Genomic DNA, 72,089 nt, shown 5'->3' with positions numbered 1-72,089 from the left:
AGATCTGGGTGTCCCCCCATGAACCCTCCTTGTTACTTAGCCTCTCTGGGTCTGTGGATTATAGCATAGGTATCCTTTATTTTACAGCTAATGTCCACTTATGAGTGAGTACATACCATGCTTGTTTTTCTTGATCTGGATGATTTTTTTCTAGTTCCACCCATTTGCCTTCAAATTTCCTGGCATCTTTATTTTTAACAACTGAATAATACTCTATTATGTAAATGTACCACATTTTCTTTATCCATTTCTCAATTGAGGGACAGAAGAAAGGGAGAAAGGATTGTAGGAGCCAGAGTGGTCAAGGACACCATAAGGAAACTCATAGAATCAACTAACTTAGGCTCAGAGGGCCTCACAGAGACTGAATCAACAACCAGGAATCCTGCATGGGACTGACCTAGGCAGGCACCTTGCATATATTTTACAATTGTGTAGCTTTGTCCATTTGTGTGAATCCAGGGCTGTCTCCAACTTTTTTACTGACTTTTTTTTTTTTTTTTACTCCTCATACTGGGTTGCCTTGCCCAGCCTTAATACATGGGAATGTGCTTAGTCTTACTGCAACTTGATGTGGCATGTTTTTTGATACTCATGGGAGACTTGCCCTTTCCTAAACAGAAATGGAGGGGGAGTGGATATGGTGGTGGGAACAAGGGGGGTGGGGAGACTTGGAGTAAAGGAGGGAGGGGGAAACTGCAGCCAGAACATAACACAATTAAATAAATAAATCTACTTTTTAAAAAAAGTATATCATTTTTGTGGGTCTTGTCCTTTCTCTGGCCTAATTGAAGCTTCATAGAATTCATACCCTTTATGATGGACTGATCCAAAATTATGCCCCCAAATTCATGAGTTTCTATTGAATGGAACTGCATGTTTCTTAATCATTTATGTCCAGCATGCGGAGTGCTTCACAAGACTCCCTATTATATTATGATTATCATATTCCACTTAACTACAGGGCACATTGAACTCCACCTGTGTATGGTTATAGCTCCCTTTACTTTTTCCTGACCTGCAATTTTTGTGGATTAGCTATTCCAACTGGTTCACACTCATTTTCTTTCTCTAGATCATTTATAAGGATTAAAATCAAAGACTGGATAATGTGGTACCTTTTATCAGGATGCCAGCCTAAATATGCTCTCAATATGTAAGTGTTTGTCTGTTAACGATGAAATAAGGTAAAGTAAAATATCTACTTCAGTAACTTGGTAGGAAGGTTAGGTTCAAGACTTAACAAAAAAAAAGTTGTAGCTCCAGAATCCATGGCAACAAAGAAACTCTCCTGTTGGAAACAAGCTAAAAACAACTTTTACAGAGTCTAATTATTAGAATAGAATACCTATAAATTGCAAGTCATTGTGACTACACTGTGGTCAAGGATTTACTAAAGATGTGGTACATCAGATTACCAGAAAGAAAGAGGCAGTTAATGTTACAATTACAGAGATTTGAAGATGCTACTGAGGATCATACAGAGCAGGGCAGTGGGTAGTTGAGTTTGTCTGGTGCTGAATTTGTTTCTCTTGTAGCTCAGCACAGAGGTGTTCAATATCTTCATGCTTTGATTAAGTGGAGAAGGGCTGTGCATTTGAGACAGTCTCTCAAATGGCTGTCAGCTTGAATTGACATGGGTCATTACACACAGCTGATGTTTGTGCAATGTATTCTATCATGTAAAATGGGGAACAAATGCATTCCTCATATGTTTTACTTTCAGTACCCAACACTACTACCTTTGTTTAGAATCTATCACTTCCAATGAGTATAATAACTCAAGATTTGTATTTACCCCAGGTTATTTATTTCACAATACTGTAAATGACAATGAAGATAACTGTTTTGGCTTTATGTCTGTTTTGATAAAATATCCTTATAAGAAGCAACCCCAGGGATAAAGTGCTTATTTTTAGGTCACAATTCCAAGTTACTGCCTGTCATGAGGGATGTCAACAGGACAGGAAGCTGAGGAAGCTAGTTATATCCTCGTTCAAGAGCAGAGTAAGAATTAATGTGTCACACACACTTGTTTGCTTTTGGCATTCTGCTTGATTTCTCCACTCTTACAGAGTTCAGGACTCCTCAACTAAAATACGGAGCCACACATAGTCATCTGGATCTTCCCATATAAATTAAGACAATTCCCCTGCCCAGATGTGCCCACATGCTAACCTAACATGGATAATCTTTACCAATGCTCTTCTAAGGTTATTCTAGGTTTTGTCAACTTAGCAATTAAATTCACTTTCACAATAATAGGCAAGTACTATTATTTCTATTATGCTCATTTCCTATTGTGACTTATTTCCTGCCAGCAATATGCTTTACACACACCATTTCAATTCCTTAAGTGATAATGATGTGATATTTCTGTATGTTGTTAGAGAAAATGGAAAGTTGAGTTGGGTCCCAATGTCACAACTAAGTCCAGAAGATTGTGTGCTATACCAGTTTCTTCTTTTGACACAACTCATTACTCCAAACACAGTAGCTTAAAACAATGCACAGATATTGTCTCATATCTTTGAAGGTTAGAAGACCAAAATGGATCTCAAGAAATTAAGTTTAAGATGTTGGTTTTTCATTTTTGGACATTCTAGAGAAGACTACATTATCTAGGTCCTAAGTCATCAAGAGAGGGTACTAATACTTGGCTGTGACCCTCTTCTATCTTCAAAGCCAACAATGGCACACCAAGTATTTTTGTGTCACTCTGATACTTACTTACCTGCTCCCATTTTTAAAGGCTCTTGAAATTTCACCAGGCCATCTGGTTACTAATACTTCTGATTAATAGCCTTAACAACCAACCATATTCATAGTTACCAGTGATAAGAATATATACATATTTTGTATATAATTATTCTTTTGATAGTACATATAAGCTCTCAGATTCTAACCAAGATTAAATCATTACCTAATTGTAGGACTGCCTTGTGACATAGAAATTTGATTGTATGGAACTTTTTCAAAAAACATCAATGATTTGGTGTTTTCTTTAAGTAAAAGTGTTAACCAAGGATGTTTTTCCTATCTGGATTACTCATATTTACATATTGTTTGCTATGTTATTCACAACTTCATTGACATGCACACACAGGTCTTTCTCTGACATCCCTGCATTTCTGTTGCTTCTGTAATGTATCTGATCAGTTAAAGCCACCTGCCTTATTACCTGTGGTTTCCTTATCAAGAAATTCCATTAATTCTTTAAAGATCAAACTTGGGTGATAATTCTGTTATGCCATCACCCTAGGTCTGTGTTAGAAAGGACATGTTTTCTACATCTACTCCTTTAGAAGTATGCCTGTCTTGTTATCTAGGGTATCTTCTGTACTCTTATTTGGTGTTAGGAATTGAACTCTCACCCCCTAGAATACAAACAAGCACTCTTAAACCCTGAGCCAGCTCACCAGCCCAAATCTGCTTTTAATAACAGATATATGACTATTTAAATACAGAGATAGGAAAACAAAAAATGTTGTATAAAATAAAAGATACATGCTGGGTGTGGTGGTGCATGCCCTTCTCTAACCTAAAGAAGAACATGTCTAAAATGGTACAGGAAGCTTAGGGAACACAGAACAGTCATGTAGTGGATCTCTGTTTTACGTATGACCTTGAGGTACAGGCCCTTGAGATATACCAGGTAACTCTTCTAGCTATAACCTTGAAGTACCTGCCCCAGGGTGTGTCCTTGGGATACCCTTAAAACCTGAAATGGATGTATGCCACTTTCTTCTTTCCCACATGGGCTTGGGTGGTGGGAACTGACTCAGGCAACAGAACAGTTAGTTCTGACTCCGTCTATCAGGACCTTGTGACAATTCTCTTACTGGGTTTTTGTGAATTTTCTTTCCTAATAAATTCTTTTTACCTGATAAGCAGACTCCCATGGATTTCTTGCATTATCTGGCATCCAACCACGTGGATCTGAATTCCATGTGCTCCTATGGGGGCTACTTGCATAACTGAACCCTAATGCCTGTGGGCAGCTGCTGGTGAGTTTCTCTGCCCTGTAGAGCCCGAACACAGCTCAAACCTCCCAGGAGCTGCCTGATCCCTTGCTCAGGTGACCACCTGCATAAGGCAGCTGTGTGGGAGCCTGTCGGCCAAACAGCTCAGACAGCATGTGAGCCAGGCACTCCCAAGACAGGTGTCTCATGTGGCAGCATTTCCTGTAACTGCTGTAAGAAGCACGTGCGTTCAGTGGCAGATAGAGCACCATGTCAGAGAGAAAGGTTCCTGCACTAGGCGCCTTCCTAGTCCTGTGCTTGTAGTGGCCAGATGGAGTCACAGCCCTCCACCTGGTAAGAGATTGCCAGCAGGCTGTTCCTTTACTTTTGAATCTGTTCAGCTTAGCTGCAGCCAACTCCATCTTTTGAAATTCCTGCCACTGCTACTGCCATTGTGTGTGTGTGTGTGTGTGTGTGTGTGTGTGTGTGTGTGTGTGTGTGTATTACATTTGTGGTGGTCCTGGCAGCCTGTCCTAGTACTCATAGGTAGGGGTTGCCTGGGTTAGTGTTTGATTCACAGGAGCCCATTCAGGGAGCTGAGTCAGCTCACATCAGACTTGTTTTGGTACTACACCTACTGGCAAAACACTATACTATATGCAAAAATCGTATAATGAACCAGTCAACCTGGTTAATTACATCTGGAACATCTGGACACTTAGGGCAATCTTTCAAGGATCTTATTTTAGGTAAATTTCTTGATAATTTTACATCTTAAACTGATTAAAAAATGAAAAAATTTTCTTTCCTTTACAAATTTTAAGTATTTCTTACACCATGGCAGATAATGTAACCATTCAGGAGTTTAAGAACTTCTTTGTTTATACTGTGGATGAAATTTTATAAGACATATATAACTTCCTGGGATGTATACAACTTTTGCCATAATGGAAATTAGCATAGTAATTCATATCATATCATTAAAAAACTGGTTTAATAACAACACCAAATATAAGACATTAGTGGGACTGATACAGACTTTGCAAAGTGGTAATGAGAGCCTAAAGAAAAGGGCTCATTCTCTGAAATCTGCTAATTTACCACATGAACTTCAGTCCACTAATAATAAATGGACATCCAGATTTAATTCTATTGAAAATAAATATGAAAAACTAATGGATAACTCAGTAAGTCTGCAAAGAAATATTAATGACATACAGATAATTTCTCAGGAGGAATGATCATTATTAATTGATTGAATGAAATCTTTGGAATCATATGTTTATGATGAACATAAAAAGTATTTTGGTTGTGAGCCTAGCCTTTAACGGCTAGGGCTTGGGCCAGGCGGTGGTGGCACACACCTCTAATCCCAGCACTCAGGAGGCAGAGGCAGGCGGATCTCTGTGAGTTTGAGGCCAGCCTTGTCTACAGAGTGAGTTCCAGGAAAGGCACAAAGCCACACAGAGAAACCCTGTCTTGAAAAAACCAAAAAAAAAATTGATTTCATGAAGTCACTGGAATCATTTACAGTACAGGAGGTATAGAATTTAGAAAAAGCTATGGTTAATCAATTTCATGCTTTGGAGCAGTCTGTTAGAAATGATGATAAGAATGCTAACAAGCAAAAGGGAAAGGCTAGAGAGGTCATAACATTACCAGTGCCTTACAGAGTTAGAGATAACTTACCAATAGTCACTTCCCATTATGATATATATCATTTAACGGTGTGTGAATAGCCAGCAACTGATAAATAGCCTGAAGGATATGTAGAATATATACAGAAGCCTATACATAAGAGAAATTTAAAGAACATCAAGCTGTAGTTATCTATGGTATACCTTCAACATATGTGAAACAGATGTTAAATACGTGGTCTTCTAGACATAGGACCAGGTCAAATGACTGGAATCAGTATCAGCTGTTTTAGAATATAACCAGCAACTAAAATGGAAAAGCTGGTTGAGAGAAGAAGCTAAGGCCCTTGAGCAGCAAGGTAAGATTGGAGGTTTTGAAATCTCCCAAGATCAAATTCTTGGTGAGGGCTGGTTCACTGACAAAGATGCACAATTCTTCTTGATGAGCATACACTTCCATATGCAGCACAGCAGCCTTAAATGCTTGGGGAAAGATGTGAGAACCAGGAATACAACCAAGTTATATACAAAGGTCTTCCAGAGATGAAAGGAAACATTTACTGAATTCTTACAAAGACTGACCAAGGCTATAAACAAGGCATTATCAGACCAAGAATTAAGACAGGTATTAATTCAATCTTTGGCTTTTGAAAATGCTGATATAGGATGCAAAAGGATACAAAGAATCAATGAAACAAAAAGCTGGTTCTCTGAGAAAACCAACAAGACAGACAAACCCTTACCCAAACAAACTAAAAGGCAGAGAAACAATATCCAAATTAACAAAATCAGAAACAAAAAAGGGGACATGACAACAGACAATAAGGACATCCAGAGAATCATCAGATCATACTTCAAAAATCTGTACTCTACAAAATTGGAAAATCTAAAAGAAATGGACAATTTTCCCAATAGATACAACTTACCAAAGTTAAATCAAGATTAGATAAATAATTTAATTAGACCTATATAACCCCCAAAAAATAGAAGCAGTCATTAAAAGTCTCCTAACCAAAGGAAAAAAAGGCCCAGGGCTAGAAGGTGTTAGCACAGAATTCTACCAGACTTCAAAGAAGAACTAATACCAATACTCCTCAAATTATTCCACAAAATAGAATCAGAAGGTACATTTCCAAATTCTTTCTATGAGGCCACAGTCACCCTGATATCCAAACCTCACAGATACAACAACTAAAAGAGAATTACAGAAAATCTCTCTCATGAACATTGATGTACAAATAATCAATAAAATTCTTGCAACCGGAATCCAAGACCATATCAAAAAGATCATATACCACCAGCCAGTGGGTTTCATTGCAGATATGCAGAGATGGTTCCACATGAGAATATTTGTCAATTTAATCTACCATATGAGCAAATTAAAAAAAAATATCTCATTTGATGCTGAAAAAAACCTTGACAAAATCCAACACCCCTTCAGTCTTGGAGAGATAAGAGATATGAGGGACATATCTAAACATAATAAAAGCATTATGCAGCAAGCCAATAGAAAATATCAAATTGTATAGAAAGAAACTCAAAGCAATTCCACTAAACAGGAACAAGACAAGGCTATCCACTTGCTCCATATCTAGTCAATATAGTGCTTGAAGTTCTAGCTAGTATAATGACAACTAAAGGAGATCCAGATGATACAAATTGGAAAGGACGAAGTCAAAGTATCATTACTCACGGATGATATGATATTATACACAATGAACTCCCAAATTTCTACCAGGGAATTGACAAACCCATTTAGTGAAGTAGCTGGGTAACTTGAAAAAAAAAATCAGGAGCTCTCTTATATACAAATGATAAAAACACTGAGAAAGAAATCAGGGAATCAATATCCCTTTCAGTAGCCTCAAATAATATAAAATATCTTGGTGTAGCTCTAACCAAGCAAGTGGAATACTTTTATGATAAAAACTTCAAGCCTTTGAAGAAAGAAAACAGAGAAGATATCAGAAGATGAAAGGATCAAATCACCCTTAAAATACCAACATGATTCTTATAGACCTTGAAAGAACAATACTCAACTTCATGTGGAAAAACTTAAAAAAAAAAAAAAACCAGGATAGCTAAAACAATTCCATACAATAAATGAACTTCTGTTGATATCACAATCCCAGATTTCAAGCTCTATTACAGGGCTGTGGTAATTAAAAACTACACACTATTGGCATAAAACCAGACAGGTTTATCCTGAAAAACCAAACAACAACAAAGCAACAATCAAAAGAAAACCCAAAACAAAAAGAAAACAAACAAAAGCTAACAGGAGGATCAATGGAATAGAATCAAAGATACAGACATAAAGCCACACACCTATGGACACATTAATTTCAGCAAAGAAGCCACAATTATAATATGGGGAGGGGGACCATCTTCAAAAATGGTACCGAAGTAATTGGATATTGGAATGTAGAAGAATGCAAATAGATCCATGTGTATCACCCTGGAAAACAAACAAACAAACAAACAAACAAACAAACTCAAGTCCTAGTAGATCAAGAAATCAGATACACTGAACTGATAGAAGAGAAAGTGAAGACTAGCCTTGACTGCATTGACACAGGAGACAACTTCCTAAACAGAAAACCAATAGTGCAGACACTAAGACCAACAGTTAAAAGATGGGACCTCATGAAACTGAAAAGTTTCTGTAAGACAAAGGAAGCCATAAAGAGTAGGAAAAAATTTACACCATCCCCATATGTGACAGAGAGCTGTCTTCCAGAATATATAAATAACTCTAGAACCTAGACATCAAAGACCAAATAATTCAATTAAAAAGTGAGGTATAGATATAAACAGGGAATTCTCAACAGAAGTATCTCAATTAGCCAAGAAACACCTAAAAAAAAATGTTCAGCATCCTTAGCCATCATGGAAATGCAAATCAAAATGACTTTGAGATTCTACTGAACACCTGTCAGAATGACTAAGATCAAAAACACAGATGACAACTCATGCTGGAGAGAATGTGGAGCAAAGGGGAACACTCCTCCACTGCTGCTGGGAGTAAAAACTTGTACAGTCACTTTGGAAATCAATATGGCAGTATCTCAGACATAAATAAATAAGTAAATAAATAAATAGAGAAAGTAAATGAATCAACAAGCCCAAGAAAGTTACACACATTATACATATGACCTTTTTAGAAACTTAACATGTCGTTTATACTGTACTTTCCCTAAGCTGTTATAAGAGCAAGAAAACCTAAATATCTACAGTAATAATCTATGAACAATTAGTTTCCCAATAACCATTTTTCTATTTGTAACCAATTGCTTACATTTAAATTTACTTTTCAGATTTTATTTTCTGCTTTATTAAGTAAATATGTGCATGTCTTTCTATGAGTATTTGATAAGATAAAATGTAATTATTGAATATACTTTTAAAAGGCAACTACTAGTTTTGAATATGTTACATTGGATTAGATTTTTGTACATTGTATATAAATTTTGTATATTGATACAAATTTGAGATTAATTTTGTTAGAATATATTACACATATATTTCTAATCTTGTTCAAGGTATTGTACCTATATAGTTCACTTAACAAAGTAATCCAATTTGCTAATCCTTGAAAGTTATTATTACCAACTATTTAGGATAAAAAGAAATGTAAATTAGTAGTTAGCCATTACAATTGAACTTGTAGTCACATTAGGTATGCTTTCAAGTTCAAGTAGAGATAGATATATTTTAGATAGATAGGTCATCTTCAAACCCTTCAGAAATCTACAGAATATGGCATTTAAGGTGTTTTAAGAACATATAGTCTTTCTTTTTTTTATGACTGTGAGACATGTCTCCTCCTGGCAGCACCAATCTACTTCAGAGAAGATGATGGGCACTGAAGAAACTCCATATGGAGTGTACTTTCATTGTGGCAAAAGTTAGCAACTGGGCAAGAAAGTGCCTTTGCATCAACTTCTGACAGTATGCTGTTCAAAATGGACAAGCAGGACACAAAAGAAAGGACTGCTGATCCTTGTCAAGACAAGGTAGGAAGGCTCTTTGGAAAATCCTGCATCACAGATGAGTCTGTCAGATATGCTAATCCTGTAGACTGAAGATGATGCCCTAACATTACAGAGAAACCTTGGATGACTGTCCAGGCAGTTGGCTGTTTCTGTTATAACTCACATTTTTTGGAAGTTGCTTGTTTGCACTTCCTGTTTTAATCCTTCTCGGGCCTCTGAAGGAGTTGAAGATTAGATAGTTATAGTTTCCCTTATTAACAATTTCTGAACAGAAACTGACTAAAGAGGTGTAAAGTGTATAAATTTGAAAGACATCAAAAGATAGTTTTCTGTTGGTAATACAAGTTAGGATAGAAAGTGAATTAGATACATTTTGGACTCACCAAAATAAGATAGATAATGTACTATTTTCTCTGAATTTCTCAAATGCAAATGGACTAGACATTGTTGATGTATTTATTGCTTGTATCTGTTGTATATAGTTATTGTACTTATTGTATGTGGTTTTTCTTATTTTAGTTATAACTTTTTTATATTTTATTTTAGACAAAAAGGGGAAATGTCATATATTGTGTCCCCCAATACATTGTATACCCTAATAAAGCTTATCTGAGGATCATAGGAAAAAGCCAGTCACTATACTAAACATAGAAGTCAGGCAATGGTAGCACATGCCTTTATCCTAGCATTTGGAAGACAAAGATCCATCCAGATCTCTGTGAGTTCAAGGCCACACTGGGGAACAGGGTCAGGCATGGTAACATATACCTTTAATCCCAGCACTAACCATAGAGGTCTGAAGGTCTGTACAGACAGACAGGAAGTGATGTAGCTGGGAGGAGAGAGGAAGTGAAATGCAGAACAGAAAGGCATATAGGTGTGGCTGTATGGGAAGCAGGTCTCTTGGGTTGAGAATTTCCAAGTGGTAAGAACATGGCTGGCTTCTTTGTGCTTTTCTGATCTCTCAGTTTTTACCCCAATTTCTGGCTCTGGGTTTTTATTAATAAGACCATTTAACAGTGCATCTTACAAGTATTTGCACATATATGTGTGTGCCTGTGGAGGCCAAAAATGGGAATTAGACCTCCTTGAACTAGAATTACAGGTAGTTGTGAGCTGCCTAGCATTGGTGTTAGGAATTGAACTCTCACCCCCTAGAATACAAACAAGCACTCTTAAACCCTGAGCCAGCTCACCAGCCCAAATCTGCTTTTAATAACAGATATATGACTATTTAAATACAGAGATAGGAAAACAAAAAATGTTGTATAAAATAAAAGATACATGCTGGGTGTGGTGGTGCATGCCCTTCCTTCCGAGGCAGAGGCAGAGGCAGAGGCAGAGGCAGAGGCAGAGGCAGAGGCAGAGGCAGAGGCAGAGACAGAGAGGCAGAGGCAGAGAGGCAGAGGCAGAGGCAGAGGCAGACGAGGCAGAGGAGGCAGAGGAGGCAGAGGAGGCAGAGGCAGAGGCAGAGGCAGAGGCAGAGGCAGAGGCAGAGGCAGAGGCAGAGGCTTTATCCAGCAATAGAAGCAGATGCCTAACCCAATTGTCATTAGAGAGGCTTTATCCAGCAACTGGTAGAAGAAGCAGATGCAGCCAAACCTTAAGCAGAGTTTGGGGAATCCTGCAGGAGAAGAGGAGGAAGGGGTGTAGGACCAGAAGGGTCAAGGACATCACAAGACAACTCACAGAGTCAATTAACTTGGGCTCACAGGGGCCCACAGAGACTGAACTGATAACCAGAGAACCTGCCTGGGACTGACCCAAGCCCTCTGCATATGTGTTTCAGTTGTGTAGCTTGGTCTCCTGTGGGACTCCTAACAGTGGAAACAGGGACTGTCTCTGACTCTTTCACAGGCTTTTGAGATTCTGTTCCTCATATTGGGTCACCTTACCCAGCCTTAATACATGAGGTGTATTGGGGAAGTTATTAAGGCCACTCCAGGTAGTTAAAAGGGAGATTTATTTAGTGGCATAACTTACAAATGAAGGGGTAGGTAGGTAGGTTGCGGGTTCTGGGAAAGACGCAGCGCAGTCCAGCGGTGTTCTCTGAAGAACTCTCCTCGGTCTACCTCTAGCATCCAGGGTCCAGGAAACAAGAAAGCGTGGCGCCTCCAGATCAGGGCCCTCTCTTGGCCCCGCCTTGTAGGCGTGATAGTTACGGAAGCCTCAATGGGGGTTAGAACTTCCAGACCAAAGTTACAATGGCTACCCACTACAGGGGTACTTCTTGGTCTTACTGTAGCTTGATATGCCATGTTTTGCTGACACTCATGGGAGACCTGCTCTTTCCTATACAGAAAGGGAAGAGGAATGGATTGGGGGTGGGTGGGAACAGAGGCAGATGGGAGAAAGGGCTGGGAGGGAAGGAGGGAGGGGAAACTGCCACCAGGATGTAAAACAAACAAACAAACAAATAAATAAAGGAGGGAAGGAAGGAAGAAATTTATTGACAAACAAGTAACATTTAAAAGGATAAAGAAAACAGAAAAAGAGACTAATGATCTATAAATAAGTTAAAATTTATTTCAACTAATCTACATGATAGTCTCAACATTCTAGTAAAGAGAATCCAGCACATATTGTTTGTGTATACAATATTTACAATAATAATTATAAAATTATAAGAAATATATGATATAATTTTTATATGAAGAATTTCTCCCAAAATCAATTTAAATGTTATATTCTTGTGTTTGTTTCTTTTTTCTTTATTGTATCTGTTTTCAGATACTGACAACTTTAGGAACTAATTTTATCCAGCTCAAATGGATGAAAGTATTATGTGAATTAATGAGACCAATTAGATAAAGAAAAACTGTGGTACTTTGTCCAGAGGTGTCAGGATGAAGAAGTTAGCCACTAATACCAGTATCAGACAGAATATCAAAAGGGGAATGGGAGATCTCAAAGATGGAATGAGAAAAGGTAGACTTGGAAATATTCTCAAAGGATTGTTTGTAAATTAAGTAAATGTCAGATTGACATTTTCGCCTTGAGGATGCTGCACACTGTCAGAAGCAGGACATCATACACAGTGGTGTGGAGAGCATACTCTGCTTTTCAGTGTTGAAGTGGAGATGTGACTCAGATACAGGGGAACTGGAAGTTCTTGATCAAACGCCCCTCTTAGCTGACGGCCACAGAGCGACTGTCCCACTCCTAGATTGGTTTCTGCTAAATCTGTGCTAGCCTTCTGTTTTCACATATGAAATAGACATTTCCCTTATTCGTGTTGTTCTCTAGCTTGTAACAATCTAGCCAGTGCGGTGAAAGTTAATGACAGAGACACTGGCTGCCCATTCATCTCATCAGCTAGTGCAGGGATTTCTTGACTGGTCTGTTGTAGCTTCAGGAAAAAATCATCTGAGGAAGAGGAGTTGTGTGGATACATTTAAGATTCTATACAGAATTCACTGGCCCATCGTCCTGACCACTGTATGAAAATACCATAAATATTTAGTCATTTTTATAAACATCGGAATCCCTAATTATCCAACCTATGAGAAAACAAATCCCATAAGCCAAGAGGATAATCCCTAGAGATTCAGGTAGTTGTTTCCTTAAGGTGATACCCAGCCTGTCCTAACTTGCTGTTCCACAAACTCAAATATGGCAAGACAAATGGCCATAGCAAGGATGAATATCCACAGTAAGAAGAAAATCAATACAAAGTATGATTGTATAACACTATTTGTGCCAAAGGGTGGAGACTGAAATCTTTTATAGATAAGACATAGTGGGTCTCATTAGTCACTTCCCCCAGAGTTAGAGTTAGTTGTGTGTTTCTTATAGATTTTCCTATCTGTGTGCATGACACAGAGGAGAACATAGTTCTGATTCCCTGCATGAAAAAGTCAGTTATTTCCCAAGGCACACTGTCTGAACAGTCAAGTGTGACCTCATTTTGCAGCTTGCAGCAGAGCTGAAATTCCCAGGTTTAAGTGATTCACAAAATGAGGATGTTTGTGTAGAAGTAAGCCTCAGAACATGGATGAACAACTAGTGTGAAGAAAAGAGGACACAAGTGTAGGGAAAAGGGGCTGGCTAGAGAAACCCACCCTGACCCTGAAGCCCAGAATTAGGGAAGGATGGCTCAGATAAAGCCAATGAGAGAAACACAGTTTAGCTCAGATCAGAGCCATCTCAGGCCCTGTCCAACTGACTTGTGAAATCAACCAATCACAGAGCAGGACAGCAGAATTCTGGCCTTAGGGCCCAGGACCAGTGAAAGAAACAGCCTGTATTTGGGACCTGGGCCAGAAAAATGAACCAAGGAAACATGCCCTGACTCTGAAACCAGTAACAAAGAAACACTCTTGGTCCCTAGAATCAGAGTCAGTGAAAGAAATGTGCCCTGGCCTTACAGGTCGTGTCAAAAAGCCAAGAAAGGCCAGTGAAAGAAACACAGTTTGGCCCTGAAGTCAGGGCCAACCCTGCCCTTTGCTCACAAAACTGGCCAATCCCTGGGCAGAAAATAAACAATCACAGTTGACTCTGTCCCCTAGACATCCTATATAAATCACCCTGCCTGGTCAATTGTGAGCTGTTCTCTCCATCCTGGTAGAGGCAGCTACTCTCCTGGACTCCTCCTTCCCAAATAAACCTCTTTCTCAAAAGAGTATTGAGTGAAGACCTTCATTGACAGCTGAACAGAAGAACCTTGCTGGGATGTTCCATAGTGGACTGAGTGAGAAATTGCTAGTAACACTGAGCCAGAGATTGTGGCTCTCTAGGAGAGGAGCAGGATTTCTGTGTCTTGCGGGGAAACCACCGCCCATCATACTATCATACCAGGTATATGAACTGTCTCCTCATAGTTTTAGCCATCAATTTACTAACCTTTGGTGCCAAAACCCGAGACACCAAACCCAGAGTTTTTGCAGTTAACTTACATTTGGTGCCGAAACCCGGGACACCAAATCCAGAGTTTTTGTAGTTTACTAACAAGTGTTCCAACCTCAGAGGAAACAATATTTAGTAGGGGTGCCCAAAGATGTTAAGATAGACAATAATTCCAAGTTTAAGGTAGAACTGAGGCCTGACATAGCTGTGCTATGAATTTGGTCCTCTATAAGTGTCTTCTAGGTGACATGCCTTTGGTCATTTTTCTAAGAGTATTTGTTGAATTCAAATGTATAATCACCTATAATACAGTCAATATTGCAATAATTGGATAATTTTGTGGAAAAGATATGAACAATAAAGTGAATGATTATTGTGACATCTGAGTTAAAAATTACCCATGGGGTTGTTCTTTCCATCATGGGACTCTGGTGGTGGATACTAAAAGTAAGACTAATTTCAAAGACTGATTGTGTCTAGAGTATGTCTGAGAAGTTTGTTATTCTTCATTCACCCACAGCTTTCCACTTACGTAAACTTTAAGTTTCTTCACTACATATGAAAAGTGAACTCAGGGCTTGTTCTCTGAAGTTTCAATACTGCATTTGATGTTCCCATATCTGATTGAGTCCAGAGTGCTGAGAGTCAAGAACACCTTTTTAAACATTTCTTTTAAGAGTTGAGTTCTTTGGTTAATAATCATAAAGAGCCTGTTTAGAAAGATTTGGAATAAAAATTAAAAGAAAGGAAGATTTGGGGTTAGGAAACTATATATATATATATATATATGGTGTGATTGAGAATACATGAAATCCTGCATAGAGTACAGAATAGCATCAGAGCTGAAGTTTCTGAAGGCATATGACTGTTACCATATGCCGTCCATAGGTGGAACTTGATGGATTGCTGAGACAGTATGTTGTGTGGCTGTAAGGACTAGCAAAAATATTGTTGGATAATAAAGTTCTGAAAACTTGGCTAATTTTAAATTAAAGATGCAATTTATTCTTATAGAAAAATAGAAAATTATAAATTTAAAATTGTAAAGTAAAAAAATTACAAATTAAAAATTATAAGATTATGGGCAAGAAAAAGATGTATTTTAAAAATGATAGTGTCTTGTGCATGCTTGTGTGACCACAATCTGTTTAATTAGATGATACTTTTTCCACCTAGATAAATCATCCCTAAATAAATTGCTCTGTTTTGGCAAGATTATGAATTAATTTTTGAGTATTTATGTTTCTATTCTACTAAGGCTGAAAGCAAGTCTAATATTGTCTGCATTCTTACTTATTTTTGAACAACAGAGAAGAATGTTTGTACAACATGTCATAAGTGTTTCATAAAGGGAAATGTAGATGCCTAAGTCCTGGTTGAAAACCTGGAGGCACTAAATGGAATCTTTACAACATGACTATTTACGTATATTTTCTTCAGTGAAAGTCTAACTGGTATTGATAATTATGGGCAAGGGACATACTGGAAAAGAGCATATCAAGGATGAGAAGGTTCTAGCAGAAATAATTACAATGTAATATTGACTTAGAGGTTAGCATGAAGCAAAGGCTATTTATTTTGTTGATGTCTCAGAGGGGCTTCACAAATGGATATCTTTGTTCATTTGTTTGATTTACTGGTACAACAGAAGAGTTACTAGGTCTAGAGGCAGTATAAGAAAAGGGTTGGGCTGGCTAGCTGTCTTAGTGAGTGAACAGGCTTGCTGCCAACCATGATGATGCAAAAGAAATACGCAGTTGTAGAAAATATATATGGTAGAATGCCATACAAGTTTACAGATGCTTGCTAGAATTTGAAGGGGATCCTTGCACAGAATTAATTTTAAACTAAATAACTAAATTTGGGTAAAGCAAATCACAAAAGAAAGTATCACAAAGGAAACAATATTTTTGTAACAGATGAAAATAATCTCTTTGTGAGACATCTCAGTGGGTTAAGTCTGGCAGCATCTGCCCATACATGATGTGTGTGATGTCCTGTAGGTGTTGCCCATTCTTGCTGTCTCTTCACTTGAGGAGACTGAATTCTAGCACCATTTATAGCTTTATGTTCCTGTTTAGATAATCTAAACAAAGTTAGCTTATTTCTCAGAAATATATTATCTCTGAATGTTGGATATCCGGTGACTTATCTTAATAATATCAAAAATGCCAGGTGTGTGTGTGTGTGTGTGTGTGATATGTATGAGTAGAAGTCAGAGGACATCCTTGGACATTAGTCTTCATTTTTCACCTGCTTGAGATGTGGTCTTTTGTTGTTGCTGCTGTTTACCATTACATTATGTTTACCAAGCAAGTTGGCTTACAAGTGTCCAGGGATTCCCTTGTCCTTTCCAGCAATCTCACTGTAGGAGCACAGAAATATAGACATCCAGTGCTGCTTCTAGCTTTATGCGTGCTCGGGGATTCTAACACACACCAAGCCCTGACTGAGCTACATCCTGTTTCTGGTTTACAAGAGCAAAGTTGATGCTCTTTCCTTGTGTCAATTTTTCTGAATCTTTTCTCTCTTTGATTTTCTGTATTTTAATTAAAAAAAACCCTATGATGGAGAGGTCATGTTAATCAATGAAAAAAAAACCTTGAAATATCAAATCTCCATAGCTAATTAGTCAATTAATTCTCATTAAGATGGTGGTTCACAACCCTGTGTAACTGCAGTACCAGGGCCCAGGGCCCTACTCTGACTTCTGTGGGCAAGCACATGGCAGCTCACACCCCTGTATAATTCCAGTTCCAGGGACACAACACCCTCCTCCAATCTCTGTGAGAAAGCACATACTGCACAGGTACACATGCAGGCAAAAGACCTTTTCACATAAAATTAACAACAATAAAAGAAAGCATAAAGAGCCTTCTGTGTAGCCATAGTACATTAAATGACATGGTATTGAAGAGGGTTAAAGAAGAGCAGGTACTGTGGGGGCATATGCATAGTGTGAAGCAGAAGAAATGCAGGAGATGCAAGACAGGAACAGCTTCAGCATTTAACGTATGTGATGAATGTCAATGCCATGGATTTGTGTGTTCTACAGGTGCTCTTTTCCATTTCTGTCTCTGTCACTCATTCAGACGAGGTTTGAGGTAGATCAGATAGAATTTTATGAAAACTATGTTTTGAGCTTCATTGTCCTTTTTATTGTTGTGTCAGAATTTGTTTTCTTTGGACTGTTTTCGTTAAGAGAAATGAAGGTGTAACAAGTAGTCCCTGTTATGCTTTCTCTGAGAGGACTTCAAAGATGCTGATGGACCTGGGTATGAATGAGAAGGAGGTGCAAGACTAGCCTTTTTGGATTTGATTTGGTCTCCTTGGTGCCATGATTTTCAAACAGTTAGGCATGCCAAGTCCACAGTGAACAGTGGCTTCATTTTCTCCTGGATGAAAATTAAGAACAAAGATGAGTTGATTGTGCTAGTTGAATGTCATCTAGCTTGATTTCTAACATTTTTTTTTTTTCCTCCAGAATTGTGTTTCTCCCCACCTCCTGCCCCAAGCAGGCTCTTTCCCTGAAGATAGAAATCTTGTTAATATATTCTGTCATGGCTCCCGGACTCTTCTCTGTGCTGTCCTTCCCTATGGCTGTATCCTGCCAGTTCACTTCTGTTTGGAGCATTACACAACCAATAAAAGAAGATATTCATGGAGAGTTTAGCCTGATGCTAAACATAGAAGTTGATGCTGTTCCCTCACTCCAGGTATAAGAAACTCCTGTCCGTGGACACTGGGCCTGTTTTATGGATGCCATTCATTTCATTGATGTTGTCACTATTGTTAAAATTAGATGCAGATGGGCAAGTTCTGAGTGAAAGAAAATCTATTGCAGAAACTGAAAATAATTATTGATATCATCCAGGGACATGATTTTAGAAACACATTCATGAAATTCTTCAGTGACAATGCTAATGCTTTTATGGAACAACTGTTTCTTGGCTGATTGTTGAATTTTCTATTAAATTTAAAATGATGCCTTCATGTTAAATTTACCTGAAAAGCCATCTTGCTTAGTACCACAGAATCACAGGCACTCTGATGACTTCATAGTCCACATGCCAGTTCACTCACTTCTGATAAACCTCAGATATTAATAATCCTAAAGGGGTAGAATCTAATTTGAAAAAAAAAAAGACAAAAAGGAAAAAAGTAAACAAATTTAAACTGAACTTATGTAAGAGAAATGACTATAAAATGAGAAAGCCTTTGATGTAACTTCTGGAACTACCCTTCAGCCTCCCTGAAGTTTACGGCAGTGGAGGAACAGAAACAACTGAGGGTTGTCTGTGTGACCCTGGTGTGAACGCAGACATAAAGTAAGCACAAACCCTCTACCGTGGATGAAGACTCATTTTTACTGAGAACTTAAAAAGGAATTTTATTTTATCGCATTCTTTAATGTCTATAAATCCTAGAATGACTTTCTTTTCTATTTTTCTTTCTTCTTCCTTTTCAGTGATGGGGATGCCACACAGGGTCTTACATGACTGAACTATATTCTCAGCCTCAGTTTTTCTTTTTAATATTGTTTTTAATTATGCCAATAGCTATTTAGTATTGAATCATTTGCATATTCTAGAAATAAAGGTCAATGATACGGAACTGGTTCTTTTAAAAGATGACTGACAAACTCTTACCTAAACTAATCACAAGAAAACAGAGAGAAAGCACAAGTTAATATAATTAGTAGCAAAAATGGGAGATTGAAAACAGATATCACTGAAACCCAGAGAATCACTAGAGAATATTGTGAGCAATTATACTTCAATGAATTATAAAACCTAAATGAGATGGACACATTTTAATGCATAGCTACAGCACTAAACTAAGAAGCTCGGTCTACAGAGCAACAAGAATGAAGCAATGATAGCCTCCCTGCAGGGAAAAGGCCACATCCAGATGGACTCAGTGTGAAAGAACACAAGGCCCTTAATGGCTTTCTGCAATGCACAGGAACTCAAGATGTACACGGGAATAAAAAAGGAAAGAAAGAAGATCTAACTAAGAGTTGCAAAAAAAAAAAAAAAAAAAAAAAAAAAAAAAAAAAAAAAAAAAAAAAAAAAAAACTATTGCAGCCTTCATCAGGCAGTTGTTGTTACTAATATTATGGTTTCTTTGCCATTTTCTTCTCCCTTGGAATGCTTCAAGTGGTTTATCAACTAACTTCTAAGTGTCAAGTACATCTTCATTCTCTTGAGCTTACATGAGTGTCTTTGGAGAGTACACACAGATCATAGACATAGAAAGTGCACTGTAATTTGGATGAATGAACAAAATATGGCTACCAAAGAGGTTCGGGGATTTCAACACTCAGTTCCTGGTTGTTGGCACTGTTGGAGAAGATTGTGAAACCTCTCAGAAGTAGGGAGGTTTTGGACACTGGATAATCTGGGCCATTGCTGGAGCAAGTGACATCTCAAGGGACAGCATTGAGAGTTCATGGCCTAATGCTACTTCCATTTCCTCTAGCTGCTTCATGTTTGCAGATGAAGATGAGTCTGCTATCTACCTACCCACCAGAGTTATGCACTCTAGTTCTCAAACACTGAGCCTACATAAACTCTTCATTAAGTTGTTTCTGGTAATGATAGTTTATCACAGGACCAAAGAAGTAATAAAAATCCCAGCATGTGCCACTTACAGCATAGAGTCCAATGCACAGTCCATCTCAATAAAGTGGCATACCAGTACAGGATTAATTTCTGTCACAAAGACATGGAGGCAACTGCAACTGTGTTATATAACTCCATTTGACTAGATATGATTTAATTCACAAAATTAAAGTTAAAGATAAAATTAGACATGATTTCATCTTGTACGCTTTGTTGTTTGTTTTGTTAACAGTTTTTCTAGGGAAGGTATTCATGAAAAAAAAAAAAGAAATTTAAACTTCCTTTAAAGTTGTTTGGTGTTCACTGGGTCATAAGCAAGTGGGTTTATGCTGTGGGATGATCCTTCTGTACACCGTGAAGATTTGTCACTGTGATTAGTTTAATAAACAAGCTTTTTGGCCAATACCCAGCCAGGATAAAGTTAGGCAGAAAAAACAAACTATGGAGGGGAAGATATAGGGGAGAGTCAGAGGATCACCAGCCAGATGCAGAGGAAGCAAGATGAAAGAAAATGCCATACTAAAAAAAGGTACCAAGCTTCATGGCTAAACAGATAGGAATTATGGGTTAATTTAAGTATAAGACCTAGTTAGTAATAAGCCTGAGCTACCAGCCAAGTATTTATAATTAATATGAACCCCTGTTTAGTAATTTGGGAAGCAGCTGCTTGGTATTTGGGAGTTTCTGGCAGGATGGAAACTTTCATTTACATATGGTGCCCACCATCAGGCATTGATCCACATTAAACTTTAAAAAGCTTAAAAAAAAAGTTCTAAACACAAATAAATATAGCCAAACTGGGCTTCTTAGTCTTTTATGCCAGCTTCAGTGTCCAGGAGATGGAGGTGGTTTTCAGCCTCCATAAGCTAAGCAGTGTGTGGGGTTTCTGCAGTCTCCCACATGAGCCATAGTACAGAGGGGCTTCTCCCAGCTGCAGCCTGCCTGTGTAAGCTATCATCACAAGCTCCAGCAGCACACTGTATGACAGATTTAGAGTTTTTTTCTCATGTAGACAAAAAGGGTTAAAGAGACAAATTCAGGCAAAAAGAAACCTCTAAACAGGTCACAGTGTGTATAAAGAATGTACATGGACTTGGGAGAAGAAAGAATATTTAGCAAATAGTTTAAGAATGAAATAGTAAAGTTATTTAAAAAGAAATAGAGTAATAAATAATATAAGTCACATAAAAATGGAAAATACATGGAGAGTTTGGATACTATATGTTACTATGTTGTATTTAAATTTTTTGACAATGGACAAATGATGACTGCTGAGAGACATTTGATTATAAAAGCTTCTAGATTAAATCAACTTACACATTTTAACAGTGTCTTGACTTCAAAATTTAAGTCAAGGGATATGTTGCTTTGGGAAAGAGGTTCTGCTTTTGTTTTCCAGGGTAAATGAGAGGATCTGAATCATACTGGATTAAGAAAAATCAGGTTTGATTGGGGAAGACCCCCTGAAGTCCTAACTACAGACATGGGAATTAAACCTAAAATACAAGACATGTAATATATATTTTACCTGCTCAGATATAAGAACAAAAATTATCTTTGACTGGCTTATGTACAACGCACAGTTTATGTTTGTATTAATGCAGAGATGAGTTACCTTTAAAAGTTTATATATTTTCAGAGCAAAAGGATCAGACGCCAATAAAAATGATGGCCCAGATTATCCAGTGTCCAAAACAGCTTCAAGGCCATTGATTCTGATGATCCAGCCTCACAAAATACTATAGCCACAACTTTCACAATTATCCTAAATTTTCTCATGGTCCCCAAAAGATTACCAGTGCCCTCATTAAGCAGGAAGTAGTCTAGAGAACTATGCCTTCATTCACCCAAAATAGATTATGGATGTTTGTTGTTGTCTAGGGGGATAGTTATAAATTGTTATTGGACATAGTCAATCTTTAAAGAAGAAAGGTGGATATCATATATAAATGATGGGGATAAGGGTAGATTATTATAATAGAAAAAAGGGTAGATTATTGAGTCTACTTTAATCCAAAAGGCAACTGTTAATCTCAAAATATTTTACATTGTAATGGATTTTAGCTTATTGATACAAATTTAAAATAAATTTTGTTATACTGTATATATATTCATACCGTTGTTTAAGGTATTGTGGTTAAGAAGCTCATTTAAAATGTAATGTATAATTAAAAAATATAGATTAGTAGTGTCTATAATAGTCCAACTTACATTCACATTAATTAGGTTTTCCAGGTATACAAAGATATATTTTAGATAGATAATTTTCAAACACTTCAAAGACCTATAGAATATGGCATTTAAAATGTTTTAATAGCTTAGACTTTTCATGACAGTGATACATGTCTGCTCCTGGCAGTACCAATATACTCCAGAAAAGATGATGGCATTGAAGAAACTGTATGAAGTTTGTCTTTTTCACAGCCAAAGCTAGCTATATGGGCAAACAAACTGCCAAACAAGAAAGGTGACTGCTGAACTTTGCCAAGACAGGATTGGACAATCCTTCAAATTTTCCTGCTTCTAAAAAAAGGTCTGTCAGATATTTCAGGCCTATAGGCTAAAGATGGATGCCCCAACCTTGTAGAGGAAACTTAGGTGACTGTACAGGCAACTAGCTGTTTTTGTCATTTCTTACATTTTTTGGAAGACACTTGCTTAAACTTCCTGATAACTCAGGCAATACTATTTCTGTCTCAGGTCTTTGATGGAGTTAAAAAATAGGTAGTTATTTATATAGATTTCCTTAACTAAGAAAAAGGGTAAATTAGATATAAAACTTTGGATTCACCAAGATAAGGCGGATAATTAAACGTTTTCTCTGATTTTGTCAAATACAAATTGACTAGATTTTGTAACTATAATACTTGCTTATTAACTGTTTTGCTGTATGTAATTTTCTATGTTAAAGTTAAAACCTTCCTTTTTAATTAGACAGAAAGGGGGGATTCTGTGGGATAATCCTCTGTTTATTGTGAACATTTGTCACTGTGATTGGTTTAATAAAGAAGCTGTTCACCCAATAGCCAGTCAGGATAAAGTTAGGCAGAAAAATCAAACTAAGGATGGAAAGAAGAAGGGCAGAGTCAGAGGGTTGCCAGCCAGATGCACAGGAAGCAAGATGAAAATGCCTTGCTGAGAAAAGGTACCATGCCATGTGGCTAAACATAGATAAGAATTATGAGTTAATTTAAGTGTAATAATAAGCCTGATCTACTGGTCAAGCAGACACTGACAGAAGTCCACTGTAATAAGGACAAGCAATAATAAATGACAAACAATTTAGTAAAAATGTATACTCTTTGAGTTATCTCATAGAAAGATATAATTCATAACACATCACCAGAAAATCAGTAGTTTATTAAAATTATTAAATAATGATGAGCATGTGAGTCTATGTGTGAAATGATTATATATTGAATATAATATAAAGAATATTTATTAATTAAATCATCTTTTTGAGCAAAACTTTTCAAGTTCTTCTAGATTAACCTTAATATCACTATTTAGTGTAAAATTTGATGGATGATTAAAATACATTTAATATTCTCCCTCTTTAAACATAAAGGCTTAAATTGAATTCTTAAAGACTTACCTATAAAACAGAATAGTTCTTTTACTCTATAGATGGTGTAATGCCAATAATAATTTATTGTCTAGGAAATATAAAATCTATTAGAAAACTAACAAATTAAATACAAGTTTCACCCAGGTTTTATTAAAGATTTTTTCTTGAAAATTTTAGAGTTAAGCTTCATTGAAAACTCCTTGATAGTATGGACCAAGATGTTTCAATGCACCCAAGTTCCCAGCTTTCTCTTTGTATTCAATCTTTGCAGTTTTCAATGTATATTTAAATTTGTTTTCAGTTCTTGAGTTGAGCAATATTCTCACCATGCTTTGTTTTTGTGCTTTATTCCATTCTTTTGCCTTTTACAAAAGTGTCCCACCCACTTGTACACTGCCCCAGTGCTAAAATTACTGCATTACATCACAGATCACTTTCCCAGGACATTTCATATACAACTTGTTAATGAAAACAAACAAAAAATGTCTATCTTCAGTTTTTACTCATATTTTCCCATTTGACTATTAATTGCCTTAGAACAAGGGTATATTAAGTTAAGTAGGTTAGCATGCAGACATTATGTATAGGCAACAGTCTTTCCAAAATGATATCTTTTAGATTTCAGAGCCCCAGCAACTATTTCTAATTTTGTGAGTTTTTCATTATGTTTTCTCTTTGGATTTTCTTTTCTCATGTTGCACCAAATGCTATTACTTCCAAGAGCATCATTTCAACTTTCCCTTTGTTCATTATAGATCTCCTAAGTGGGAGTCTCAAATATTATGTTTATGGCTTGGGGTAAAAAACCTGCATATCTACCACAAATAAATGATTCTTCTCCTATATATCTTTTGAAAGCACTTACCTTATTTGTGCACATAACCTATGTCACAGTCTCCTCAATGTGTTTCTGTTACAGCTTGCCCCAGATCCCAGCTCAAACATACCATGATCTTTCATGACTATTTCAATAGTCTTGTGCCTGTGCCTAAAAATTTTAGTCAATTCTCATGAAAAGCCAGTGATTTTTCATTTCTTTTGTCCCATGAATTCTAGGAGAGTAAAATATTATATACACATTAAGTCCTATGAGTCTGTGAATTTGTTTTCCATACTAGACTTGAATAACCATAAGGGCATAGATGCATTTAAATCATATTTTCCTAAATTTCAAAAGCATATGTTAGACATGTTAAAACAAATGTTTCTGTCTTTTCCTTTACCAGTGATAAAATGGAAATGAATATATTCAATTACTGTGGTCCTACTCCAACCCAGGTTCAGGTCCTGAGATGGGCAAGGGGTGTTGGCATGAAGAGATGAATTGTCTGACCTACAGATAAGTTTCACATAAGTGGTTGGCCCTGAATAGCTCCAGCCATCTTTATTTATACATCAAAACAAGAATGTTTTTCCCTACTAACAAACAAGTTTTTCCCACCCTCTAATGTTAACCAGCAAAAAGAAGTATGTCAAATATTTTTCCCAACTTTTTCATCAAAACATCATTTAAACCAAAAACAACACTTATCATTTTGCTAGCTTGGCCAAACAATTGAGCTAGGTACATCCTGTCTTTACAGAACTAAAAGGTGATTGACATAGGCACACATTTTCAAGAACAACAATTTCATTCAAAGCATATTTACAGAAATAGAGGTGATTTGCCTCTGTTCCTATTATCACTGAACCAGGACAACTCCCAGGGTCTATAGTGACATCTGGCATCCCCAGACAAGAAACCCGAGAAGCATCAGCTCCCAAAGAATTTTAGGGGAGGGTATTCAAGAAAAAAATGGGTTTCCAAGAATGATCACATCTGTCCCATGTGTGACTGACAAAGTGATACTAAAAACTGTGAAGAGAATCATCAATATTATGAGAGGGAAGAGAGTGTGCGGGCCACGCAGTCCCACCAGTATTCTGTGTTGTCCAAAGTCCAGTGGTCCTTGTCGAGTGAGACTGTCCTGTGGAATTTGCCCCTTCAGGAACCTTTTGGACAAGCAATTATTTACTGGTCCAAAACTAGGCTTCACAGTTCCCAACAGTCAATCTTTAGATTTGTAAGATAGGCAGTTTATAATAGCATGTAAGAATGTGACACTTCTTTTAAAAATTGATTTTAGAATTTTTTTTACTGACCAATTACAGCATGAAGGACATGCATTCATGGAGAATATGCTATAACTTTTCAATGGATCTAGGAACTATCTGTAGACTTTAAAAAGCAAAGCTAGTCAGTTATCTTGTTTTAATGACTGTGGGACTGCACCTGACACAGGTACATCAGAAGAGTTGCTTCTGTGGGATCAGCTCCTATGATTAATAGGGCATTTGACTGTCCATAGAATTTTAAATCGTTCTTTTCATCTTAGTTTCAAAGTTTGAAGAGGCTGGCCTGCCACTTTTACTTTAGTCTGCACTGATTGTATTGCTTCTAAAAGACTACATTTTTAGCTTTGAAGCCCAGGATCCTGATTTAGACAAAGAAGAGGATAAGAGAAACAGCTTCAGTGGGGTTTTCATTTACAGAACAACCTGACCTGATTTTGAAGCTGAGTGATTGTGGAAGTTAATTGTCAATCTCTGTTAATACCAAATGGATGCCTAGGCCACTGTCCCCCTAAAAGAAGAATGAATAAAAACTTCACAAAAGACTAACAACACTTACCAGAGTTATCTTTTCAATCAAACTCAGCATCAAAGATTGATTCTTGAAAAAGAAAGAAAAAATCAGACCATTAACACATCTTGATTCACCCAATCTCAGATGAATCTGTTCTTTCACACAGTAGTTTCTTCACATCTGCTGCCATCTCCTCTCTGAAGAGCCTTTGCAACATCAAATGAATGATCCATCAATGGAATTGATCCAGAAGTCAGACATTAGAGTTGGCTATAATACCCTATCAAGGAACATTATCATGTGACTTTCAAGAAAATAACCATTTTCTGACTAAAGTTATTCTCTTTAAAATACCAACAATATCTAAGAATTTTGTGTTTCTCTTTCCACAAAAGGTTTTGTATATATGCTTAGAACATTCTAGACCAGGTGCAAGCATCAACAGCTCTGCATAACATACAACATCTGGGGCTGCAGATTTCTGTCCCCAGGCTGTTATTGTATCTGTAGTGAGAAATCACCAGATGTTACTCAGACACTTATTTATCTTTAAAGCTCCTCATGCTGGTGCACATCTCTCTTTAATAGAGACAACCCATGTGGTTTTCACTATATTTTTTTATAGGATGGCATGTACATACTCTGTATGGGGATAATAAACATTTTTCAAAAGAAGTTAATGTTAGATTCAGAAGAACTGATGGAATTTTCTCAAGCTTAAATCTTTAGTTAATTTTGACAATTTATTAGTGGCAGTTGTGTGTTTACTAATCCATCTAGAGGACTGAAAATCATAGGTGCAGTGAAATTTGTGCATAATGGGCCAAATTTAAAAACAGATTTAAGTATTTGTGTATTTGTTCAGAAAAAATATATTTTATGATTAATTGTCTAGAATTTCTCAGTATTAACTTATTTTTTAAATGAAAAATTTCCTACTGTTTTGGCAAATTAGAAACATACTTAGTATTTGGATGTCTAGTTTATCTAGAAAAAAGATGAACATATTATGAACAGGCTAATATTTAAAAGACCTGTCATTTTAAACAGATATACCAGTTTTATCTAAGCACATTGCATTTGGATCCTAGGAATTTTAATAGCTTTTGGCGAAATGACAAATTAAGATTATCTGTATATGCAAATTACAAGATGTACCTTTATATCTTTCATGAAAGCCCTCTTTACCTTAAATGTTTATATTACCATACATACACAGACATATCCAGACATGCCCACACATGTACATTAGTATGCAGGTATATATCTTTAAATTCAGGCATACAACATCTAATATAAAATGGCGATAGGTCTTATATTCAGTTCATTTTATGGACATAAATAGATCAAGTAAAACATAAAAACCTTAGGAACACACATAACACTAACTAGTATATGATTTAGCATGTAACTTGGTTATATGTAACCATTGCGATGGGCAAATAACAGAATTTCCCCAAGGCCTGCCCTGAGAAAATCCCTCCCAGGGTCCTGGGAAAGAGACTGCATCCAGTGGGGGATTATCTGAGAAAAAAAATCTATGTACACCATGCTCTTTCATCTGTTTACTTTATTTCTCTAAGACAAAATTCTATCTGTACAGCTTCAGCTCCATCCTCACACTCAGCTCCTCTCCGTGCCTACTGGGCCTGCCTGCCATAGTCCTGACAGAGCTCCTGTGCTTTCGACCTCATCTTTGTCCTCTGTTCCTTCGTCCTCCATCATTCCTTCCTTACTGCTTACTCCTGCTCTGAGAAACTCTGCCTTTTCCCCTTCTCTCTGGCCATGCAGCTTTGCCTGGCCCAGGAATTCTGCTCCAGTCTCTACTGCACCTGGTTATGCAAAAAGTTCTATTGTCCTGAGGCAATAGCTCTGCAATGCTACTAGACCTGAAGGCAAGGGATGGTCTGAGCTTCATTTGCACAAGAAACAAAGCTATGCATCTACAGTCTGCCTGTCTCCGTGGCTCTGCAGGAGTGTTACCTAGTGGATCAGCAGTAGGTCTGAGAAGCTTAGCTACTTACCATATGGCCTAGCAGTATACAGGCATACAATAATTTTATAGAAGACAGATGATATATATTAAAATCTAGGCCGGGCGGTGGTGGCGCACGCCTTTAATCCCAGCACTCGGGAGGCAGAGGCAGGCGGATCTCTGTGAGTTCGAGGCCAGCCTGGGCTACCAAGTGAGTCCCAGGAAAGGCGCAAAGCTACACAGAGAAACCCTGTCTCGAAAAACCAAAAAAAAAAAAAAAAAAAAAAAAAAAATCTAAATAACACCAAATATTCCTTGATAAAGGCTTCTTCTTGAAGGACTCCTTGGTTGATCAAGGTATAGCTTATTATATACAGCTGAATTTTTTATAATATATTTTTATGGCCTGCTGTAGGCAAAGGACAGAGTAGAATGTTTTGGATGCTCCAAATGAAGTGTTTTTTTTTTTTTTTTTTTTTTTAAATATGTAGGGCCATTTAACCAGACAGGTCAGAGAAATTCCACTGCCTAAGAGATTTCGTCTTAGTATCATTATTATGTTTTAATTTTGTTTGAAAGGGCATGCTATCTTTTGTCAGTGTGAGTGAGAAGTGTGCTATGTGTAGGGGGAACATGGGCTGTTGTAGAACAATCTTTTTTTATACTATGAATATGTATTACTCTCATTGACTAATAGAAAGTTGATTGGCCAATAGCTGGGCAGGAAGAAATTGAGCGGGAGAGGCAAACTAGGAGAATTCTGGGAAGAGGAAAAGTGGTGTCAGAGAGTTGCAGGTAAATGCAGAGAAGCAAGATGAGAATTCTGTACTGAGAAAAGTTACCAAGCCACATGGCTAAACATAGAAAAGAATTATGGGTTAATTTAAGTATAAGAGTTATCTAGTAACAAGACTGAGCTATCAGCCAAGCATTTATAAATAATATTAAGTCTCTGTGTTGGTTATTTGTCAACTGGCAGGCTGGACAGAAAGCATCCATTTATAATGGACAGGATTAAAACCTTGTGCTTCAAGTGTGTAGGTCCTGGGAATACCAAGGGGGGGAAAAAAAGATGTGGTGGAAACATTTTGCAGACTACAGAAACAATTTGAGTTGCTTGCTTGTTTGATTAAAAACTGTAATTCGATCTGGGCAGTGGTAGTGTATACCTTTAATCCCAGCACTTGGGAGGCAAAGTCAGGCAGACCTCTAAGTTTGAGGCTAGCTTTGTCTACAGAGCAAGTTTCAGGACAGCCAGAGCTACTCAGAGAAAACCTGTCTCAAGCTACTCTCTCTGGCCCTCAAAATTGTAATTTGATACTAGATGAAAGCATGGGAGGAAGGAAAAAAGGGAGACGTCATTTATAGTCAAACTTACTCCTAGAGGCAAAATGTCATTTCTTTGGCCATAGGTAAGCAGTGAGGGAGAGGTAGTCTTACTATTCCAGAGAGGATGAACATTTGATACTTGCTTTGATCTGGTCAGGAGGGGAAATTGTAGGTAGAGATGTAGTGTATATTTCCTTGAGAATGGGTACTGTGCCACAATCCTGGGCAAGCAGGGAGTTATAGTTTGCTGAGCAGAGCAGGGGGCCTGGTGAGGAAGAAGCTGTGTTATCTTCTGCAGAGAAGGCTGCAGGCTTCAAACTGCTGGAAAAGAGGCTTTGGGGGGAATAGTTCTTTTGTGTTATAATACAATTCGAAGAACAATGTAAGACTGGCAGAGGGAAGGGCATATTTAATAATAGAAAGTGGCCCTGATACAGGGACCTACTTGGTGTTTCACTGTATAAAACTGTCCAAGTTCCTAAGAACTTTGCGATACCATTAGGTCTGGTGGTCAAGCAGCTGGGAAGCAGTAAGAGTGGCAGGTGTGCTTGTGTCTCTTAATTTCCTTCTAGGTGTGTAACCAATGTCACAAACAGTGACTTGGATATGATTAATGACCTTAAATTCAGCTGCTTTAGGACAATAGGGTCTAACCTAAACCTATGGAAGGTTCCTGACTCAGTGTTGACTTTTGTCTGATCCAGAGATGATAGGCAGGCTGACAACCTAAGAAACTCTTCAAATGAGGTTGCCTTGGAGTGCTGTAACAGGAAGGTTTCTCCAGTCCCTCCCAGCTCCACAGTCCCTCAGCTGTTTATAAAATAATCATTCAGAGGCTTATATTAATTACCAATTGCATGGCATATGACAGGCTTCTTGCTAGCTAGCTCTTATAACTTAAATTAACCCATTTCTTATCTGTGTTTATCCATGTGGCTTGGTACTTTTTCTCAGTTCTGCCTTGTCATTTTGCTTCCTCTGCATCTGGCTGGCAACTCCTGACTCAGCCCTTCCTCTTCCCAGAATTTTCCTTGTCTGTTCACCCTGCCTATACTTCCTGCTTGGCTACTGGCCAAACAGCATTTTATTAAACCATTGTACAAAAGCATTATCCCACAGCATTTCCCCTTTTCTTTTTAATCAAAAAGGAAGGTTTTAACCTTAACATAATAAAATTACTTAGAACAGTTATTAAGCAAAAATTACAGATGTAATATCTAGTCTATTTGTATTTGGCAAAATTAAAGAAATATTCTATCTACCCTATATTTGTGAGTTTAAAGTTTCATATCTAATTTATCTTCTATGATAACCATGGAAAATTATAATTATAGCTATCATATCTTCAGCTGCATCAAAGACATAAGAAGGATATAATATTACCTAAGTAAACTGGAAGTAGATTGTAATCAACTTCCAAAAATCTAGAATGACAGAGATAGCTGGCTGCCTGAACAGTCACCCAAAGTTCCTCTGCAATATTGGGGCATCCATTGTTCAGCCTATATGCCCAGAGTTTCTCAGTTGCTTCTACATGTGTCCTATAGAATATATGACAGTCTCATCTGCAAAGTAGGAATCTGAAGGACCATCTCATTTTGCAAAGTTAAGTGGTCACCTTCCTGTGGGTCCTGTATGTCCAGTTTATATAAAATATTACCAGTAGTCCAGACAAGAGTGGTTTCTTGCCCAAATGGATATTTTTGCCAAGAAGAAGAAAAACTGCATATAGAGTGTCTTCAATGCCCATTATCCTCTTTGAAGTAAATTGGTGCTCCCAGGAGAAGACGTGTCTCACTGTCAAGAAGGTTTAAGTTTTTAAAACATTTTAAATGCCATTTTAAAGGTCTTTGAAGTGTCTGAAGATTACCTATCTAATTAAAATATATCTATGCATACCTAGAAACCTTAACTAACATGACTATAAGTGTGATTATCATAGATGACTAATTATTAATCTGTATTTCTTAATTATATATTACAATTTTAAATGAGTTGTGTAAAAATAATACCTTAAACAAGAATAGAAATATACATATAGCACAACAAAATTAACTTTAAATTTGTAACAATAAACTAAAAATACATTGCAAAATATTTTAAGCAAGTTGTTGCTCTTTAAAAGTATTCAATAATCTACCCTTTTCTCCTATCATATTTATATCATATGCCCCTTTTTTTCTTTTAGAAAGAAATTGCACTTGTAACAACTCCCTTTAGAAAAGTAAATGTTTATAAACAATATTTTGGGAATTTGGGCATAGCTTCTCATACTACTTCCTCCTGGATTGGAGCACTGGCAATTTTATGGGGATCTTGAGAAAATTAAGAATTATGGTCAAATCCTAACTTTAATAGTCTGTGAGAAAACATTGTCTGAGCCAGTTGCCTTGAAGCTGTTCTAGATGTTAGATCATCTGGGCCATGGTTTAATTGGAGAGGTTTGAGGTCTTGGCTGATCAAACCATATTAGCCTAGAAGCAATCCACAGATTCTCATCTTCTGTGGAAACAACAGCAGAACCTTTTTTCCAAAGCAGCATATCCTTAGATATAAACTTTGAAGTCAAGATATCTTTAAAATATATATATGCATATATATATATATATATATATATATAAATTCAGCAGCCTTTACAATCAAATGTCTTCCTGCAGTTAAAATACCAAAGTCAATATAATCAAGACTCTGTGCATTTTCCATCTTTACATGGCTTAATTTATATTACTTTTACTGTGTCTTTAAAGACTTTATTTTTTTAAACTATTTTTTATAAAACTGCATATATTCCTTTTTCTCTCTATTCCAAGCCTATGTACATTTTTACACATATTATAAAATCTGTTTTATTGTGAATCTATAATCCTTCACTGACCAGGAGAGATTTTAAACTACTAAACTCTCAGATAGGATTAGCAGCCTTGGCTGCTGACTCCATCCACTTTAGCTTTTCAACATGGCAGAAGTATGCCTACCCGTCAACTTTGGGAAGTATTGTGTCTATGTCTCCAAGAAGCAGCATGTAGCCTAGAAATCTTTTTTTTTTTTTTTTTTTTGTCTGTACTAGCAAAAGTAAAATCTGCTATGCAGCATGTTGTGGCTTGGGGACTTGGAGACACCGCTGTGTACCTCAGTGGGAATCTGCCATGCTGTAGGTCAGACCCACATACCATGAACCCCCCAGGACCAGGGAACATGTCACTGTACCATAGCCCACCATCAGCAACATGAGCTAGGAAGGTGCCCTTAGCTACATATGTAATCTCTTCTTAAGCTCTCTTAGGTTCTAGGTAGAAACTCTTGCCTCATGTTGGGCATCAAATGTACTACAAAGATTTCTCCAGTCCTGCCTGACTCCACAGTTGCTCAGCCACTTATAAAATAATCATTCAGAGGCTTGTATGAATTACCAATTGCATGGCAAATGGCAGGCTGTTTGCCAGCTAGCTCTTATAGCTTAAATTAGCCTATTTCTTATCTATGTTTATCCATGTGGCTTGGTACCTTTTCTCAGTTATGTCTTGTCATCTTGCTTCCTCTGTGTCTGACTGGTGACTCGTGACTCAGCCTTCCTCTTCCCAGAATTGTCCTTGTCTGTTCGCCCCACCTATACTTCCTGCCTGGCTACTGGCCAAACAGGTTTTATTAAAGCAGTGTGCAAAAGCGTCATCACACAGCAGGGTGTGAAACAAATGCAAAGTTCAAGGGGCCCTTAAACGTCAACCAGTTTCATGGAAACACCCATCCAAGTCATGGCAACTAAGGAAGTTGGATTTGAGGCTCAAGGGGACATTGAGGCATATTATTCTTTTGAATGAAAGATGCATTAGGCAAGTTATTTATACTATAGATACATAGAACATGAAGATTTTCTGAAGAGATTCCAGGTCCGCATGACTAAATGTGAATCTCCCCTTACAGGTTTCAAAGCTATGGAGAAATCTCATGCCATGTAGTTGATGAGTAGCTCATAATACACATTTGTAATTATGTGGCCATTGATATCTAGATGATAAAGGAAGGAGTTAAAGCTTGGCCCTTTTGTTAATTGTATTTATACTAAAAATGTGCTATATCTAGCTCCTCATTGTTTAGGGTCTCAGTTAACATCCTCTGTGGGAGTGAGCATTATGGAATTATAGGAAAACTCTTTTGGTAAGGTACCTATCAGTTCCCTATAGCAGTGGAAACTAGAATCAGATGTAAGAATAGAGAAAGAAAGAGGCTGTTGCAGGTGTGTGTGTGTGTGTGTGTGTGTGTGTGTGTGTGTGTGTGTGTGTGTATGTGTGTCCTGAGCAGCTCATAGCCCAAAACTAACAATAGAAATATGTAAAGATTTTCCCAAACAAATTTTCTAATAGTTTTGGAAATAGTACCAAGAAGTGACAAATGGGATTGTCTAAAGTTTTAAAAATCCTGAGCAGCAAGGGAATCAAGTGATAGAGCAAAAGACATCTCATATAAGAGTAGAAAACCTTTGTCAGCAATACATTTGACATAATTAATATTCATAATACATAAAGAATTTTTTTTTAATTTTTAAAATAAAAACCCAAACAATACAGTCAATAAATGGGCTAATGAAATAAATAGACATTTCTTAAAAGATGAAACATAGATGACTAATAAGCATATGAAAAATATTCAGAATACTTATTCAACAGTAACAAAAATATTAAAATGATATTAAATATCTTCTTTCTCTAGCTAGAATGGCCATCATGAAGAAGACAAGCAGTAAATACTGGCAAGGATATAAGGCAGAGAAAACACTCATTCATCACTGATAGGAATGCAAATGATCTAAACACTATGTAAATCAGTTCTAAATTTAGGGCTTCCATGTAAGTCAATCTTATCTCACCGGGTTTGTACCCAATGGACTATAAGGCAACATAATCATAAAGATGTCTGAAATTTATGTTTATTTTAGCATTATTTTCAATAACCAAGTTTTGGCACAATTATAGCTATATATCAACACATAAGTAGATATTTTAAATTCTGTAGACAGCAATAGAGTAGTATTCAGGCACCAAAAATGGAATTGCAATTTGCCTCAGTAGCTATGAGGATCTATGGATGGTTGATATCTTTTGAAGGAGGAAGACACCATTTTTGTTAAGATTGTGGCCTGTGGTAAGTTGACCTTTATGCTCCATTCAATGATGATCTCACATTCAGGAGTATATGAAGAGCACAGATTAGACTCAGTGTATTATATTAAAAAATAAGGCATTAAGGTTGAGATATACAGAGATGGGGGTGGATCTGAGAGGGGTTACTAGAGAGGAATTAGAGATGAACATAATCAAAACACATTATGTGAAATTCTCAAAGAATTAATAAAAATATGGTTTTCAAAGAGAAAGCCTATGAAAAATTGTTCACCAAGATAGTTCTATTCAGAACATCTTATCTTTTAGAGTGAAAGACTGGGCTGTGGCAGCCTTAACAAGCTATATTTGCTCAACTTTTTCAAATCCAATAACTAGAGAAACAAGAGATAGTGAAAAGCAAGGAAAGAAAATTAACTCACAGTGACCACACTGGTAAGGGAGTAAAGGGTCCAGTGACACCAAGCCTGTCTGGGGAGGCGCCGGCCTAAGGGTTTGGTTTAGGTAGACGGCACCAGCTATGCATGAGCAAGCAAGCTTGGTCAGCATGTAGTTCAAATCTTTGTTACTCAAGTTATGGTCTTGACTCTCTACTAAGGGAATATGAAAGTTGTCAGAACTGTGTGAAATCTCTTCCTGAGTTAAGTTTCCACTCTTTACAGCACCAGGGCTTCAGCCATTACCTTGCCCCAGTAAGGAATTCCTTGGGAGTTCAGATTTTTCAATGGTATGATGGCCCATTAAAGGAAAGGGCACATATATTTATCTTCAGAACATTTCCTTTCCTGCTAGAGCCATTACACTGACTTTTCTCCCACCCTCATAATCATTAAACATAAAATATATTTAATCAAATGTTTGAACATTTTCCTAATGGAAAAAATAGTAATTTCCCACAGTGTTCGCACAGGCACTGATGGTAGACAAAGCTGAAATCTCCTATCATTTTTCAAATACTCCTCTGACAAGTGAATGTCTGAATGCCACCACCTGTTCCACTGTCAAGTCTCTCTCTCTCTCTCTCTCTCTCTCTCTCTCTCTCTCTCTCTCTCTCTCTCTCTCTCTCTCTCTTTTGGTTTTGATCTTAGTTCTTTCAAATTGTGCTAAGGTTCTGTATGCCACTTGGATCCAATTGAAATTCTGCTCAGTGGGAACAGAACAGGCCAACCATGACAGCTAAACAGAGACTAGTGTGCATTTCTCAAAAGGAGGCTGTCCATAATGAAGGATTGTCTGGGGACTTGAGTCTTTGTGTCTGTTTTTCTTTTACAACAATAGAATTAACATAGTACATTGCCAAATCTCCTTTTATCCAGTACACATAACCTTCCTTAGGACAGAATGCCCAGTGTGAGGATTTTAGGTACTCACAGAATGTCAGTCTTTATTATGGGGTATCTGTTGGCTGGAATGACAGGAGTACAAACTTTGCTTGAAACATTACTTCCATTTCCACTAGCAAGAAAAGAGAAGAACCTAGGTGTGGTGATATATTGTGTACCCTAATAAAATTTGCCTGAAGAACAGAGAACAGAACAAGCCACTAGATTAAACATAGAAGGTAGGAAGTGGTCGTATACATCTTTAGTCCTAGCACCCGGGAAACTGAGATCCATCTGGAGCTCTGTGAGTTCAAAGCCACCCTAGAATGAGATTGACTCAGTCTAGAAGAGAAACAGAGCCGTGCAGTGGTGGCACACACCTTTAATCCCAGCATGTGAGATCTCATGCCTGTGCTTGGGAAGCACACAGGCCTTTAATCCCAGCACTAGAGAGGTTGAGAAAGGAAGTGATATGATGGGCAGATAAAGGTATGTAAGGCTTGAGGATACAGAAACTAGAGCCTTTTCAGCTGAGGAAACTCTTTTGGGTAGAGGCCTATCGGTTGAGACTCTTTCAGGCTGAGGAGTTGGTGAGGTCAGAGGTGGTGGCTGTGGCCTGCTCTGCTTCTTTGATCATTGAGCTTTTATCCCAATATCTGGCACTGGATTTTTATCAAAAATCCACTTTAGAATTCAAAAAACACCTGAGTGGTATATAAAGAATTAAAGGCCTCAATTTCCATTGTAATGTACATACACACACACACATATACATATATATATATGTGTGTATATATATATATACATATATATATATATATATATATGAACCTTCCCAGAAACAACCACTGTCATCAAATATAGATAAGTATACTGCACGTCTTAGTATTACTGATTTACTGATTAAGTATTTTGATTAACTTCAAATAATCCAATTAAAAATTTCATCAATATCAATGCCCGTGATATACATATGTGTTCATTTTAAAAATATAATCAAATCATACTATGATCAGATTTAGAATGTTTACTATGACTTACCAAGTGCATCTTCCCATACTCCTTTTAAACCAACAGCATCCAAGGACAGCTCCCTGCCTAGTTTCTTCATTTCTCCTAGTAATCAGTAACTTGCTTTCCTTTCTTCTGTGCTCCCAGAGTCATTGATGTATGATTGACATGCTAAACTGAGCATAATCCAATGCACACCGCTTCACAAACCCAAAGATTATGCTTGTTAAAGTACTACATGATCAGGTCTGTAAATATGTCCCTCACCTCCAGGTTTCCTTCTGTTTACTCTACTCATTATCACTGCATTTTTTGTAACAGGGTGGGGTTAACACAAGCACTAACCTTTTGGCAGATTCTTAGTTTGGCCATTTGTAGTCTGATATAGAAATATATTTTTAAAGTGTAGACTCTTACTATCTCTCCTCCATCTTTTGTCATGATGTTTTAGCAGATAAAACATGTTGTGCACATGTAAGCACTTGTGTTAGATATACCACCTTTTGGACATTGAATTATATCTACTATTGAAGGCCTCATGCATAGCTATAATCAAGTACAGACATTTCTATTAATAATGATTTCCATTTCTTTTGACTAAATAGCTAAGAGTTAAAGTATTTTATCACTTGGTAATCATGTACGCAGTTCTTTGTGTAATTGGTTAAGCAACATGAATAAAAATTATTTCTCCATACAATTCAAGTTGACTCTCTATATTTTCTGTGTTCTTAATTTTGTAATTGTTTTAGTTTCCATCTTCCCAATGATAGTGTTATTTCGATGCTTACTGGCATGTACATCTATTGGGAGGAAACCCTATTCAAATATTTTTATTTATTTTTCATATTTACATGGAGAAAAATGTATTCCATTTGCAATAGAATTTTGAAAAAGGCATAAAATTGTACAACTAATCCCACACTCAGGATACAGACTAGGAGTCTCACTACAAAATAGACCTTGTGGTACACTGCAGTTGACCTTGACTATTTCTGAACATTTTTAATGAGTATGTTTTCATGCTTTTGAGCTAAGAAAAATGTCTGTATATTCTTAATAACATCCATTCAGCTGAAAAATTACTCTAAATATTTTAATTTATTTTGAAATGGCATTTTATTTTGTGTGTTTGAGTGTTTTGCCTATACTATATGCACCATGTGAATGCAGTGACCACAGAGACCGGAAGAGGCTATTGCAATCACTGGGACTGAAATTATAGAGAGTTGTGAGCTACTATGTGGGTTCTAGGAATGAGTAGGAAGTACTTTTAACCACTGAGCCATCTCTCCAGCACCATATTCTAATTTCTTAATAGAGTCTTTTTTATTAGTATAAAAATAATGGCCTGCACATGACATTTTCATGATAGTGACATTTAAGGCTTGACTTTTAGATTTTAATAATATGTTTAATATTTTTCACATGATGGCTTGTGATTGGTTAATTTTGTCTAAATTATATCTATACTTGTTAACCGTTTTTATTTTAGCAAGATTTATTAATTTTAATTATTGGAAAAGAAAGAGATTGAGTCTGACCTAAAGTAAACATCAATTTTATAGTCTGGTGAGATGGTCCAGTGAGTAAGGAGCTTGATTCATAAGTGCGGAAGAAACAAACCAGATGCTCCAGAGCCAATTAAAGTCAGATGCCGTGATTCACCAATAATCCTACTGTATGAAGAAAGGAGAATCCTGTGAGTCTCTCAAGCCAGACAGCCCAGTGTACACAAGCATGATAAACAAAGACCCTGTCTCAAAGATGAAGGTGAGGACTGATGCCCAAGGTTAATCTGTTGCTTGGACTCATGAGCCATGGCACATGTATGCCATCATAGGAATATATACACATGTGTAGAGAATCAAATATGCACAACATACAAATTGATGCACATACACAAAGATCATTTTTTTTGTTTTATATTGAATATGTATCACAATTGCTGTGGAGGGCTGGAGGAAAGGCCTTTTTCTCTATCATTAGTGAATATCTGCTGTTCTTCATGATAGATACTTTTTATTTTTCCTGGGGCTCTTGAAGTTTGTAACAGAAACTGGTTTATAATTTTGGGAAATGCTTTACCTGTGTTATTTGAAATCATCATAGCTAGCTCTGCTGTTTTCTGCTAATGCATCATTTTAAATTGACTTGGTTTTCTGGTGTCAAGCTGACCTTTCATTGCTAGAATAAATTGCACTTTATTAAGTGCAATTTGCTATATTTTTTTGCTAAGTGTATTTGAATCTGTATTCATGAGAAAGTTGGTTTATAATTGTCTTTTCTTATATTTTTGTCTTATTTTGATGTGAGGAAAATTCTGGCCTAGTAAAACAAGTTGGGAAGTATACTTTTCTCTCTTCTCTGACTTTGGGATATTATTGATTTTAGTTCATTTTATAAGGCTTAGTGTTTGCCTGGTAGTGTGAACTAGGTTTGAAACTGACTGTATGCAAGGTTTTAATTGTGAATTAATATTTTTATTGTATCTGTAGGCTATATACTTATAGATATTCTTGAATATGTTTTAGTAATAATTGATTCAAAAATATTTTCCAATTTCAGTATTGTCAGATTTTATGAATTGTTGTAACTGTTTCGTGAAACCCTCAGAGACCACCAAGGAGCCGGTTTCAGATGCAAGGACATAGAGTCCTTTTATTCAGGTTCAACTGGGCCACCACATGGTAGATGGAAAGAAATGTGGCAACAGCCACAAGCCCAGGTGTAGAGGGTTTTTATAGGGAAAACCCACAAGCCGGGAATTGGCAACTTGGGGTTGGGTAAAAGGGATAAGGTGATTTTTTGAAACTATTGGTCTAGACTTTGGGTGCAAAACCACATTTGAAACCACTGGGTTAGACTTTTGATGGGGAACCACAACCCACTGAATAGGATTATCTGGACTGCTCAGCAAGATGATCTAGATATCTTCAAGGGCCTAAACTGCAGACAGGATATCTTCAGGAGAATACTGCTCTGGTCCTTCCTGGAACTGAGTACATCAGGTGGTCTGAGATGGTGGCCCTTTCCTTAAGATAGAGCCTGTAAAGTTAAGTCTAGGCCTTCGTAGAATTAGACAAAATTTTTAAAATGACAATCCTGGTATATTGGGTATAAGCTTCCTATACTGATGTTATTTCCCTGTACACAAGTCTTCTGTTTACATATATTTGGTTTTCATAATTTATTTCATTGAATATATACTAGAATCTTTTTTTGTAAATTGTAATTGTTGACTGCTTTCATGTCCTTGAATTATTATTTCTTACTTTTGTAATTTATAGTGATATCACCCTTTAATTTCTGATATAGATATTTTATTGTTTATTATTCTAGACAAATGTTTATCAATGTTTCAGCGAGGATTGGATATAAGCAAACAATGCTTTCCTTTTTTATAAACCCCATTTATACAGATTTCTTAAACACTTTGCCTCTGACTAATGACAATTTTTTTTCCAAGTGAATGGAAATTTCTCAATACTCATGAATTTAGGTTTTTCAGCCAGGAGAATATTGGCATCATTGCATCAGTATTGTATTTCAAAGACTTAGAGAATCTCGCATTTTGTGTTGCTGATTCAGTACCTACTCTGATTTGAAAGTCATTCTACATACAGTCCACAGATGCCAATAACTGCTTGACACAATACATTAATTCTGTGGTGTCCACATTTTTATTCACAGTGTACCTGGAAATACTGAAGTTTGCAATATGTGTCTACCAACTATTGGTTTGGTTTAACAAGTGGAAAACTGCTTCCTATGGTGTAAAGAAGAGAAGAAAACTGCCCTACCTATCAGTAAACCTACCTTAGCAGGAGATAACAGTTGAGAGAAAATTATGGAGAAAGAGAGAGAACCTCAATCTTCCCAAATCTCACAAAGAAAGTGAAGCAAACTATGTGTGTGATGTTCCTTATAACAAAGTAGTGTAAGACACAGAAATTCCTTGCTGCTCAGGGCTTCAGAAACCCATTGTCTATCCGTATGGCTCCCCTCCCCCAATCGCTTTCCCCATTGAACAGCAGTTAGATGTCAGCAGGGTGCTTTCTTTCCAGAAGGTCTTGAAAGAGAATCATTGTTTGCTATTTCGTGACTTCTGCAAAATTCTTGAATTCCGGAATCAAGATCACTTTCTGGTATCATGGCAGTGTCTTGTTCTGTTGCCACACATCCACACCCCCCACTATTAGTCAGTACCAAGTCCTTTCCCCCCTCCTTTCATGAAGATAAGTACATATAAAGCTTATACATATTATATATACTCATGATAACATTGCTGTCTCAAGACAGTATCTGTTCCCATTACAATGAGGAAAACACCCACAATTTCCAGGGTTAAGGTCTGGCTGATACTAGTCCTCAGTTTGCCTGGAAAGCACTATGGAAATTTTCTCTCTTTTAATCACAAACAAACAAATAAACAAACAAACAAAAATAAGCAAGCAAATAAAACCAAACAAACAAAAAACTAAATTAAAAAGAAATTTTACTTGTGATTTTTCACTAATTAATATACATGTAATCATGAAACAAAGTTAACAGTTTGAAAGTTTGTGATATCTGCAGCAAAAAGCAGCTAATTCATGTTCCTTCTCAAATGTGGTCTTAATTTATCAAATGGGTAATGACATTTTATTGACCTGTTTTTCCTTATACTTGATTCATGGATTGTCTGATTTCGCTGTGTCATCCCAAATTAAAATCCATTATACTTGACTGAGAAACCTATTTAGCTTCAATACGACCTCTTCCTGACTCAGCTAATTGTATTTCCAATGATCCTATTCACAAAAAGTCTCATTTTGAAGTCTTGAGAGTTTGCATGTCCATATATTAATTTAGAGGATGAAAAATTCAACTGTGAATTCAACAGTTCAATAGCAGACTGTAAAGTGGAAAAGGATTGATTTAAACCAGCCCATCTGTCTTTCACTGATGAGACAGGGCAGCACCAACAGGTATGGGGTTCTGGCAGAGTGAGAGAGGTCTATCTGAAATAGTAACTCAGCACTGCTCATTGACATTCTAGAGGGCATGTACTCTAGAAATATATGTTTTAAACAAGTAGTGTGGCCTGAGTTTAACATTTCCTGACAAGAATTCCAGCCCAAAAGAGACTAGTGAGTTTACTGCATAGAAAGAATCTTGGCAGCCTATCTCATCTAAATTGTAATTCTAAGGGAATTGCCCATCAATTTTATATATTCCTTCATTTGTGCCAAACAACTTTTTGTGTCATGAGCTGCAAACATGATTAATTTATTTACATTGCACTCAATAAGTCATCAGGGGAGGCTCTCACAATTTTTATCATCTGTGGTATTTTTAGGAAGTGCCTACCTCACTGAAAGCTTCAGGATTAATGCTATCTCCATTATAGCTGCAATTTAGCAACTTAAAAGTGTAATCCTGATGGCTAGCTTCCAAAGTCACAGAGCAGCCTCAGAACTGAGACAGATATAATGCTCTAAAATTACATCCATGAAACAGGATACCATTTTGCAAATGACAAACAAGTGTCATTGACATTATTTACACTTCGTCTGTCTTCTGAAAACTAAGATGTTCATCTAGTACAAAAGCTGTGAAACCAGTTAATGCCACACAGAACAACCGAGATGATGCTGTCTAAAACTGTCACCTACTATTTCAGAAAATTACATAGGCCCCAAAATGTTTTAAAATTACACTGTGGTAAAACCAAAAAGGCCATTTGCTTAGCGTTAGAGTGTATCTCTGCTCCATATTCATTACAAATCAAACTAGGATCAGTCCCTTGCTTATGGAAAACTTCTTTGAGTAATCAACTGAAAGTTGAAGTTCGATTCTTTATGAAAGGTTGCACATTGAAGAAAACAGGTATAACTGTATAATTCCTTATAGACGGATACTTCTTTGGGCTGCCAGCCCACAAAAAAATACAGAGACTAATTATTAATTATGAAAGCTTGGCCTTAGTTTTGGCTTGTTTCTAACTAGCTCTTATAGCTTACATTAACCCGTATTTTTTAATCTATGTTCTTCCATGGGCTTGCCACATCATCTCCATTTTGCCCTTCCTATTCCTTCCATATTTGGCTGGTGACACCAACTTTCTTCCTCCCAGAGCTCTTTCTGTCCAGAAGTCCTTGTTATACCTCCTGCCTAGCTATTGACTTTAGCTTTTTATTAAACCAATCATAGTGACACATCTTCATACAGTATATAGGAATATTCTGCAAAAACTCTTCATCATTAAAAGACTAAACTCATTATTAAACTTCATCATTAAACTCAGGGTAGTATCCCATGAACTCACTCATCCATCTCTAACTGGAATGGCCATTCCAGGATCCCTGAGTTTCATAGCTTTAATCTCAACACTTGAAAGATGACAAAGTTATAAATACAGGAAAGCCTTACACTGTAAAATGCAAATTCTGACTAAAGTCAGAATGTCAGAAACCATTAAATATTTAAATTCATTTTTAAGGAGCTATTTATGGTTTTAATATAATAAATATCATTTTACTAAAAATAATAGGAAGATAATATTGTTTAAGACTATTAATTGTGTAAATTAATTGTTTTAAATCAGAGAAAATAAGCTTTCTATGTACTCTTAACTTTTATAAAAAAGCCATTTATTATAATAATATTTTACATGGTAGGACAATGTTACTAAATGGTAAAAGCATAGAAATATTTTTCCCATCCAATTTGTTTCTTGTTTTTCTTTGTCAGAAATAGGAGTTTTTCTGTTTCAAGATTTTTCACAGAAAGCTCATCTTGAATTCAAAATCACCTGTGCTTGTGAGTGATCAGGTTATGACCGGCTGCTTCCACATGTGGAGTCCTGTGGGGCTCTCTGGAAGTCTATGGCCTCCATTGCAATCTTCAGGACATTTTACTGTCACATCTTCCAAAGCCAAAAGTGCTGCCAAGGTGTTTTCTGAGGACATTTCTTTGCATATGGTAGCAAACTCATGCTGCAAGAAAAGTAAAGTTCACAGCTCCTCAGGATGCTGAGACCAGAAACTTCAGAGGACAGGATGTCCATGAGACACCAGCTTCTGAAGCCATCACTTTGCTGAATTTATTCTACAGACTCATAACTACATATTTTGTCTTCATGATTTTTAAGCAATACAAATGTTATTAAAGAAATACAGAATGGATTTATTGGAGTGAAATTTACTGAAAATTTACTGAAAAGTCTCTCCTAAGTATGACCTTGATTGAATGAAGAGTCACGCAGAAACACCAGTTCCCTCAAGAGCAGTCTGGTTGGTGTCTTCTCATAAACTGTTCATGGAATAGAAGACAAATCGTTTTTTAGCCTAGAGATTTGAACTGCCTCATTAGTGTCTCATTAGACAATGAAAGGTCAGGACAAATAACTTGCAAGTCATTATAATTACCTCTTCCATCTGATCCTTGCTCCCACCGGGAGGTGGGAGACCCTGGCGTCAATGTATGTAGTCACTGTCATAAACATTTCAAGATAACACACAGCATTTTCAAAATAATAAGGAAAAAGTAATACCCTTTAAAGTAGTCACAAGCACTTTCTTTCTTCCTTCCTTCCTTCCTTCCTTCCTTCCTTCCTTCCTTCCTTCCTTCCTTTCTTCCTTTCTTTCTTTCTTTCTTTCTTTCTTTCTTTCTAATTTATGTTACCTTTGAAAGTTATCTCAGGAGGCTTCCCTTTGTTTCTTGGTAAATCTTAGCTGTATGTCGCAGCACTAATATATGAAGGTTCTCTGGAAAGAAAGATGTGTTGACTTGTTCATTCACTAGAAGCTCATATTCATGCAAATGTGGCACTTGGCAAGGACGGCATAGGCTGTCCACCTAAGAGAGTGTCATAGACTGCAGGGGAAAACAGAATTAAAGAAGAAATTTGTTTGTCTTAGTTTAGAATACCCTTAAGCATTTTGGAGCTGTATCAAATTGAGTAGATACAGTCTTAAATTTCTCTTTTCAATTCAGTATAATGCTGGAGAATGAGTAATATGAAATAAAATATATCTGAGGATTTCTTAATATCTTAATCAATATTCTTTTGAGAACAAGTATCAAACTTCACATAAATTGATTTAAATTTAATAATATGTCTTGGTTTGTGTTAGACACTTTTGTTTCTGTGGGAAAATAACAACAGGAATACTGTTAGGATTGTATCATTCTTTCAGAGATTTCAGCTTATCCTGGAAAGCAGAGTATATTGGGCAGAGCAGATCTCACTATGGTAGCTGGGAAACAGAGGAGAGTGCCTGAGTTGTCACCCCACCGCCATTTTTTATACATTGCAGCATCCACACTAATGACAGATCTTCTCTAGAAGAGTCTTTCCCCAAAGACAAAGGCTATATTTTACTACCCTCTTCGGTCCTCCTTAACTTGATCAAATTGAGAATAAAAGCTCAACATCAAACACTGAGAGCAAATGTAGAGACACACTAGAGCTTTTAAATTAACTTGTATTTACTTAACACTAAATCCTAGATATAATCAAATATCCAGTCACATGTATCTTTCTAAATATTTATATATCTGAATAATTATATGTTATGCTATACCAGTAATAGTACTTATATCCAGTCTTCTATGAATTGGCATATTCTTCTAGTATTTGGTATTTAACTGTGTCACGAATAACTGTGTGCATATATTATTTTGTAAAGTATACATTTATGATGATATTTTACTAGAAGAACACAAATGCATATTGGTTTCCAAATGTTTCTCCAAGCCATGATCATTTCTCCACTGCTGTGGGAATATAGAAGGTAGCTATTTTCCTTAGCACACTGCCATTAGGCATTTACCTAAGAGTTTTAGCTTTAAATACTATGTTTGAATCTTTATTCAAGTTTGCATTAATTTTGGGGTGTTGTGGAAAAAAGGATCCAGTCATATTTTTACACAGATGCTCAGTTTTTGCATCACCATAATCTTGAAGAGATTTCTTTCCCCATTGATTATTTTTGGCACCCTTTCAAAAGACTATGTCCTATGTGGGTCTGTTTATTTCAGTGCTCTCTATCCTGTTCCCAAGGTCTATAAACCTGCTTTTCATCCAGCTGAGTTCTATGTTAACTGCTATACTTTTCTATTTCAGGGCCAGAGATACAATGTTTCACAAGATTGCTGGGATTATTCTGGGCATTTTGCTTCCATATGGATTTGGGTGCTGTTTTTTTTTTTTTTTTGTTGTTGTTGTTTATTAAATAAATGCTACTGATATTATGATAGGAAATGAAGAATCTGAAGATGATGTAGATTTATGGATATTTGACAATATTATTTTGTTTAATCCATGAAGACAGAGTGTGGCTTTCTGTTTGTTGCTTCTCTTAATGTTTTGAAAAATAGCTCTCTAATAATTATCTGAAAATTTTTTCATTGGAATTGTTTTAAATGTAGCTCAGGGTACATTTCCTAACACATGCAAGGCCCTGAATTAAATATTCAGTGTGAAGAGGGGTCACTAAGAACAATTTTTTCATGCACATATTCAGACTTTTTTTTTTGCATGGATCATTTTATTTTAATCTTCAATAGCAAAAATCTCAATCTAGGTTCACAAAATAGGACAAATTAAGAGAGAGCTGTCTAACATACAGTCTGCCATATCTACAGCCTGATAGAGCTGTCTAAGATACGGAATGTGACACACAGTGTGATAGAGCTGTCTAACATGCGGTATGTGACACTCACAGACTGTGATAGAGCTGTCTAACATACGGTATGTGACACTCACAGCCTGATAGAGCTGTCTAAGATACGGTATGTGACACACAGTGTGATAGAGCTGTCTAACATACGGTATGTGACACTCACACACTGTGATAGAGCTGTCTAACATACGGTATGTGACACTCACAGACTGTGATAGAGCTGTCTAAGATACGGTATGTGACACACAGCTGTGATAGAGCTGTCTAACATACGGTGTGTGACACTCACAGCCTGATAGAAATGTTACACCAACAGAAAAGACTAGCAAGGGTAAATGTGGGGGTTTTGTATGTGTACATATGACTTCTAACTAATATTGGTCACTCCTTCCTAACGTCTGTTACCATTGCTGTGGTTGTTGGTGACAAGCTCTACTCCTCTCTTTCCTCCTTCTCTGTAGAGAAGCCTTGAATGCCGAGCCTTCTACTCAAAAGAGGCCCGAGTGCCCCGTTAGCCTCTCATCTGTTTGACTTTTTTCCTAAATGTATCTTCATCTTTCTGGACTATAAAAGTGGCTGCACAGGAAGTTATATAATTATTACCCTGCTTTCTTCTTATTAACCACTAACCAGCTGCAAAAAGACCATATTTTCCTGATATGTTTCTTTATTCTTCCTAAAATTTTCCAGTTGCCAGTAAAGTTTGATCAGACTTATGTTTCAGATTCATTCTCCACATTTGCAGTGTAAATTAGACATGATCCCTCCGTTCTGTGTGGGAGGGACTCTCCACTCTCCTCTGCCACCTTTGTTGTATTTTAAAAATGGTGAGAGAAGTCTTTGGGGGGTTGGAGTTGAGGGGCACTGCAGTGAGTAAGGAGAGACAGGCCATGCAGGGAGCACTCATGTGGAGAGCTTTGTTAGCGGTGTGGGGGAAAGAAGAGGGAAAGGGAGGACAGAGCAACTTCACGGGGAAAGAGAGAAAGGGGGAGAGAGAGCAGGTGGAGGCTGAGGAGAGAAGAAGAGGGAGAACGTGGGTGGGGCCCTGCCGTTTATAAGGAAACTTCGTGCATACTGCACTATGCAAATGGGCTACAGGCTATGTAGGATGATATTGTCAGGATTTTAGGTGGGCCAAGGGAACAGCCAGGTAATGTCTAAATGCTAACACATAACTTTTTGTTTATTCAAAAAAGGTGAGGAGTTAGAAGGAGATAACATGAGAGGTAGGAATGAGGGGCACAGAATTCTCAAGACTGTTTCCTCCTGATTTGGGACAAAGTGGTGGTGGGGGGTGTTGGGGCCATGCATGGGGGAGGTGTGAGTGAAGAAGCATTCAGTTAGCTGTTATCTTGGAGACCTCAGGCATCTATTCCTTGAGGGAGAGGAGAAGGCAGGATGCTAAGAGAAAAAATAGATTGTTATTCATGAGTGGGACTAGCCATGGGAAGAGTGATAACTGAGAAGAATGAAACAGTGAAGTGCCCTGGTTGTGCAGAGGAGACAAGGATGAATGAGTGAGACATGAGAGCAGATGTGCTCTTCATTGGGATGTCTTTGAAAACTAGGTTCCAGTTGCTGGGTAGGTGGTCACTTGAGCCTGGAGAGGTGGTACTAGCAGTGAAGTCCCAGGAGCTTGGGGGAATGGCATGCAAAATTGAGGGATGACATATTCTTCAGGAGTACCTGAGTCATCACATCTGCAGCTTTTCTGGAGTTAGGAAATGCTTCTATCCATCTTGAAAAAGTGTCAATAAGCTAGGAGATAGTGGAGTTTTAATGAGTAGGCACGTGGGTGAAGTTAACCTATCAGTATTTGCCCAGTTGGCATCCTTGGAGCTGGTACAGGGGCTGGTGTATCTGCAAGGACACTGTGGGTTTGGCCTTGGCATGAGTCTGGCAGGGGGTGGACCTGTACAGGAACTTACAAGTGTCTGTGAAACAAGTGGAACAGAGTTACCTCTTGGCATCAAAGCAAGAGGGTTAAAAATCCATAGAAATTTAAGGACTCATAAGAACTATTTGTAGTCAATGATCTATCAGTTTATCAAAACTGCATTCATCAATGCTAAATTTTGAACCTCCAAAATTACATCTAAAACCAGTTTATCCTGTACCATGAAGTATGTAAATGAGGCACACCTGTCTGTATTTTAAACAGGAAACTTACTGATGAGCTACCAAAGTGCTTGTAGTGTTGGGGTTGGGGAAGAATTGCAAAACTGGCAAATTTATTAGTACCCTGAATATCAAACACCACCAGACCTGAGAAGGATAAGTAAATGAGCAGAAGAGAGACAGCTTTCTTGTCTTCACATAAACAAACCTTAAAGCATCTTCTTTTTCATCTAATTCACCAGGAGATACAGATGGTTGACCATTGAGGGCAGTCACTGCAGAGTGAGTTGTGTCTAGACCTGGCATTAGCTCTAGGAGAGTGAGGCCTGTGGATTTTACACAGAGAACTGGGAAGGCAGCTGGAGCCTTGGTTGCTGCTGTTGAACTGGCAGAGCCTGGTTGTCAAATGGCATTAGAGATCTGAGAAAGACACATTTTACCTGAATTAGAGACGGAAAGTGGCAGAGACTTACTGCTGGCTAACTAGACATTCACCTCAGGGTCCTCCATTGTTATTGAGAACAGAGGTCTCAAGGCAACAACATCAGTCTTTAGGTGTCAGGCCTAGGCCTGCCAGGCCTCAGAAGATCCAACAGTTATGGGATAGAAATTTGTGAGGAAGACCAGCCTACCTTGTCTAGGCAAACCTGAGGCAATGGATTCCCCAGAGTTCTTTTGTCCACAGTCTGAAAAAGGTCTTGGCATTAGTTGAGGTAAAAGACAGTTTTTGCTCAGTGGCTTATGTTACCACTTTTGGAGCAAGCTACAGGTGAAGGTTCTTCTGTGCCCATCCATCTTCTTTGGAGGAAATAGTGGTGCTGCCAGGAGCTGGCCTATCCCTCTATCATGGAAAGGTTTTTAATTAAACATTTAAAATGCCATATTCTGCAGATCTCTGAGCATTTGAGGAATGTCTGTCTATTGGTTATGAATGACCGACTCTCACCTTGTATTCCCTAACAGTCTTCAATAGGTTAACAGCTTTCATAAGACTAAGAAAAGGGGATTGTGAGTTGGGGTGTGGCCCAACTCTGAGAAAATCACCCTCTCAGGGGACCAGAAGTTCCATTATAGAATATATATCTTGTTTATCAAGTGTGTTATTTATCAAACATATGTCACCATTTGTTTAAGTTCTCTATAAGCTTGGTGTTGAACATTTGGCAAAGATATAGGGTGTAGATCCCTGTTAGCTTTTGTTAATCAAAATAGACCTTTAGAACTTTAAATTTTTATCACCATATAGAGTGTATTCTAAACCAGAGTAGAATCACATATAACTTCATATTTCTATCATCAATCATAAGTCTACACCAATCTAAAATATTTGAGGCTTGTTGCTTTCTTAGTCTAAAAAGAGATAAAATGAACAGAGAGGTCATTAGGACTAAATGTATTCTTAGGTTATAAAATCTAGCTGCCAGCAAGATTCAACCTGTACATGATTACAGAGGTACAGCTTTTATATCTCAGTAAAACAGCATTGTTTTAAAACCTATTTTTTATAAACTTTATTTTTATGACAGGGCAGGAATTGTCACACAGGAATCTGTCCAGTCTATGTGGTTACCTCTACTAAAGATGGCAGTGAAGTCGTAAGACTCTTTTTTTTTTTCAAATCTTAGTCAAGATGGTGGCTTCCCACTTGGTCACCCTCATCAAAGATGGCAGTGAAGTCATATGACCTGTCTTTGACCTTATTCAAGATGGTGCCTGCCCATGTGGTCACCTTCATCATGGCAGATCATGTGGTATGTTCCATACCCAATTTCTTAGCTATTTTTTCCCCAAGACATACAAAACATGCAATCTCAGACATTCAAAAATAAGTCAGAAACACAAGCATGTGGCCACATCATTCACACATTTCTGTCCACACATACAAAACAGACTTTTCAACAGAAAGATGAACAAAACTTTCCCCAGGAAACTGTCAGCTGACTAACTGAAAAATCCTAAAATAAGAGTTCACAGCATAAGACAGCTTGTAAGAAACCATGAAAAAGAAAAACTTTCCTGCCAATGTGGTGGAGGCAGTGACACTGGACCCTGCTTGTGTGGGGCTAGCCCACTAGAGACATTAACAGCACCTCACACATTAGAACATGCAGAGCAGGTGCTGTAGGGGAAACAGAGTAGCAGCACCCAGGCAGGAAAGAGGGACCCTCCCTGGGCTTCAGCATGGTGGTTGCAGTGGTGGGCGGCAGCAGGATGGTGCAGGGAAGCAAACAGAGAGAGAACAAACAGGAGACATTTTGAGGGAAAGCATGAGATGCCAGCAGGCACAGAAGAAGGGATCAGGAGACGAGGGAGGCATCCAGTGGGCTAGAGCCCAAGCCATGGGTCTCCCAGGCTGCTGGCAGAGGAGAACAAGCTGGACACAGATCGCTGGCAGAAGTTTCGAAGGTCCTGTGAAATACCGTGATATAGGTTGCTGCCAAGCGGCCATACAGATTGATATCTGAAGGGTATTGGGGTAAAGGTGGGTAAGTTTAGGTGCATTTTCCATGAGTGAGGTAGAGAGATAAGATCCGAGAGCTGAACTCTAGCATCTCAGAAATTCAGCAAGGACTGATTGAGAAGCACAAGCTGCTAACTGATTCATTAAACACAGAGCAGGGGCCAGGACACATAGGTCCGGGAGATGAGAAGGCACAAGCTGCCCAATGAATTGTCACATAGGTAGGGACTGAAGGTCTAAGCTTGAGGGATTCATGGATCTGAGAGATGAAACAAAGCCTCATTTGTGGGGAATGGCCTGAGGTGGAGAAGGTGGGGGGCTTACCATTCATGGTGATGTAGGATGAGGGGGCTCAGCAATCCTTTAGTTGGAAAAGTGAAACTGTTGAAAGTTTCAGAGTCCCAACATGTCTCAGACTGCCCGTGAGCAGGGGAAACTGCCAGGAGAGCCTGAGTTTTAAGTCATGGCACCAAATGTTGTATTTTAAAAACAGCAGGCGAGAGACTTTGAGTAGGTTGGAAGGAGGGGCCCCATGGCAGGTGAGAGAGAGATACACCATGCAGACAGCACTTACATGGAGAGTTTTATTGGCGGGGGCGGGGGAGGGGAGAAAGGACAGGAAAAGGTGATGTAGAGCAGCCTTGTGGGGCAGGGACTGAGGGGAGAAGAGAAGGAAGCAGAAGGCAGGTGGAGGCCCTGCCTTTTTATGAGGGGACTTTGCATATGCTGCACTAGCAAAAAGGCTATGGGCTACATAGGACGACATCTCCAGGATGCTGGGCGGCCAAGGTATTGCCTGCCAAGGTATTGGCCAGGGCTCAAGGGGCCGGCCAGGTAATGTCTAAATGCTAACAATTCTAATTTTTACTGAGCACTCAAGTGCTATCTCTAATTAAATTCTAACTTGTATGTGCCATTATTGACTTGTTCTTGATTATTCTTTATGGATAGTAGATTGTGTAGAGAGAGTAACATGTCTTTCTTTGGACTGCCAGCTCCTAAACAATGACATGGAAACTTTTTATTAACTTTGAAAGGTTGGCTTTAACTTAGGCTTGTCACCAAATCACTCTTATTATTTAAATTAACCCATTTATAGTAATAGACATTCTGCCATGTGGCTTGTTACCTGTCCTTACTATCTTATGTCTGACTTCCTTCATGTCTTGCTGGTGAATCCCTGACTCTCAGATTCTTCCCAGAGTTTCTATTTCTTCCTGCAAGTGTTGCCTATCCTCTTCTGCCTAGTTATTAACCATTCAGGTCTTTATTATCTTTATTAAATCAGTCAGGAGGTGCCTTAGCCAGGTGAGATAAAACAGAGATCTCTCACAGTGTGATCAAATATCCAGCAATGGTGTAGTTTTATTTACTCCGCTGTCCAGTGTATGGATAGAATTGTATATGGCATAAATGGAGAATATGCAGGCTTGTTCACATTTAATGTTTATGTAATCTCATGTTTATCAGAGAGAAAACTGGAAAGGTATCCTCATCTGTCATCTTCCATCAATGCTTTCAAAATAAGAAGCTGCTTTATTTTGAATTTATACAAGAAAATTTGACCAAAAGATATGTGATTTCTAAAGAGTTTATGGAAATGAATACCAATATTAAACCACAGGGGAAATATTAATATGTGCTCAAAGCCAGAGGACAACAAATTTTTTCAAGGAATTTCTAATAGATCTCAGAATTAAGAGATCCTACTGGTCCCACTTGCCCATGAAATCATAATTTACATGTAAATCAAGACAATTATTTGGATAATAATACTCTTCTAACACAGTTTGGACAACAGAATTTTAGTCAGCTAAAGAAAAGCTGGAAAGCCTATTTATAATCAACACAAACATTTATAAAGTGAAGTGTGTGTGTGTGTGTGTGTGTGTGTGTGTGTGTGTGTGTGTGTGTGTTGGGAGGGGTGTTCCTCTCCTCTGAAACAAGAGAGAAGGCTCAGTGGTTGCAAACATTTGCTGCTCTTGAAAGATTCCAGGTCCTTTCCCAGGTCCCACATGGCAGCTTACTGTTGTCTCGCACTACAGTTCCAGGGAACTTGGTGTCCTCTCCCAGCTACCACAAGCACCACACTGTTCATAGTACACACATATTCCTGCAGGCAAAATGCTTACACACATAAAAAAAAAATACATTTTTAAAAAAGTAAACTGGTGGTAATCACACTAAGGAAGCAAAAAGCAATTTCTAGGAAATTATTTTACATCAACAACAAAAAACAAAACAATATATTCTGACTTATGTTGCCCACTATATACAAAATGATGTTATATTAATGAGATTTGAACAATAATTTAAAAGCAAGCAAGTCAGGTTTTATTTTTTTGTTATCAAGATAGTCTTTTAAAATTCTGAAAAGGTGTCCCTTAGGGCTACATCAGTGGTTCTCAACTTTCCCAATGCTGTGACCCTTTAATACAGTTCCTCATACTGTCTTGACTCCCAACCATAAAATGATTTTTGTTACTACCTCATAATAGTAAATTTGCTACTGTTATGAATTGTAATGTTAATATTTTTGGAGGTAGAGGTTTGCCAAAGGAGGTTACCACTGCTGATAAATCCATGGCATAGTTTTTACTAGTTTAATTAAGAGAACTTTTATTTCTTTTGTTAATTTTTTTCATTTATTTTACATACCAACAATAGTTTCCCTCTCTCCCCTCCTTTTACTCCCCCCCCCCACGAGAATGGGAAATAGGTTTCCAAAAGCCAGTTCAAGTACCAGGGACAGGTCCTGATCCCACTGCTAGGGGCCCCATAAACAGACCAAGCTTCACACACACATACAGAGGTCCTAGGTGGGTCCCATGCAGGCTCCCTTGCTGTTTGTACAGAGTCTGTGAGCTCCTGTTAGCTCAGGTCAGCTGTCTCTGTGGATTCCTCCAGTATGATCTTGATCCCCATGGCTCACACAATCCTCCTCCCTCTCTTCCGCTGGAATCCCAGAGCTCGGCTCATTGCTTGACTGTGGGTCTCTGCATCTGCTTCCGTCCATCAGTTACTGGATAAAGGCTCACTGATGACAATTAGGGTAGTAACCAATATGACTACAGGAGAAGGCCAGTTCAGTCATGTCTCCACTATTGCTAGGAGTCTTAGCTAGAGTTATCCTTGTGGATTCCTGGGAGTTTCCCTGGTGGCAGTTTTCTCCCTAGCCCAAAATGGTCCCCTCATCAAGACTTTTTTTATTACTCTCCCCTTCCGTCATGCCCCCAACCCACCCAAACTAATCCCTCATGTTCCTATCCCTCATCCCTTCCCCTCCCACCCCAGCTCCATCCCAAGTTTACCCAGGAGATTTCATCAATTTCCCCTTCCCAGGGAAATCCATGTAACCCTCTTTGGGTCATCCTTGTTACCTAGCTTCCTGGGGCTGTTGATTGTACCCTGGTTATCCTTTACTTTACAGATAATATCCACTTATGAGTGAGTACATACCATATTTGTCTTTCTGTGTCTGGGTTACCTCACTCAGGTTGATTTTTTTCTAGTTCCATCAATTTGCCTTCAAATTTCATGATGTCATTGTTTTTAACAGCTCAGTAATACTCCATTGTGTAAATGTCCCACAGTGTCTTTGTCCATTATTCAGTTGAGGGACATCTAGGTTGTTTCAGGTTCTGGCTATTACGAACAACACTGCTATGAACACAGTTGCCCATGTGTCTTTGTAGTATGATGGAATGTTTTTTGGGTATATACTCAAGATTGGTATAGCTGAGTCTTGAGGTAGATTGATTTATAATTTTTCTGAGAAACTGCCATACAAAGTAGCTGTACAAGTTTGTACAACACATTGGCATGGGAGAAAACTTCCTGAATATAACGCCAGTTGCACAGACACTGAGATTGACAATTAATAATGAGATCTTCTGAACTGAAAAGTTCCCGAAAGGCAAAAGACACTGTCAATGAGACAAAACAGCAATCTATAGAATTGGAAAAGATCTTCACCAACCCCATATCTGGCAGACATATATAAAGAACTCAGGAAATAAAATATCAAATAATACAATCAAAAATGGGCTACAGATTTAAACAGAATTCTCAGTAGAAAAGTCTCAAATGGCCAAGATACACTTAAAGAATTGTTCAACATCATTGGCCATCAGGGAAATGCTAATCAAAATGACACCTCTCAGAATGGCTAAGATCAAAACTGCTAAAGACAGCCTGTGTTGGAGAGAAGAATGTGAAGGAAGGGGAAGACTTCTCTACTGCTGGTGGGAGTGCAAACTTGTAAGACTTTTTCACTTTTATATTAACCTATCAAGATTTAATAATCAGAGCTTTTTATAACATATTTAATCAAGTTCTGCCTACCTGAAAATAAATGTATTTTTCTATATTATGGAATATTTTAATTTCATATTTAGAAGTATAACTTAATATTAGATGTTATGAATTACAGCTGAATATTTAAAACATTTTAATAATATCAGGCTTTTTAGTGGACACTTGACATCCTCCTATCATGGCTGGGCTTCAGAGATGTTTGTTGTCTATGAGGCTAATCAAGTACAATTTTTGTTCTAAGAATTTGTTTATTTGGCTGTTTTAGTGTAAATACTTTCCTATGTAATTATTCCAATCACCTTGTTTAATCTGCAATAGTATAAGTTTTCCAACTCTTTTTCACAGAGACCTTGGTTGTTTCAGGTTGTTATAAACACTTTAAAGGAGCAGTTTTGTACATTCTAGCAAATGGCTACAGCAGCATCCCAGCATATCTCACTTACTATTTTCATTAATTGTTTTGTTGCTTCTATTGTCCGGAAGGAATATTAAGAATATAAACCAAGCTTTGGCTGATTTTACAACATAATTCAGATACATTTTCTCTCAGCCCTGATAGCTACTGTGGGTCTGTAGCTTCACTCACTGTTAAAAATCTTTGGGGCCATTTTTCTCAATAGTTTCAGTCAACTAAAAATGGAGGAGGTGGGATTGGGGGGTGGGCTGGGGAAAGGGGAGAGGGGTGGGAGGGGGGAGAACAAGGGAATCCATGGCTGATATGTAGAACTGAATTGTATTGGAAAAGAAAAGAAAAGAAAAGGAAAAATATATAAAAATTTGTATCTAGATATAATCTACTTAACTATGAAGATATTTATGTCAAAATAATATGGCTAATGTGATGAGAAATTTTAATGGAAAGGTGCATATTATTGATATAAGTAGTAAATATTCAGATTTTATTTACCATGTCTGTATTTGGTTGTATGCATTTACATACATTTGTGAGTCATCACAAATCTGTGTTACTTATCCCAGAAAGTCAGCTTTGCCCAGGGTGAGGCTGAGTTACTTGCTTCCAGAGAAGGGAAAGGAGTCTGGTAGCTCAGCTGCCCTTTGCAGTAACATTCCGATGCCTTCCATTTGCCATTCTTAAACTCTGTATTCTGTGGAGGTGATATCAGTACCTTATTGTCTGCACTGTTTGGTTATGAAAATATTCTCACTTGATGTCTTCCTCTGAAAGTCTCTAAGTTGACCTTTTGTTCTAGAGAGTAGAACAGATCTGCTTCCCCTTACCGAAAGTGTTGTTGATCTGCTATTGTCTTCTTTCCTGCTGCCCAGCTGTGTGGATGTACATGCTTTTGTGTTTAGCTGGGACTTACATGCATTGGTTTTCAATGATTTGGAAGAGGAGAGGAAAATGTATGTACCCTGTTTCCCAGTGCTCCTCCTCTGCTCTCCATATCATGACTGGATGCTCCATTTTCCTAGGGATTTAAATTCTCCATAATTAGCACTTGTGCTGGATAGCTTTATGTTAACCTGACACAAGATGGAGACATCTGAGAGGAACGAATCCCAATTAAGAAAGTACCTCTAAAAGATCGGCTTGTAGGCAAACCAGTAAGATTTTTTTTATTTTTTATTTATTTTTTTGACAATGCCTCCCTGCTAGCAGCTCTTGCTGTCCTGTAACTTGCTTTGCAGACCGGACTGGCCCTGAAGTCACAGCGATCTGCCTGACTCTACCTCCCAAGTACTCGGATTAAAGGCATGCACTAGCACCACCCACCACCTATCTAAGGTACTTTTTAAATTAGTGTTTGACAGAGGAGGGCCCACCCCATTTTGGGCGGGGTCATCCCTGGCCTGGTGGTCCTGATTTTATTAGGAAACAGGGTAAGCAAGCCGTGAGGAGTAGGCCTGTAAGCCGCACTCTTCCATGGCCCCCTGCATCGGTTCCTTGCTCCAGGTTCCTGCCTTGTTTGAGTGCCTGTCCTGACTTCCTTTGAAGGTGAACAGTGAAGTGGAAGTGGAAGCTAAATAAACCCTTTCCTCTTGCAGTTGCTCTGATCATGATGTTCATGGCAGCGATAGTAACCCTGACTAGGACAGCATTGCTTCTTCCTTTCTTTTGTAATTCATTATTGTGGCTTATTGTTCCTTATAAATCAAGTCCTAGTATGAAAACATTTAGTATATTTTAACTTATCACCTTTAAAATGCTTTTTCAAGGAACTATATGGTTAATATTCCAAGTTTTGAGAGTACCACATCTTTTAGTCAAAAGTATTAAACTTTATTGTTACAGTATAAAAAATTCAGGAAGATATTTTGTACTTATAGAAAGTGAAATTTGAATCTCATACAACATTCATGTACTGGAAATCATATTATTCAAAACAGGCTATACTGCAGTTCCTTCAAAATTTTCCGCGATTCTCATTTGTCGATTCCACAAAAGCAGGCAGGAGGCCTCGTTAATCTCACTGGTTGGGAGCTGCTGACTCCTCGCTGTCTGATACTAGTGGTTTTGTAATTCAGTTTTAATAGTTTCTAAGATTATATCTCTGGCTGGATCCTGTGAACTAAAAGACAATTTCAAGCCTCTCTTTAAAGCCCTTAATCTTAGCTTCCAAATTTACATGATAATAATATTCAAAATAGACACATTTGAGGATTAAATGAATTAATTCACATCAAATGTTTAGCTAACATACCTTATAATAAGCAATCACTAACTGTTAGTCATGATCTTCACTGACATTATCTTTATTTAATCATTCAATGGAAAGTAAGGGGATAGTAGATCAAAATGATCACATCTAACAGAGTGGAATCCACAAGTCTAGTGAAAGCATCGGCAATGAGAATGGGCAAATGTGATTGCAATGGCCATTGATGTTGGTATTGGATTGAAATTAATCTGTCTTTAAATCTTAGGTACACAATGGTCAAAGGTCTGTTAAAAGAAAAGTTTAATTAACATCAAACAATTTTGGGACAGGAAGATTATTTTAAGAAACGAAGTATCTATTGCCACATTGTACTTTTCTAGTGAAAGAACAGTTATAAAATAAAAAAGGTCATGCTGGAAAGGCATAATGAAGAAAAAAATCATATTTCATAAATAAATCATGTGTTTTATGTGCTGAACTTCCTCCAGAGTTCCAATATGAAGCATTTATTTAGAGCTCTGGATGCAAGTCCTCTAGATGCTGCTTTCCCCATTTTTGATTTGTGGATAAGTGACTACATGTCCAATTCTAGAGGTACACTAGTTCACAATTGCTGCTGAAATCGATTGTTGGGTTTTATATTTCTATTTTTACTTAATATCTTGTGTTCTCACTGTGTCAATAAAACATTACTTAGGCCTCATAATTTGTATTTATTTTCATTTTATTCTAAACTACACTTTGTCCTGGAAATATGTGCATTAATTAGGAAAGAACCATCATCTTCAAAGATTCTTCAGCATATTTTCTAAGATTTTGTATGTTAATGCATGTAATTTACCATTATAAAATGGTATGTGTATGCGCAAGTCCACATGTGGACAAATAAGTTTTATGGATCCTGGTTCTAATTCAGTAGAGGTTTGCCTGCATTAATCTCTCAGTGTTAAAACTTGCAGTACATTAGTGTTAAATGATCAGACACTGTCCTTTACTCCTGTACTGTAGAGAAAGGAAGACTTGCCAAGTTAGGAAAACGTACCTATAAAGAGTTTTGTAGTAACATTTGAAGTTAGCTTCCTAATGTTCAGAATGGATCTTCCCAATATGTTACCTGCCCCTAGGAGAGTAGATGTCTAACTCTTGGGATAAGATGAAAACTGTGATTATTCACCAACCTGCTGCTGTGGGTCACTGAAATAAAATCCTGCCTTGCAGCTAAATCTTACAATAATTTTCAAGGCTTTTTGAAAACTAAAATAATAAGGGTAGGCAACAAATTCTGAGGGTATTACAGATTTCATATTTTCCCATTTAACATTTGTTTATTTTTACATAAATGTCTTGGTTGGCTAAATATATTTTACCAGATTTTTATTGACTATTTGGAAATTCACAGAATGAATTCCAATCACCTTACTTCCCAGTCTTCCCAGGTTATCCTCCCCCCACTGTTGTGACCTTTCCCCCAAAAAAGATTTTAAAAAAGTCCAGTTTGTGTTGTCCATTGTCACTGGAGCATGTTCAAACCCCCAGTGGTCAGCCCCCTAAAGAAAAGTGAATCCTTCCACATCCCCACACCATGAGTAGCCATCTACTGTGGAGAGCCCTACTTCAGCAGCCTTATCATGATTTTTAAAAGTTCTCTTCAATGGCTTCTTGTTTAGGATGTTACTTTTAGGGGAGGGTGAAGGTGGTGGTTGTCACTGAAGCTTTCTATGTCTCTTTCTCAACAGTGAGTCTGCAGTCATCAATACTATTACAAAGGAAGCGTTTTTTGTCCTTTATATTCAGGAGGATCATGAACCATGAACTTCCACATGGTTTCTGGCCACAGCACAGACTATGGGCATCCATCTGACCTCCAACATCAGCACATGACACAGACCTCAGCATGGTCTCCAGGGGTAGTATGGGCCATGGATACCAATATGGTCCCCAACCCAGACATGACCAATGTTGGCAATATAGTCTATGAACATCAACATGGCCTCAAGTGCCAGTATAGGCTAATCACATCTGCATGGTTCCTGGCAGAATTATAGCCCACAGACATCAACATGACTTCAGGTGTCAGCATAAACCACCGAAATCCAAATGACCTTCAGTGGTTAAACGTCCCCCCCCCCCCCATCCATAATGGCAGCATGGACTACAGACATCAACATGGCCTCAGGCAGCAGTACAGGCCATTCATATCAGCATGACTCTTAGCAGCAGCTCAGGCCTCAGACATTAACATATATATATATATATATATATATATATATATATATATATATATGGTTTTTCTGGACAGGGTTTCTCTGTGTAGCTTTGGTGACTGTCCTGGAACTCACTCTGTAGACCAGGCTGGCCTTGAACTCACAGAGATCCACCTGTCTCTGCCTCCTGAGTGCTGGGATTAAAGGTATGAACCACCGCTTCCTGGGTTCTTGTGCTATTTTTAATAGGAAAGTCTCTTGGGAAATACACCTCTGCTTCATTAGCAAAATTCTGTCCAGTATATGGATAAAAATGCCTTGACTTTTGAGGAAATGTCTTCGCTCTTTACAGGGTGAAAAGAACCAAGAACAGAAATCTGTGGCTTTAGTGCCTTGTGTATGGTGCACACGTCTCCATTGACAACAGTATTTTCTTTTGTTTCCCACTCTAGAGGTGTAGGAACTAGGAAAATGGAGCCAATTAGTGAGGCAGACTAAAGTCTCATGCAATAGCCAGCTTTTTCAGAGCATCAGACAATTTATAGTCTGAAGGTTCAGAGGCGTCCCATGAATAAAGTGCACAATCACAAGGGCAAGCTGCACATGGCAAAACACGTTTTTCCAGGGAGGCACATAAATAACAGCAGCCAGCAGCAATGAGCAACCTAAAGCAAACTCACTCCTACCCACTGCTCCTGGGAGGGGCATGAAACCATCCTCCAAAAACAATTCTGTTTTTGAAGAAACTGAGGCCATAAGACTCTCATCTTGTTCCCTTGAAGTTTTCTCACAAGTACTCAGAATTTTCCTCTCAAGACTCCATGTTTGGACTGTGTTGTGACACCTTTCTTCCTCTTTTTTATGTTTTCCTTTTTCTATTTTTAAATAAATAAAATGATAAGGGAGTAAAATAAAAACTAAACTAATAGCTAGAACTTTCTTGCTTCTGCTACTTCAGAGATCACCATGGTTAATACCTCAGTGTTCACCCAAAGGTTCACTGTCACCCCTCTCTGACTCCCAATCCCATGTGTACACTGCCTCCTAATCATGTCTCCCATGGAGCAGCACAGAGAATTTGCACCATAGTAATCAGCAGATCATATCAACAGAAACTCATTCTTTCTCTGCTGGAGTAGGTTACCCAGCATACCGTGGTAATCACACTTTTGGCTTTTCTTCACATGCATACATATGTACATGTACTTATACAAAATGAGATCATCTCACACAGCTTGCTATTGATGACAGTAGTACCCCTCATCCCTTAAAAATTTTCATTTTATTGTCCAGATTCAAAATTTTAATTGTTATAAAATTGATTTTTCAATATTAAATTATGTTGAATTTTTCTAACATTATGTACAGTCTGATGGCCTTTTAAGTCTTCCTGAAAAGTTTTTAGTTATGATTTTAAAATGACTAATCCCCCAACTCAGCCAGCTTAAGTTGAGAAACATGGAAACAAAGACTTTTTTCCTTAAAAAAACTTCAACTCTCAGGATGTATTCCATCCTAGTCCCAAAAAGTTTGTCCTTATTGTTCTCTTGCAGACATGATGGAATCCTGGCATGTGTTAAATAACGCTCCTTCTGTGTGATGGGCAGCACAAACCAGAGATCTGTGTGCATTATGCAAAAGATAGACTGTGGCTTACTTGTGACTTTCAGGTCAAGGGTTCCTTGTAGATGTAACCAACCATCTTATTAAATAAGAAACACAGAACCAATGCAAAGAAGAAAGCCAAGAGGTCAGAGCTAAGAGCCTTACCGGTCTGCTGCAGCTAGCCTCTTCAGCCAAGAGAGACCTACTTCCTGTGTTTTTGTCTTTATATAGACTTTCTGTTCTGCCTTCTCAGTGGTTGTAAACCCAACCCCATGACTTCCTCATCACTGCCTGTCTGTACAGATCTCCAGATCTTTTATGGTTGGTATTGAGATTAAAGGCATGTGTCTCCAATGCTGGATGTATCCTTGAAAACACGGAGATCTACCTAGCTCTGCCTACCAAGTGCTGGGATTAAAATGGTGCACCACCACTGCCCAGCTTTTGCTATGGCTCTAATAGCTCTGACCCCCAGGCAACTTTATTTATTAACATACAAATCACATTTTAGTACAAATAAAATATCACTATAGTTCCTCTCAAACTGTAATACATTACTCATAAAGTGGAAATGACTGAGAGCATTGGTGGAAAACGAATACTCCCTACTTTCCAGTGTCTTTGCTATATCTTATGTCATAGATAGATGACTTCATCTTTCCTTTGCAATAGCACATAAAGGTGTTATGTCATATTGTATAGTGATCTCCTCCAAAGTAGAATACTTAGTGTGAGGTTCTGGAGACTCAGGAAACTGAGACAATCTGAAGCTTCATGAGGCCTCTCCTGAGGTCATATACAGTTGTTGGGAAGAATATATACCTTCGTGTAAGCTCATCAGGGAGCACCAGGAACAGTTTCCATAAAATCTATGCAGTGATGGGCAGTTTGGTGACACGGTTGTCTTTGAGTCACATATGCTCCTGTAACTAACTGTCCACCTACACTACTGTAAGTAACCCCTGCCAAACCTGTAGCTTGAACTTTTAGACTAGGATAGAATCATTGCTTTGGTTTGCCTTTGGTGCCCTGTCTGAAGGAAATAGATATTTGCTCACATTTCACCAAAAAAAGTAAAAAGTCATGTGACAACCATATTTCTTAAAACCCAAAGTACAGTGCTTTCTAAGATCAAATAAATTGCAACAGTTGTGAACTTTACAGAAAGATGTAGTTATTCACATGTATAAGCCATATTTGTGTATGTTTCTATGAGCATATATATGTATATATATATATGCTTCTAATATAGTAAATGGCAGTAACTACTTTCTGTATGAATAATGCTAAAGTGGGAAAATGAGTTTCATAATTGAAATTTGTCATTTATATGGTCAATCATTCTTTCACATGGCATGCTAAAACTATATTTGTGTTTGAGTAGGATGGTTAAGCCAATATTAAATAAACTTTTAGAGAACAATTTTCTATTTTGTTTTATGGAATGAACAACTTAAAAAATGAAGACCTCTGAGACTATTTTTAATGAAAGGAACAAATGAACAAGGACACAATTCTTAGCAAAGGAAGACTCCTGCAGACATCCCTGCAGTATCCAAGGGGCTCAGGTTCTCATTTCATCATGGATGCAAATTTAAAATTACAAACTGAGCACTGCTAATGAACATGATTACCAAGTATGTGTGTGTGGACTAAGCATTCAAAATGACACATAAATAAAATTTCAATATGGGCTCAATAATGAAAATGCTTAGATGCTATAATTTAAGTGATTTGTAATCCTACTATAAAAATAATTATAGTTCTTTCATCTATTGTTTATCACTTTAAATTTGCAGATATTAGTCAGGAAGCTATGATTTTGTGAATCTTCACAAAAATATAAAAGCAATTTCAAGAAGTTCCCAAGAGGGCAGATAGGCATTTTCTAGATCTTAACATGATTGTGATTTTCTTTTTACTCTAAAAAAGTTAAACAATATATTACATAATTTATACATTTATAATTATATATAAAATCTAAAATATTTATTCTTTATGAAGTCTAATAATTTTTTGAGGTAAATTCCATACTTTAATATTAACTATTAGAACATGTTTAGGGGTATTTATGGTTGTTTTACTCAAATAAACCATTTTATACTAGTTTTAGAGATAAGTATGCCTACTGTTCTCATCCATCCATCCATCCATTCATTTATTCATGCTATATTTCAGGGACGATTGGTGCGCTTACTGTAGCACATTTGTGGCTCAATGCCAAGCTGTAAGAGCCAGTCTACTCTTTCCATTGTAGGTTCTGAGGACTGAACTCAGATTTTTCAGGCTTGATTGTGAGCACCATTACCTCATGAGCCACTGCACAGATTTTGGTTCTCATTTTAAAAACAACTTCTGTTTAAGAATTTCATGTATGATGTTTTGATCACATCCATGCCTCCCTACCTCTCCCACTTCCCCTCGATCCCCTCTTTTCACTCCTCCCATCTACATATAATTTTTTAAAAATTTATTATTTTTTAGAACCCATGGAGTCCAGTTAGAGCTGTGCATGCACATGAGTGTGGGCCATCCTCTGGAGCATCATCAAGCTGCCAGGGACCACACATCTCCCTCCTCAGCAGCCATCCACTGTTAATGGTGCATCAGCTAGAGGAGGGCCCATGCACCTCTATCCATGCCTATTGGAATGTTGAGTGGCTTGAGCTTGTGCAGGCAACCATAGTAGCTGTGAGTGCATGAGGACAGTGATCCTATCATGACCAGAAAACACTGTTTCATCTCACTTTTTTCCCTTGTCTGTGACATTTCCTGAGTCTTGAGGTATGTGACTTAAATGTACCATTCATGGTTGAGCATTCCACAGATACTTTTTCTCTGCACTCTGACCAGCTGTGAGTCTGTGTATCAACCATCAGCCACTACAAGAAGCTTCTTTGTTAACAGAGAGATATAATAATCTATGGGTACAAAGACACATAGTCAAAAGGGTGTTTGCTACTAAATCCACTTTGCAAAATTTTAGAAAGTTGACCCCCTAAGGCCTATGAGCTCCCCAGCACGGGTTCTTGTGCAGATTTACAGTACCAGGCATAAGACTGTTCTTGTATAGTGGGCTTTAAATCCAATCAGAAAGTGCTCAGTCACCCCCACAATATTCACATCACTGTTGTATCCATGGGAACATTGTGCCAAGCTGATCATTATTATGGCCACAGAATTCATGTCTGAGTTAGACTACTACTGACTTTTCCCCCTAGCAGCCTAAAAGACACCTTTTGGTATTGTAAAAGCTAGCCAGCAAGAAGACAGCTTGCCAGTCAATACCAGCTTGACGTTTTCATGTCCTGTGGTTTGATGATGTTTGCATGTGTGTGCTGTCTTCAGCAATAGGGTCTCATCATCAGGTTTAGATGGACAATCAAGACCAGTGGCAATAATCTGTATTTTTTTGGGTGTCTCTGGGCAGGACTCTGATCACCAGCCCGAGAGGAGGTATCCAACACCCACTATAGGATTTTTTTAGTTGGCATCCACAATATACTGTGTCATGGAGTAAGTGGGTAGACATATGTGTGATATTGCACATTAGATATCTGTGTTCTATTTTAGTCTCTGGAAGCTAATACATGAGTAAGGTTTCTTTGATCTTTGAGTCTTCAAAATGATATACAACTAATCAAATAACAAAAAAGTACAATCTGATTGGTGCCTAGGAATCATGATAGACAAAATCGTAAAATATTAGATTGACTTAGAGTACAGTTGACTTGTTTCAAGCTTTTGGTATCCTTGGCATGTCTTCCCTTAATATAATTATCCCTAGTGTGAAATACAATTTTCCAAAATGATTTTAGTATTATAATAACTTCTAATGGTAAATAGTGTGTTTTTAATAATCTAATCTGTTTGAATGATTCCATTGACCAAGCTTCTAGTGACACTGAGTTTAGTGCAGCAAATTCAAAGGAAGGGTAAAATTTCCAGCACATGAGTGGCAATCACATCTGTAACCTTTCTGAAATTGCTGGACTCTAAGTCCCCTGAGCTCTTGGAGTGCTGCAGACAATGTACTCTAATGATTCACCATGAAAAGGTCACTGAAAATGGAAACGCACATTCCCTGTGCATGGCCTCATGCTAAAGATATAAACTGTGACATTCTCTATAGGAAAGTAAGGAAACAAAGAAATATGAGGTCAAACATGTGAAAGGCACATTTTCAAGAGAGGCTTTTGTAATTACTTTCTTCTTTCATATCAGTGGGCACAGCAAGAGAAAAACAGCTGTAAGGAAAACCTGCTTCCCCTGATTACCTAGGAATAGTACTTGAACAAAGAATCATCAAATTACAAGTTTTGCTTACATTTCTATGCATGTGAGTTGTTATCTCCACTCCTTTATCTTTTATTAATTCAACACAACACTGCAGGCATTCTTTAAAAGCACACAGGGAAAGTACTGTTTTTGCTTTGAATGTGAAGTAATGAAGTCAGGCGAGGTGGACTTCCCTTTACAGAGCCACAGCAATTCCTGGTACTGCAAGAACATGGAGACCGCCTGGCAGTGGTGGTGCATAGCTTTAATCCCAGCTCTTGGGAGGCAAAGGCAGGTGGGTTTCTGTGAGTTTGAGACCAGCCTGGTCTACAAAGCAAGTTCCAGGACAGCCTGGACTGTTATACAGAGAACCCTCAGAAAGAAGAACATGAAGCTGATTTTTCTGAGCTCAATTTGACTGATAGTTTGTCTCTGTGACCCTTTTTTTCCATTCAAATACAAGATTATATTGCTTAATATAAAGATACCATTGTTCAATTTTACAACTACAAAAATTTTTGAAAGAAAGACAATGTAGAGAAATATGTAAAATGAGACCACAAAAATGTTGCAGCCAATTTAAGGCCAGTATTTAATCCTATATTTAACCACACTAAGTGCCAGGCTTCTCAGTCAAACTAAAAGAGGTGATTTCTAAGGCCCTTATTAAAGTGTAAGATTTTAAGATTCATGTCACCTCCTGGTTTGTGTTGAATGAGGTCATGGGTGGGTATGACCTTGCAGTTCCTTTCTAATGCTATCCCTCTGGCAAACCAAGTTTCATCACTCATGAAAGTATCTCAAAGAATAAAGATTTCTACTGTACTCTGAGAAGTAATATTATCATTGTATAATTTTTCAGAGGTTATATATTAACTTCATAAGAAAAAAACAGATTTTAGATGATTCTGTTAAATTGCATTGAAAGAATCCATAAGACATAGAGGCAACCAATGAAATTTATTTAAATAAGAATTATACAATTTACAGAGCAAGGGGATCACTCCTCCATTATTGGTGGGAGTGCAAACATGTGCAGCCACTTTGGAAATCAGTATGGCAGTTTCTCAGAAAATTGGGAATCAATCTACCTCAAGACCCAGCTATACCACTCTTGGGCATATACCAAGGAAGACTCAATCAAAGCACAAGGACACATACTCAACTATGTTCATAGCAGCATTATTTGTAATAGCCAGAATCTGGAAACAACCTAGATGACTCTCAACTGAAGAATGGATAAAGAAAACGTGTCACATATACACAATAGAGTACTACTCAGCAATAAAAAATGATACAAAATTTGCATCATGCTGAGTGAGGTAACACAAACTCAGAAGGACAAACATATATGTTCTCACTCATAAGTGGATACTAGATGTAAAGCAAAGGATAACCAGACTATAACTCCAGAGAAGCTAGCTAACAAAGAGGACCCTAAGAGGGATGCATAGATCACCCAGTGAAGAAGAAATAGATGAGATCTATATGAGCAAACTGGGGATGGAGTGGGATAATAGAGGGCAGGGGATAGGAGATGAGAACATAAGGGAACAGGAGGTTCCGGCTGGAACAGGGACAGAGTGGGAGAGCAAGGAAAGAGATACCATGGTAAATGAAGACATCATGGGTATAGGGAGAAATGGGGTGCTAAGAAAGTTCCCAGGAATCCACAAGGGTAACCCCACCTTAGACTACTAGCAATAGTCAAGAGGGTGCCTGAACTGGCCTACTCTGGTAATCAGATTAGTGAATACCCTAACTGTTAATTAGTGGAATACCCTAACCATCATCATAGAACCTTCATCCAGTAACTGATGGAAGCAGATGCAGAGATCCATGGCTGGGTGTCAGACAGAGTTCCAGGAGTCCAATCAATGATAGAGAGGAGGGATTCTATGAGCAAGGGACATAGTGATTATGATGGGAAAATGTATAGAGATGGCCAGCCAAACTAGTAGAAACTCATTGAACTGTGAACCAATAGCTGTGGAGCCTCCATGGCACTGGAGTAGGCCCTCTGGATAGGTGGGCTGGGGGAAGGCTGGGGGTGGGTGGGAGGATGGGAGGGGAAGGGGATCTGTGGTTGGTATATAAAATGAATAAAACATTTCTTAATAATAAAAATTAAAAAGAAATTCAAAGTAAAAAGTCTATGTAAATCTTTAAAAATATCTAATTAATTTTTGACAAATCATTCAAAAGCAGAGTATATAAATTAATTATTTAATCATTTCTGTGAAATTCTAAATTATCCATAGAGTTAATAATTATGCTTTTATATGTTTAGTTATTTACCATATTTAGCCTCCTGAAACTCAATTTCATTTGTGAAATCAAGAAAATGTTTATGTTGCTTACTCTCTGTGAGCCATTATCGTTTTTAGGAAATCTGGGTTATTGAAATTCCCAATTTACCTCAATTTGTCTGTGTATACACATACAAACCAAGGTTCAGTATGCTAAACATTGTCTACCATGATGCAAGCAGTAGGGAAGAGTGTGAGTTAGCTGAAGAAATATAAGCATTAAAAATCTTGTTTTAATGTAGCAGCAGAAATACCTGGAAAAGCCATAAAGGGAAAAATAAACACTCTTCAGTTTGACTGAAGAGCAAACTAAATGGTGATGTTCAGCACAGGTAATCTATTCAGAAGATCTCAGAGGCAGAATGAAATGTCACTCATTTGAATATCAAGCAGACTAGAAGACCATATTTCTCTCTATATAAACAATAACAATTCCTCAGGAACAGGGCTTGGTAAAATCATTTGTGTTGCGTCCTTAATTCACCTGGTAATTATGGTAGTGACCTGTTTGACAATTTTCTTTATCCAAATGAAGAATAACTTGTCAAAGGAGACAGGTTTGCAACATGAAACCCATTGTTGAGGTCCTCACTGCTCAGTGAAATTGAGACCCAGGGATGCTGTGTTCCTGCATCATTACATTTCAAAGAAGTTATTTCTGGGTTCTTGACAAAGATATTTCTGAGTCATAATGCTGACAAGAGGCTAACTTAACTTTAATATATATTACATATATATGCAATATATTATAAATTAGTTTATGAAGTAACAGAGAAAGAATATATCACACATTTTCATATTTCTAAATCAAATGCATTCAGAAATGAGATAAGGGGGGAGTCTCAACTTCTTCCCTGGAAGGACTAAGGTTCATTTCTCCTCTTTAATCTGTATTTTTTACTGCAGGAGGAAGATTATTGTGGATGTTGTAACTAGGCTTCACTGACCTTAGTGTAAAGCAGACTGGATTTACATCTAGAGTAATGCATCTAATATAATCCAGTTGTGATGCTTTGAGATCTCTGCTTCTGAATTCTTCATTCATCATCTATATTTATAACTATAAATTTCTTCCTTTATTTTATAAAGACACTGGTGTCTCCATGAGTATAACAGACTTACAATCTGTACGTCTCTTCTCCTAGGGAAGCAAATCCCAACTACTAGGTAGCTGGTATAGGAAATCTTTCTATATTCAAGGGCATCGTGATTAATGAACACTGTAAAACAAATGAGGTAATAATTTGCAATTCTCCTAATAAAACAAAAGGCTTTTTTTTGGTTAAAAATCTACACCTTATTAACACATTATGAAGGTATTTTTCTTTTGTGGTACAAATGTAACTGACAGTATTTTAAAGGAATTTTGTGGTTCTTTTCTCTTTTTTAAAAGCAGTATTAGAATTAGAATAAGAATGAAACAGTCTGATAAAATTCAAACAAAACTATATATTTCTATGTACCGATTATTAAATTTACTACTAATAAAATATGTCACATTAAACAGGGGGATGAATATTGCAGTGATAACTATTATAAATCCATAATCAAATTTCTGCTAGACAAAATGATACATGGTTAATGCAGAGATTGTAATTCCAGTGAAATTGGAAAATGTCAATGAATATATTCTATTGGCATCAATTGATGATGCAAAATTATCAAAAAGGAGAGGTTGGCACATTTTTCAACTAGAAACTGTATGTTTCACCTATTATGTCTATGAACATTGTGATAATGGACAATAAAAATTAAAGAAGACAGAGATATTCTGAACAGAACTTGAGGGAAGTATAGATTAGATGAACAGGACATCAAAGGAAAAAGAGATTAAAACAAGTCATTATGTGCAGCCACTCAGGTGGTCACAATCAAGCACACACACACAGATTTAGCAGAGTCTCTGAAAGACTAAGGTATGGAACCTCTAAAATAGAAAACTATTTCAAAGAATTTTAGACAGGAGACATGAGATTCACTTCCTTAAAATATTCTATTTTATAGCTGAGAAGGAATCCACATGAAAGCATTTTTATATTATTTTTCTCACCAGTAATTTTGGGAAATTTAGTCATTTTTGATATCAGGTACAATTGAACATACTGTTCAAATACTTGGATTCTGATAAAGGGCAGAAATTAGGACACGAAACTAAGAAGTATGTGAAGATGTAATTTATTACTTATGAAAGGATTTAAATCTGGGCCAGACTAATTTATAAACCTGTAAGTTTCCATGAAATTTATAAAATATTATCCGTTTATGGTTCTTTGGTTATCTTGTAAAATATAAATCCAATATAAGAACTCAAAAATAAATGTGAAGGAAAACTAAAAGGAGTTAGAAAAATGAACTACTTTTTGATTTTCATATACACATTTTGTAGCTAGATATAAATTACATGTATTTATTCATCCATAATGAACCTAGAATCCAAAATCCAGAAAATATAGGTTCTCAGAAAATCATATTTTTAAATGAGATTTTGCTTAACTTAGATTTTGATATTCAAATAGTTTTTGCGATACAAAAAACATCACTGAATTGATTTCATTAAGATCTAGAAAGAGCTGAAGCTCAAATAAAAATATAAGATCAAACCTGTGTCTCATTAGTGAGAAACTCTTACCTTATCTTCTGATGAAGTAGCATGATTCAGTTTCACAACATTGAGTTTGAAGTTTCAATATTAGAATTTTAATCAGCAGTCGCCTCTGTAATGGACTTACATCTCTGCACCTAATGTCTCTCCTTAGTAAGTCTAGTTAAGGAATACATTGAGTTCACTGACTAATTAAAAGAGAACCCTATGCTTCCATTTCTAACTGTCCTTCATTATGAGACCTAAAAACACACACAAAACTAGAGGATCAAAGTGTTGTTAGAAGATAAGAAGGTTTTAAGACTAACTGAAGCTATGATTTGTCAAATATATTGGGGGATTTTGCAAATTATACCTGTATATGTACATGTATGCACACGTGTAGGTGTGAGAGAGACAGGGACAGAAGAGTGCAGAAACCATTGCACTGTGTTCCTAAGTAATTGGTGATGTATTGAATACAAAATGCCACCTGCAGACTATTTCCTAGACACTTGGTTATTAGCTGCAGGTGGTTCTGAACCTTTAGAAGGTGGAGCCAACTGAAGGAATAGGTCACTCGTCATTAGTCTTTTTGGATTTCTCACCCAGTCTCTTCATATTTATTTCTCTGGTGTGAGATGAAAATATCCTCTGCCACATATTTCTGATTCCATGATTTTTGGCCAGGGTTCTATAGTCAAGGAACTGAGGATTGAGATTTCAGCACACTTCTCTCTCTCTCAGACTGGTTCAGCACCTGGTCTGCAGCTCTCCTTGACAAGTATCTCATGGCTCTGCATCGCAAATATCTTGAGGTCTTCAACACCACTCAGGTTTCATGCAATGGCCTCTCCTGGCCTCCACCCAGGACTGCCCTAGCAAACACCTGGCCTCAACAGCTTTTCTTAAC

The sequence above is a fragment of the Peromyscus leucopus genome, chromosome 10, assembly GCF_004664715.2.
Source record: "Peromyscus leucopus breed LL Stock chromosome 10, UCI_PerLeu_2.1, whole genome shotgun sequence".
Lineage (NCBI taxonomy): Eukaryota > Metazoa > Chordata > Mammalia > Rodentia > Cricetidae > Peromyscus > Peromyscus leucopus.
Note: the sequence above shows the minus strand (reverse complement) of the source record.